The sequence below is a fragment of the Salmo salar genome, chromosome 17, assembly GCF_965601325.2.
Source record: "Salmo salar chromosome 17, fSalSal1, whole genome shotgun sequence".
Lineage (NCBI taxonomy): Eukaryota > Metazoa > Chordata > Actinopteri > Salmoniformes > Salmonidae > Salmo > Salmo salar.
This window is the reverse complement of record NC_138307.1, coordinates 59,309,840-59,381,928: the sequence shown is the minus strand read 5'-3', so window position 1 is coordinate 59,381,928 and position 72,089 is coordinate 59,309,840. Positions and strand designations below refer to the sequence as shown.

Genomic DNA, 72,089 nt, shown 5'->3' with positions numbered 1-72,089 from the left:
TGCCTCGATCTAGGTTGGGCAAAATTAAAAATGGCGGTGTTCGCTTTAGCAATCTCACTAGTATAAAGACCTCCTCCATTCCTGCCATTATTGAAAGAGATTGTGATACCTCACATCTCAAAATTGGGTTACTTAATGTTAGATCCCTCACTTCCAAGGCAGTTATAGTCAATGAACTAATCACTGATCATAATCTTGATGTGATTGGCCTGACTGAAACATGGCTTAAGCCTGATGAATTTACTGTGTTAAATGAGGCCTCACCCCCTGGTTACATTAGTGACCATACCCCCCGTGCATCCGGCAAAGGCGGAGGTGTTGCTAACATTTACGATAGCAAATTTCAATTTACAAAAAAAAAACTATGACGTTTTCGTCTTTTGAGCTTCTAGTCATGAAATCTATGCAGCCTACTCACTCACTTTTTATAGCTACTGTTTACAGGCCTCCTGGGCCATATGCAGTGTTCCTCACTGAGTTCCCTGAATTCCTATCGGATCTTGTAGTCATAGCAGATAATATTCAAATTTTTGGTGACTTTAACATTCACATGGAAAAGTCCACAGACCCACTCCAAAAGGCTTTCGGAGCCATCATCGACTCAGTGGGTTTTGTCCAACATGTCTCTGGACCTACTCACTGCCACAGTCATACTCTGGACCTAGTTTTGTCCCATGGAATAAATGTTGTGGATCTTAATGTTTTTCCTCATAATCCTGGACTATCGGACCACCATTTTATTACGTTTGCAATCGCAACAAATCATCTGCTCAGACCCCAACCAAGGAGCATTAAAAGTCGTGCTATAAATTCTCAGACAACCCAAAGATTCCTTGATGCCCTTCCAGACTGCCTCTGCCTACCCAAGGACGTCAGAGGACAAAAATCAGTTAACCACCTAACCGAGGAACTCAATTTAACCTTGCGCAATACCCTAGATGCAGTTGCACCCCTAAAAACTAAAAACATCTGTCATAAGAAACTAGCTCCCTGGTATACAGAAAATACACGAGCTCTGAAGCAAGCTTCCAGAAAATTGGAACGGAAATGGCGCCACACCAAACTGGAAGTCTTCCGACTAGCTTGGAAAGACAGTACCGTGCAGTATCGAAGAGCCCTCACTGCTGCTCGATCATCCTATTTTTCCAACTTAATTGAGGAAAATAAGAACAATCCGAAATTTCTTTTTGATACTGTCGCAAAGCTAACTAAAAAGCAGCCTTCGCAAATGGAGGATGGCTTTCACTTCAGCAGTAATACATTTATGAACTTCTTTGAGGAAAAGATCATGATCATTAGAAAGCAAATTACAGACTCCTCTTTAAATCTGGGTATTCCTCCAAAGCTCCATTGTCCTGAGTCTACACAACTCTGCCAGGACCTAGGATCAAGGGAGATACTAAAGTGTTTTAGTACTATATCTCTTGACACAATGATGAAAATAATCATGGCCTCCAAACCCTCAAGCTGCATACTGGACCCTATTCCAACTAAACTACTGAAAGAGCTGCTTCCTGTGCTTGGCCCTCCTATGTTGAACATAATAAACGTCTCTCTATCCACCGGATGTGTACCAAGCTCACTAAAAGTGGCAGTAATAAAGCCTCTCTTGAAAAAGCCGAATCTTGATCCAGAAATTATAAAAAACTATCGGCCTATATCGAATCTTCCATTCCTCTCAAAAATTTTAGAAAAAGCTGTTGCACAGCAACTCACTGCCTTCCTGAAGACAAACAATGTATACGAAACGCTTCAGTCTGGTTTTAGACCCCATCATAGCACTGAGACTGCACTTGTGAAGGTGGTAAATTACCTTTTAATGACGTCAGACCGAGGCTCTGCATCTGTCCTCGTGCTCCTAGATCTTAGTGCCGCTTTTGATACCATCGATCACCACATTCTTTTGGAGAGATTGGAAACCCAAATTGGTCTACATGGACAAGTTCTGGCCTGGTTTAGATCTTATCTGTCGGAAAGATATCAGTTTGTCTCTGTGAATGGTTTGTCCTCTGACAAATCAATTGTAAATTTCGGTGTTCCTCAAGGTTCCGTTTTAGGACCACTATTGTTTTCACTATATATTTTACCTCTTGGGGATGTCATTCGAAAACATAATGTTAAATTTCACTGCTATGCGGACGACACACAGCTGTACATTTCAATGAAACATGGTGAAGCCCCAAAATTGCCCTCGCTAGAAGCCTGTGTTTCAGACATAAAGAAGTGGATGGCTGCAAACTTTCTACTTTTAAACTCGGACAAAACAGAGATGCTTGTTCTAGGTCCCAAGAAACAAAGAGATCTTCTGTTGAATCTGACAATTAATCTGGATGGTTGTACTGTCGTCTCAAATAAAACTGTGAAGGACCTCGGCGTTACTCTGGACCCTGATCTCTCTTTTGAAGAACATATCAAGACTGTTTCAAGGACAGCTTTTTTCCATCTACGTAACATTGCAAAAATTAGAAACTTTCTGTCCAAAAATGACGCAGAAAAATTAATCCATGCTTTTGTTACTTCTAGGCTGGACTACTACAATGCTCTACTTTCCGGCTACCCGGATAAAGCACTAAACAAACTTCAGTTAGTGCTAAATACGGCTGCTAGAATCCTGACTAGAACCAAAAAATTTGATCATATTACTCCAGTGCTAGCCTCCCTACACTGGCTTCCTGTTAAGGCAAGGGCTGATTTCAAGGTTTTACTGCTAACCTACAAAGCATTACATGGGCTTGCTCCTACCTATCTTTCCGATTTGGTCCTGCCGTACATACCTACACTTACGCTACGGTCACAAGATGCAGGCCTCCTAATTGTCCCTAGAATTTCTAAGCAAACGGCTGGAGGTAGGGCTTTCTCCTATAGAGCTCAATTTTTATGGAATGGTCTGCCTACCAATGTGAGAGACGCAGACTCAGTCTCAACCTTTAAGTCTTTACTGAAGACTTATCTCTTCAGTAGGTCCTATGATTAAGTATAGTCTGGCCCAGGAGTGTGAAGGTGAACGGAAAGGCTGGAGCAACGAACCACCCTTGCTGTCTCTGCCTTGCCGGTTCCCCTCTTTCCACTGGGATTCTCTGCCTCTAACCCTTTCACAGGGGCTGAGTCACTGGCTTACTGGTGTTCTTCCATGCCGTCCATGGGAGGGGTGCGTCACTTGAGTGGGTTGAGTCACTGACGTGGTCTTCCTGTCTGGGTTGGCGCCCCCCCCTTGGGTTGTGCCATGGCGGAGATCGTTGTGGGCTATACTCGGCCTTGTCTTAGGACGGTAAGTTGGTGGTTGGAGACATCCCTCTAGTGGTCTGGGGGCTGTGCTTTGGCAAAGTGGGTGGGGGTTATATCCTGCCTGTTTGGCCCTGTCCGGGGGTATCATCGGATGGGGCCACAGTGTCTTCTGATCCCTCCTGTCTCAGCCTCCAGTATTTATGCTGCAGTAGTTTATGTGTCGGGGGGCTAGGGTCAGTCTGTTACATCTGGAGTATTTCTCTTGTCTTATCCGGTGTCCTGTGTGAATTTAAATATGCTCTCTCTAATTCTCTCTTTCTCTCTTTCTGTCTTTCTCTCGGAGGACCTGAGCCCTAGGACCATGCCTCAGGACTACCTGGTATGATGACTCCTTGCTGTCCCCAGTCCACCTGGCCGTGCTGCTGCTCCAGTTTCAACTGTTCTGCCTGCGGCTATGGAACCCTGACCTGTTCACCGGACGTGCTTGTTGCACCCTCGACAACTACTATGATTATTATTATTTGACCATGCTGGTCATTTATGAACATTTTAACATCTTGACCATGTTCTGTTATAATATCCACCCTGCACAGCCAGAAGAGGACTGGCCACCCCTCATAGCCTGGTTCCTCTCTAGGTTTCTTCCTAGGTTTTTGGCCTTTCTAGGGAGTTTTTCCTAGGGAGTTTTTCCTAGCCACCGTGCTTCTTTCACATGCTTTGCTTGCTGTTTGGGGTTTTAGGCTGGGTTTCTGTACAGCACTTTGAGATATCAGCTGATATACGAAGGGCTATATAAATAAATTTGATTTGATTTGAGCTAGCTGCAAAAGAAGCACAACCGCTGGGGGCTAAATCAAGAGTGCGCAGTGTAGCAGCAGTGCAGGATAGAAAAAAGGGGGCATCATGGAATGTTACCGATGTGGAAAACAGGGTCATCACCTGTCTGAATGCTGGGCAAAGGAGCTGTCATGTCGCCATTGTGAAAAGAAAGGACACATTGAGCGAGCTTGTAAAAGAAATAGAGAGAAACCAGCGAAGGACAGTGTAGTAACATGACAAGGAATGCCCACACGCAGTTCAATATTACTTTCCTTTACTTTCAACCTAATAAATAAAAGGTGTACAGCTATGTACAAACACAGAAAAGTGATACAGCCCACTCAACCTGTGGTAGTGTCGCATTGAACAGGTACAACTCTGGGTGATGACATCTCAAAAGGGAAAGGTCACGGTCAAGGCCAATGCTAATAATAACCATGAATACATGAATAGTAATCATATTATACTGCAGGTAAGTACAATGACATATTCAATGTAATTATTTATATAGTGTCCACACTAACAGACAGCTATAAGGAAATATCTGGAAAAGGAAACACAGCTAGCTGCACCCCAAGAAGAAACACCTGCATGCTGTAAAGCAGGACCAGTCAAGCAACAGGGACACTACCGAGCTACCGATCAAGATATTGACAGTAAAAGGAGGTTCTACAGCCAACGGTGTCACAACACCAATGGGAGGACAGCCAATAAAGCTGTCTCACTTATTTCAGAAAAACTATAGAAAATAAGGCTGAACCACCTTTCACAGACATGCAAAAATCACACTAAAGACCTATAAAGGAGAGACTATCCCCAAGATGGAAAGGCAGATGTCCTGGTGAAACTAAAAGGATAGAAAGCCAAACTTCCCATCTACGTGGTCTAAGTGCTGAATGGCCGGCCATAGTTTGAAAAGATTTGTCTGGACTGGACAAAGGTGAATGCGGTGTCAGTTGAAGAAACGGGGTTGTCACCTGTGCTGACTCGACATGCAGTTGTTTTTAAGGATGAACTGAGAAGTATGAACAGGATTTTGGTAAAACTACAGCTCAAGCCAGACTCTCAGCCAAAGTTCATGAAGGCTAGAAAAGTTCCATAAGCCCTCAAACCAAAAGTGGATTCTGACATACAACGGCTGGTCAGTATTGGAGTCCTAGGGCCGGTCCCACACAGCGAGTTGCCACACTTGTAGTCCCTGTGATCAAGCGTGATCAAACTGTTCACCTATGTGGAGATTAAAGTGATCATTAATCCTGTACTGACGGTGGAACAACACCCGCTTCCTCCGATTATCGAGGAACTATGCGCAGTCGGCTGGTGGAAAGAAATTTGTTTGTAGGTATAAGATAAATGTAGCCTGAGAGCTACAAGTAGGGAAAATAGGCATAGGATAAATGTATATGTAGAACGAGAGCTACGAGCAGTGAAGATAGGCATAAGATACATTTCTAAACTCAGAAAAAAAACAAATGTCTCTTTTTCAGGACCCTGTCTTTCAAACATCATTTGTAAAAATCAAAATAACTCCCATATCTTCATCATAAAGGGTTTAAACACTGTTTCACATGCTTGTTCAATGAACCATAAACAATTAATGAACATGCACCTGTGGAATGGTCGTTAAGACACTAACAGCTTACAGACGATAGGCAATTAAGGTCACAGTTATGAAAACTTAGGATACTAAAGAGGCCTTTCTTCTGACTGTGAAAAACACCAAAAGAAAGATGCCCAGGGCCCCTGCTCATCTGCGTGAACGTGCCTTAGGCATGCTGCAAGGAGGCATGAGGACTGAGGATGAGAGCAGGGCAATAAATTGCAATGTCCGTACTGTGAGACGCCAAAGACAGCGCTACAGGGAGACAGGATGGGCAGCTGATCGTCCTCGCAGTGGCAGACCATGTGTAAAAATGCCTGCACAGGATCGGTACATCCAAAATATCACACCTGCGGGACAGGTACAGGATGGCAACAACAACTGTCCGAGTTACACCAGGAATGCACAATCCCTCCATCAGTGCTCAGACTGTCCGCAATAGGCTGAGAGAGGCTGGACTGAGGGCTTGTAGGCCTGTTGTAAGGCAGGTCCTCACCAGACATCACCGGCAACAACGTCGCCTATGGGCACAAACCCACCATCGCTGGACCAGACAGGACTGGCAAAAAGTGCTCTTCACTGACGAGTCGCGGTTTTGTCTCATCTCGGGTGATGGTCAGATTCGCGGTTATCGTCAAAGGAATGAGCGTTACATCGAGGCCTGTACTCTGGAGAAGGGATCGATTTGGAGGTGGAGGGTCCGTCATGGTCTGGGGCAGTGTGCCACAGCATCATTGGACTGAGCTTGTTGTCATTGCAGGCAATCTCAGTGCTGTGCGTTACAATGAAGACATCCTCCTCCCTCATGTGGTACCCTTCCTGCAGGCTCATCCTGACATGACCCTCCAGCATGACAATGCCACCAGCCATACTGCTCGTTCTGTGCGGGATTTCCTGCAAGACAGGAATGTCAGTGTTCTGCCATGGCCAGCGAAGAGCCTGGATCTCAATCCCATTGAGCACTTCTGGGATATGTTGGATCGGAGGGTGAGGGCTAGGGCCATTCCCCCCAGAAATGTCCGGGAACTTGCAGGTGCCTTAGTGGAAGAGTGGGGTAACATCTCACAGCAAGAACTGGCAAAGCTGGTATAGTCCATGAGGAGGAGATGCACTGCATTACTTAATGCAGCTGGTGGCCACGCCAGATATTGACTGTTACTTTTGATTTTGACCCCCCCCCCTTTGTTCAGGGACACATTATTCCATTTCTGTTAGTCACATGTCTGTAGAACTTGTTCAGTTTATGTCTGTTGTTGAATCTTGTTATGTTCATACAAATATTTACACATGTTAAGTTTGCTGAAAATAAACTCAGTTGACAGTGAGAGGACGTTTCTTTTTTTGCTGAGTTTATGTAGCTTGAGAGCTACGAGTAGTGAAGATAGAGAATTAGGAGTTGATAACTCTGTAGTGGGGTGTTGAACATGCATGTATGAGAGAATAAATGTGAATGACTAACCTTTTTGACTGGAGGAATAGCCTTCTCTGTGAATGAGGAGAGTGCATTGTTAATTCTTAGACTGTAAAGGATAAGATTATTAACCAATAAAATGAGTGTGAAGCAAATAGTGAGTACACAACACATATTGGTTATAGTATATAGAGTAAATTATGGGGTGGATTAAAACACAAACTATTAAATAGTGGAGGGAGGACAGTGTTTTGTCTGTAACTAAAAATGTTTTGTTCACCTGGTAAATTTATGTTAGACGGAAAGACAGGGTTAGCGTATAGTAGAGGTTGTAGAGGGAAGCAATTGTTAGAGTGGAAGAGAAATGTACTGGGTTATGATGATTGAGAGGGCTTTCTGAGTTGAAGGTAACAGATATGTAGACTAGTGAAAGTAACAAAGGAAATGGGAAGTTAATTGGAAAATAAATTGAAAGTAGGAATTCAAATGTTTTATTGTTTGGACTGATTAACTAAATGTTTATGTTCTCTTTTAGGAGACGATGGGGTGTCCCTATCGCTCCCTTTGACATGTTTCCAGAGGCTGTTGCCTTGGGAGAGCAGTTAGTGAAATTCTGCAGTTCTATTAATAGTTATAAAGGTAGCCAGATCTGCCCGTAAAGGGAGCTCCCAATAAAGTAAGGCCTGGCCCTTTTGTTTGTTTTTGTCCTGTGTTATACCACAAACGCCGGCACACACATACACAACCCACCTGTTATGAAGATGTGTTAGTAGTGTTAATAATCTGTTTGATTTATTGTGTGGGGTCTTTTAATTTTGGTTTCAGTGCGTTTTTCACGAGTTAGCACCTTAAAGGGCACACACATACAATTTTCTGAGGTGTCTATTGTCAGAGTTTTGGTTGGACACATGTAAAGTCTCCTGATAATAAATGTGCTGAAAAACCCAATGTAAACCTGGTACACAGAATGTTTAAAATGTCTTTAAATAATGAGTCTGAAGTACAGGCAAAGACAAGGGAAAGAAACACTCACTTAATGGGGTTGACTGCCCTCTGACCTCTGTTTTGACTTTCTGGTGAGGCCTGATCACCAACACTAGAAAGCCTAGAGACATTGGGTGACATTTAAATGTAATATAGAAATACTAATACTTAGGAAGAAGTTTATAGTTTATCAATAGTCCTATGTGTGATTCGGACCACGAGAAGGACAGAGAGCGAGCGCTGCCCCTGAATGAGGGACACCTGTCTCTAGTCTATTTTACAATTCCTTGAATTTCCTTATGGGATACAATTATTTTAAGATGGCCTTATCAAGGGTTGTAATTCTTATGTTATTTGTTATTTTGATTTAACAGTCAGTGTTGTTTTTTTGGGGACGCATGAATCATGATGTGAGTCGTGTCCAAAGGGGAAATTACCAGTGCCCTGGGGCCCTTTGGAAAAAAACGTGTTTTTGTTCACGTCTGCCTATAAAAGGAAGACATATATGTTGGTAATGATTGCCAGTTACTCCAAATGTATTGAAGTTTTCCCCACTTCAAGTGATATATGAAGAAGTGTATTGCTGTTGCTTCTGTTTAGTTTTTTTTCTTGCTTCAATACGAATCTCACCAGATTTGCCCTGACCCTGTAACTATGCAGTGAGGTCACCAAGATGATAGGGGAATGTTACAAATACATGGAGGCTTGTGGTGCAATTAAACTGAACGTCTTTACTTCAGATCAACATGTTAACAACTCGTACAAAACTCACTCATCCAATCCTCACACCTCCGTTTACAAACAACGTGTCCGATACGTTCTTAAAGCAAAAGTATTCAATACTCAACTGAGCTACAACACCATATTACTGAACAATAACAAACTGTTTGTTGTTATTGTCTTTGACATTTGTCTTAGACATTTGTATTACAAATATTGGTAGTAGTAATAATTAGTAATACAGTGAATAATTTGTCTGGATTTCCTGAATAAGAAATGCCCTAAATTAAACTGCTGTTCTGGTCTGTCCTCTCTGTGGTCACCTTATGGCGAAGGTGACCACAGATGGTATCTAGATGCATGGAAGGGATAATTTGACCAAGGACAGCGTGAACCTCGCCCCTTCTAAACGGCTGAAGAAATAACGAAAATGGCATTCACTATGGCCTTGTCTTTCATCACTTCTATCGTGAGACCTGTGTCAGAGCCAGCAACCTGTACACTGCATCCAGTCGAAGCTATCAACTGCTTTTTCTCTCATGCCTTTTCTCTCAGGAGTGCAACATGAGTCCATGTGGAGTGAGCATGGAGAGAGATCCCGTCCAAACTTCTCTCATGCTGCTGGTGTACAGGTAGGAAAATGGACATAATGGACCGTAAAGGATGGTGGCGGCTCAGGTGAGAGATTTGTCCGCTGAGAAAATTATGTTATTGCCCAGATATCGGAATTGGGACATTATCAAGGGCCATCCACTTTGAACATGTGTGCCATTGGAAAGACAAACTGTAACGCTATCTAAAGGAGAAAATGAAGACACACCAGAAGAATGAGTGTTGTGAAGGAGGGGCGTGGTCAACCGTGCCCGTAATTGATTTAGGATTGTTCAAATTGTTTATTTGGGGTATCAGGTTGATTGTGGAGGTCTGCACAATGCGAAATGTATAGTAATTTAGACTAAGAATGCATTGAGATGCCAATCTTTCATTACCACAAATGGGGCCGTGATGGGAAAAGTTAATGCTAGAAATATAAAATGAATATAATGTATGTTAACTTCTCTAGGGCCAGTGGGACGATTTCGTCCCACCTACGTAACAGCCAGTGGAATCCCGTGGCGCGTTATTCAAATACCTTAGAAATGCTATTACTTCAATTTCTCAAACATATGACTATTTTACACCATTTTAAAGACAAGACTCTCGTTAATCTAACCACACTGTCCGATTTCAAAAAGGCTTTACAACGAAAGCAAAACATTAGATTATGTCAGCAGAGTACCCAGCCAGAAATAATCAGACACCCATTTTTCAAGCTAGCATATAATGTCACATAAACCCAAATCACAGCTAAATGCAGCACTAACCTTTGATGATCTTCATCAGATGACACACCTAGGACATTATGTTATACAATACATGCATGTTTTGTTCAATCAAGTTCATATTTATATCAAAAACCAGCTTTTTACATTAGCATGTGACGTTCAGAACTAGCATACCCCCCGCAAACTTCCGGTGAATTTACTAAATTACTCACGATAAACGTTCACAAAAAACAACAATTATTTTAAGAATTATAGATACAGAACTCCTCTATGCACTCGCTATGTCCGATTTTAAAATAGCTTTTCGGTGAAAGCACATTTTGCAATATTCTAAGTAGATAGCCCGGCATCACAGGGCTAGCTATTTAGACACCCAGCAAGTTTAGCCCTCACCAAAGTCCGATTTACTATAAGAAAAATGTTAATACCTTTGCTGTTCTTCGTCAGAATGCACTCCCAGGACTTCTACTTCAATAACAAATGTTGGTTTGGTTCAAAATAATCCATAGTTATATCCAAATAGCGGCGTTTTGTTCGCGCGTTCAAGACACTATCCGAAAGGGTAAAGAAGGGTGACGCGCCCGACGCGTTTCGTGACCAAAAAATTCAAAATATTCCATTACCGTACTTCGAAGCATGTCAACCGCTGTTTAAAATCAATTTTTATGCCATTTTTCTCGTAAAAAAAGCGATAATATTCCGACCGGGAATCTGTGTTTTAGTACAAAGAGAGAGAAAATAAAAACATGGGGTCGCCTCGTGCACGCGCCTCAGTCTCATAGTACTCTGACCGACCACTATCCAAACACGCTAATGTTTTTCAGCCAGGGGCTGCCTCGACATCATACAGCTTTTTCCCGGGTTCTGAGAGCCTATGGGAGCCGTAGGAAGTGTCACGTTACAGCAAAGATCCTAAGTTTTCAAAAAAAAGAGTCAAGAAGCTCAAGGAATGGTCAGAGAGGGCACTTCCTGTACAGAATCTTCTCAGGTTTTTGCCTGCCATATGAGTTCTGTTATACTCACAGACACCATTCAAACAGTTTTAGAAACTTTAGGGTGTTTTCTATCCAAAGCCAATAATTATATGCATATTCTAGTTTCTGGGCAGTAGTAATAACCAGATTAAATCGGGTACGTTTTTTATCCGGCCGTGTAAATACTGCCCCCTAGCCCTAACAGGTTAACGTTAGTAGTACAGACTATATATTTATTTCCTGTATGTAAATGTACATTCTGTCAGTATCTGTGTATGCTAAGTTGAGGGTCTTAAAATTATAGTGAGAGAACCAATGTAAGTACTATAATTCTACATTTCGGTTGGATAATTTATCAATAGGTCTAACTATGATTTGGAAAGGTGCCACGTCCTGACCAGTAAAGGGGTTATTTGTTCTTATAGTTTGGTCAGGACGTGGCAGGGGGTATTTGTTTTATGTGGTTCAGGGTGTGTTTGTGTATGTGTTCATGTAGAGGGGGTATTTGGTTTATATGGTTCGGGGTGGTTGTGTATGTAGAGGGGTATTTGATTTATGTATTCCGGGGTTTTTGGGTTATCATTCTATGTTAGTTTATTTCTATGTTCTGTCTAGGCGTTTGTATTTCTATGTTTTGGTAATGGGGACTGGGGCTTTCAATTGGAGGCAGCTGTCTATCATTGCCTCTGATTGAAGGTCCTATATTTAGGAGTGTGTTTGTTTTGGGAATGGTGGGAGATTGTTTCTTGTTTGGCTGTGTGCCTGACGAGACTGTCAAATCAAATCAAATCAAATGTATTTATATAGCCCTTCTTACATCAGCTGATATCTCAAAGTGCTGTACAGAAACCCAGCCTAAAACCCCAAAACAGCAAGCAATGCAGGTGTAGAAGCACGGTGGCTAGGAAAAACTCCCTAGAAAGGCCAAAACCTATGAAGAAACCTAGAGAGGAACCAGGCTATGAGGGGTGGCCAGTCCTCTTCTGGCTGTGCCGGGTGGAGATTATAACAGCACATGGCCTAGATGTTCAATTGTTCATTAATGACCAGCATTGTCAAATAATAATAATCATAGTAGTTGTCGAGGGTGCAACAAGTCAGTAACACAAGAGTAAGTGTCAGTTGGCTTTTTCATAGCCGATCTTTGAGAGTATCTCTACCGCTCCTGCTGTCTCTAGAGAGTTGAAAACAGCAGGTCTGGGACAGGTAGCACGTCCGGTGAATAGGTCAGGGTTCCAGCAGGTCTGGGACAACAGGTCTGGGACAGGTAGCACGCCCGGTGAACAGGTCAGGGTTCCATAGCTGCAGGCAGAACAGTTGGAACCGGAGCAGCAGCACGCCACTGTCTAGTTCGTTTGTTTTTTGTATACGTTGTTTGTGTTTTCCTTCTTCACTAAATAAAAAGAAGATGAGTATACATTTTCCCGCTGCGTTTTGGTCTACACCCTACGACACCCGTGACAAAAGGTGAGACGGAGAGACCGAGAGCTGCCCCTTAACTATGAGGAAAGGTTGCACTGCTCATCCTGCAGGTGGTTTCTGAAACGAATTAAATATGTGTAAATATCCAGTGAATCCAGGGGGGTTCCTCCCAGCGAAACCTTTCTTTTCATGTCTTCTGAGAGGGAGCTTATCAGAAAACCCACTGAATTGTAGCTTGGGCTAACCATAATTGGGAAATTAATAGTAGGGGCTTTGTAGTCCTTGCCCCAATCTCATTCTCATCAAGGGTGGTGTGAAATGATTAAACATGTATTTTCACTCTTCCCTGTTCAAGTCAATACGTTTTCTAGGTGGTGTGGAACATGTATGATTACTGTTCCAGATGAGGGATTGTTGGAAAGTGGCTAATTGACTTGAGCACGTTTTAGTATGTTTATAACTATACAAGTGGCCTCGCAGTAGTAATGATTGTGTTATGGGTTAGATGTTTATGCGCAAATGTATTTGTGGCCAGAGGCAAAGTACAAAGGGGGCCTGTCTCTGAAACTAGTGGACTGCGGCAGGCTGCAAGAATGTGCACTTCCTAATCTCAAGGCTTCTCCTGACTGATAAGAAGACATGGTAGCATACTGTGTCTCACTTAACAATGTTCTTAAGACTATCTTCCCACGGGTGATGGATTCCCTGCCCAACTTAACAGGAGAAACTGATCATTGTCTGCACCCTGGAGACTTTATGGTGGTAAAAGACTACAGAATGAAGAGCTGGAAGGATTCTCTTTGGAGAGGACCATACCAGGTTTTGCTGCCCACCTCGACTATGGTTAAAGTGGCAGAGAGAGATACCTGGATCCACGTGTCTCACTAGGAGAGATCCAAACCCAGAAGAGGAAGATGACCCTGCACTGTTTTCTTTTTCGGTCTGTGTCTGTGTGTCTTTGCAGCAGTGACTCTCAGCTTCCCTATTGGTAAGCTGCCAGAAGGACACACTCCACAGACCGATGTTGATAAATAGAGAAAGACTCTGCCTGGGCCAGAGACCCTAGTGATGGAAGAAGGTCCCGAGTGAAAGGGACCGACGCAGCCCCAGAGTATAGGCCCAGAAGTCAGAATCAACAGACAAGGGAGGGCATTGAAGAACCCCCCACCCCCTTGTGAAAGAACAGCACAATTTATTTCTGAGTAGAGCTGAGTTGGTGGCTAAAGCAACAGTTGGTGAGAGGTCATGTTGTGTCTGTGGACTTGCTCCACATGTCACACCCTGATCTGTTTCACCTGTCTTTGTGCTTGTCTCCATCCCCCTCCATGTGTTGCCCATCTTCCCATTATCTCCTGTGTATTTATACCTGTGTTCTCTGTTGCCAGTTTGTCTTGTCAGGTCTTACCAGCGTTCTTTCCCGCCTTCCTGTTTCTCTAGTTCTGTTTCCTAGTTTTTCCTGTTCTGACCATTCTGCCTGCCCTGACCCCGAGCCTGCCTGCCGTCCTGTACCTGCCTGATTCTGACCTGATCACAAATCTCTGCTTGCCCTTGACCTGCCCTTTGCCTGCCCCGTGTTTCTAATAAATCATCTGAGAACTGTACTATCCGCCTCCCATGTCTGCATCTGGGTCATATCCTCAGTCGAGATACCACCATATATGTGGGTCCCCCTGGGAATGAATTACTCCCTAAGTATGATGTCAGTCCTGCCCTTTAACGCCTATCCCCCAAAGAGACCAGACGACATGACCTTTTACCAGATGTATAAAGCCCCCAAACTCTGTGATGCTTATGCACGTCCTGATAATATTAGTAAACCCCTATCCCTATTGTGGGTTCCCTGGTGGCCCCCTGGTGTATTGAAGGTAAAGGTAGTAATCATGTGGGAGAGACAGCCTGCAATTGTACACTGGACAAAGAGGGAGTCAACAATTGTAGCCTCACTATCCATAGTCTGGCCACTGGAGCCTCTTCTAATGTGTCTGTTGTTGTGAAAGTTAATGCTGTGTCAAGGGATCCCCTTATTTTATCAAGGGCACAGAATGTAACATACTGGTTGTGTGTTAAGAACGCCTATTATCAACCTTCTCCCTAACTGGAGTGGTACATGTACTGTCGGTGTTGAGGTTTCAGCAATGAGGGTGCTAGAGGAAACTGATGCAAATGAGAGAAGCCTGTTTGCTCCTCGTAAAAAGGAGAACAAAGCACTTCCATGCTGGTATCACTCACATTCAGACATCTGGCTCGTGGTTTCTGGGTGTGCTCGTGCTTCAATATGGGGTAGATTGTGCCCTTGATCAAATTTGTGATTTGGCAATGAAAATTGAGAAAATGTGAAATGCCCCACAGATGCTCTGGTGGATCTAAATGGGGAGGTTAAGCAATTGAGAATACTTGCCCTGCAAAACAGGGAAGCGCTTGACTACCTTTTGGCAGGCCAGTGTGGTACATGTGCAATCATTGGAGATGATTGTTGCACTTTTGTCCCAGATGTAGCCTTTAATGTGACTCATCTGGCCAATTTTATTGTAGACACTGCCAAACGTCATCAGGGACCAGAGGAGTGGCAGCTTACCACATGGTCAGAGGGTTTGGTCGGGGCCTGGGGATCATAGATAGCCCAGTGGGTTATGGTTGGTTTAGTTTTCTTGGTTGGTATCAGGGGCGGAAATCCCGGGGGGGACGGGGGGGGACATGACCCCCCCATCCTGGGAAAAATATGATTTGTCCCCCCCAATATTTCACTGAAACATAACTATGTAATTTAAATAATATTAATAATACGCAATGAAAGCAATTGTGCTGATTATAGACACTTAATAGCGCGTTTATAAGTTTCAAAAGATTGCGACCCCCCACCCTTTGCCTCACAATGGTTTGATCCACTGCCAGTTCCTTAGCTTGCTAGGTAACAGAGAGGTCGTATCTACTGTCTGAAAGGCACTCAATGCACGTAACTGACGTGAGGTTAATCCAGTCAATCGCGCACACACACTAGCTGAATATGCAGAGCTAGCGCGCAAATATTAACTATTAAGCTAGCTAGTACCTATTCCATTTATGTGACGTCGTCAAAGATGGAATCTTTGCTATCGTCAATTTATTCCAAGATCAGCAAGCAGATGATGTAAGTTAGTGCTTCAAAGTCCCTGTGATGAGGTTAGCGATAAACTGAAATCCAAACTGAACAGAACTACACTCTCTTCTACCATTGTCTTAAATATATTTAATGGTCTCGTTGCAAAAGCTAAATTGTCGCAAGGGAACTTTTATTTATTCATTTTATTTCACCTTTATTTAACCCGGGTAGCAAAGATTATAGCAAACACCACTGAAACTGAATTGGTGCTCGCTAGCTTTGCAAATTCAGCTATTGTTGGAAGCCAGCCAATATGAAACAAACTATTAAAATTACAAAAGGTTGCAGCATATGTTGTGTAAATGGTGAACTCATACAGCTGTCAACTCTTGTCATTTTAATCCGTTTCACATTTGCTAGCTACCTTTTAGATCGAAGCCCAAATAGAATGATTGAAGATGATAGAAGCCCATCTCCTACTGTAAATAACCTGTGTGTAGCTAGCCAGCCAGCCAGGTAGAAAAATGGCAGAAAAATAAAAGACGGACATCAGAGTATTTTTCAATACACCAAAACGCATAGTAAGAACCCTAGTAGCCTAATATCTCAAAGACTAGTTGATAAAATGTTCATAAGAAAGAAATGAAATTCTAATGGAAATGTTTCACAATGATGTCATTAGGCAGAGCAGGCAACAGATGGCACACAGACAGCAGAGTTGGGGACAGATATGCAGGGACAGACTGGCAGAGACAGGGAGTCTCAGGTAAGTTTGTTGAGTCTTTGTTTGGCAACAATATGAAAGGTTCTCAATTTTTTTGACTTGTAAAATAGGAACATAATTGGAAAATGCCATGGATACCCCCACTCTCAACTTAAACTGGTGACTGAATTAAGATTTGTTAAAGGCAATGGTATTGCTGTTGTGATTAGTTGTGTAGTTTTGGGTACCGGTAGTTAGGAGTACGGCAAACACCTTATTTCTTTGGTTCCTCAATATACATTTACCATTTTACAATGTAGGCTATGTGTTACAGCACTACTTTTGGTGTCCCACTCAGGAATTGCTCTTGAGAAAATGTCATGTAATTGTCCCCTCCAAAGTTGATATCAGATTTTCGCCCCTGGTTGGTATTATTATGATGCTAGCATGTTGTAAAGTGTTGTGTTCGTCTTTAGCTTCTCATTTGACTGCAGTTTTGATGTTTAATGCCCCCTGCAGGCAATTTTTCCATGCGATGCCGTTCTACCCTGAGGAGAAGAACACACAGGAATGAGTGATACTGTGCCTTGTAAAGAATTTAACAGTAAGGGTAATGGAATAAGGGTTAGGCACACTGTGGTTCCTGGGTGCTCTCTTTTTCGTTTGATACCTCCTTTTTGATAGGGGTGTAAAATATTTTAATTATCACGAATAAGTGATAAAAGGAGGGAAGTGTAGTGTAATTTTACGGTGTCTCATTCTGCTTACAGTGTCTCACACTTATCATAAATGTTTGACCTGTTGCATACTTAGAAATGCACCTGTTGTAGACCGACAGGGTGTCTGAGGTTTGCTCTCACAAGGTTGGCTCAGCGGGAGTGGAAATATTGGCTGAATTCCCAGACTCTGTGGTTGTCAGGTGTTCTCCTCCTCTGCAGCCGGTCCCTAGGAGCAAACGCTTTGCTGAGAAAGGATGCACTTGGCTATCTTTGTGTAACCCATAGTGATAGTATAAGTATGCTGAGGGGGAACGCTTCTGACTAAACTCCACATTAAGTACCGTTTGTTTGTAATCTCTCCGCTGGCGTGAACAAACAAATTAATTTACGCTTGACTTTGGGGTCCTTAGTGGTAATTTCCACGATGGTCCTTTCATGTATCCTTTGATCCTGACCAACTCCCTAGTCCCTACTGGTGACAAGCATACTCGTAACATGATGCTCCCACATCAATACTTGAAAATACAGAGGTTTGTGGGCATTAGTGGGTTTAGGGATACGCCATCCATCTGGTTTGCGCTTAGGGGGACTATCATTTGTTTTTCAATAGGACAATGACCCAACACACCTCCAGGCTGTGCAAGGGCTATTTAACCAAGAAGGAAAGTGATGGAGTGCTGCATCAGATGACCTGGCCTCCACAATCACCCGACCTCAACCCAATTAAGATGGTTTGGGATGAGTTGGACCTTAGAGTGAAGGAAAAGCAGCCAACAAGTGCTCAGCATATGTGGGATCTCCTTCAAGACTGTTGGAAAAGCATTCCAGCTGAAGCTTGTTGAGAGAATGCAAAGCTGCCATCAAGGCAAAGGATGGCTACTTTGAAGAATCTAAAACCTATTTTGATTTGTTTAACACTTTTTTTCAAGTGTTATTTGTCACATACACATGTGTAGCAGATGTTATTGTGTTTGAAACGAAATGTTTGTGTTTCTAGCTCTGTGCAGTAATATCTAACAATTTCACAATACTGTACACACAAATCTAAAGTAAAGGAATGGAATTAAGAATATATAAATATTGGGCGAGGATTGTCAGAGCGGCATAGACTTAGATACAGCAGAATAGGATAGAATACAGGATATACATATGAGATGAGTAACGCAAAATATGTAAACATTATTAAAGTGACTAGTGTTCCATTATCAAAGTGGTCAGTGATTCCAAGTCTATGTATATAGGGCAGCAGCCTCTAATGTGCTGGTGATGGCTATTTAACAGAATTTAACAGTCTGATGGCCTTGAGATAGAAGCTGTTTTTCAGTGTTTTGGTCCCAGCTTTGATGCACCTGTACTGACCTCACATTCTGGATGATACCAGGGTGAACAGGCAGTTGTTGTCTTTGATGATCTGTTTGGCCTTCCTGTGATATTGTGTGCTGTTTGTGTCCTGGAGGGTAGGTAATTTGCCCCCGTTTATGCATTGGGCAGACCGCACCACCCTCTGGAGAGCCCTGCAGTTGCGGCAGGATCCTCTGAATTGTGCATCTAAAAGTTTGCGAGGGTTTTAGGTGCCCAGCTAAATTTCTTCAGCTTCCTGACAGTGCGCCTTCTTCACCACACTGTCTGTGTGGGTGGACCATTTCAGTTTGTCAGTGATATGTACACAGAGAACTTGAAGCTTTCCACCTTCTCCACTGCGGTCCATTCGATGTGGATAAGGGGGTGCTCCCTCTGCGGTTTCCTGAAGTCCACGATCAACTCCTTTGTTTTGTTGATATTGGGTGAGAGGTTCTATTTCTGGCACCACACTCCTAGGGTCCTCACCCACCTCCCTGTAGGCTGTCTCGTCATTGTTAGTAATCAGGCCTACTAATATACAGTATATATTTACAAAGAAATATATAAAACATAAAAATTATCAAAACATTATTTTTCAACTTAGAACCCCCCACCTAAAAACAGTGACTGAAGCTATCTAAATAAGTTAATGCTTTGTTTGTATCAAAAGGCGTGACTCCTTGCAAAAATGTCAACAAATATTTTTTCACTATGTCATTATGGTGTATTATGTATAGATTGATTTGAAAAAAATGTAATTTAATCAATTTTAGAATAAGGCTGTAACATAACAAAATGTGGAAAAAGTCAAGGGCTCTGAATACTTTCCGAATGCACATGTAGCGTGGTTCGTTCTGCGTTGTGTATTTTTATTTAGGACACTGCCACAACTGGAATTCTGTTGGTAGAATCATTTTTATTCGACCTGCACACGAAGAGACAACACACAATATGTTAGCCCTCGGTGCAGTCACAGCTCTCGGGCACCTTGCTAGCTGAAGGTCCGGCAAAAGAGAACGATAAAAGGGTACGTAAGTACGGATAACCCGCGATGGACCAAACCAAAATATACAAACTTTTACAATTAGGTGTATTTACAATATAGATATCAAAAAATGTTTGTACACCGAAAAATAACATTAACTATGCTGCTGTAATTAAATAAAGAAAACACATTGAATTATTATTATTGTTATTAACTTATTAACATCCCCTCTTGACCTGGCCTACTTGAACTGTCCTTGTGCGCAACTTGGTGCATAATCTAGGGGAACAACATCACTCTACTACACACACTATAGGTTGGAATTATGGTTCATTGTTTAGCTTGCTAGGGACATGTCTAAACGTAAGACTCCACCTTATAAGAGAATGATTACATGAACCATCAATTTAGCCAGGGCTGTCATCAACCCCAGACACACATCTATTGTATATTATTAACATGTGTACATGTCTAGACAATAGTGACCCATCCACTTAGTTAGATGTGGCTGGGGGGTGGTTATAGCATAGGGCGAAGGTTCACCCTAAGCACACAGCCAAGACAACGCTGGATTGGCTTCGGGACAAGTCTCTAAAAGTCCTTGAGTGGTCCAGCCAGAGCCCCAACTTCAACCCGATCAAACATCTCTGGAGAGACCTGACAGAGCTTGAGAGGATCTGCAGATAAGAATATAAGAAACTCCCCAAATACAGGTGTGCCAACCTTGTAGCGTCATACCCAAGACGACTTGAGACTGTAGTCACTGCCAAATGTGCTTCAACAAAGTACTGAGTAAAGGGTCTGAATACTTATGTATATGTGATATTTCAGTTTTTCATTTTTTATAAATTTGCCCCCCCCCCAAAAAAATGTATTTTTAATGATTTTGCTTTGTCTGTTACTGTAAGCCTAGAGGGCACGTGATTTGTTCTCTAGGCCCGCCGGGAAGACACAGTTTGTTCCTTCAGACACATGAAATGGTTCAAAATGGCAACAGTTCGCCTACTTGGCGGGCAGGGCGGCTGAAACGGGTGCATCTACCGCCAACAGCCCGAGACGAAAAAAAAATAAAATAAGAGCACAAGGCTTTATCATTGGGTTTTTTACAGAAATGTTTGCCGATCGACTAGGAATACCTTGTCGATCGGTCGCGATCGACCGGTTGGCGACTAATAGAGTGAAGTTCAATCTCGTGCTTCTCTCTGTGGGCTGATATTTCTGCACAGCAGTCCTGGGGAGCTGTGTGGCAGTCTCTTGCTACTGCGTGCATGGGCAATCGCTATGTCGCTCTGGATAGAAGCATCTGTTAAATTACTAAAATGTAAAAACCTCTTAATCGACCCGAAGAATAAGGCTTACGTGTTTGCAAAATAGAAGTGCAACTTTTGCAAACATGCAGTGGAGTCCTTAGGCCATGTGATTGATGCTGACGTTCTCCACACAGCCCCATCGAAAGTGACAGTCATTGCAGAGGGACCTGCTCCCGAGAATGTAAGCCAGCTGCGGTCTTTCCTGGGCCTCCTGAACTACTACGGAAGTTCATCAAAAAGCTGGCGAAGCATCTGAAGCCTTTGCATGAGTTAATGAGAGAGAACAAACCCTGGTCGTGGACAAAGGAGTGTGACTGTCACGTCCTGACCAGTATAGAGGATATTTTGTTATTGTAGTTTGGTCAGGACATGGCAGAGGGTAGTTTATTTATGTATTATGGGGTTTTTTGGTCACTGATCTATGTTTGTATTTCTGTGTGTATGTTCTAGGGTAGTTTTCTATGTGTCGGTTGGGTGCTGGACTCTCAATTGGAGGCAGGTGTTTCTAGTTGCCTCTGATTGGGAGTCCTATAAATAGGTGTTTGTTTTGTTTGTCACTTGTGGGTAGTTGTTTGATAGCACTGCTTTTGTTGAGCCTGCTTCTCTGTTCCTGTCGTTAGTTTGTTTATTGTTTTTCCTGTGGATGATTTGCTCGTATATATTAAAAAGATGAGTATCCACATTCCGTCTGCAGTTTGGTCCATTCAACACAACGCTCGTGACAGTGACGCTACTTTCAAGAATGCAAAGGCAGTGTTGACTGATAAGGTGTTGATTCACTTCAACCCATCCTTGCCAATTCAATTGGCCTGTGACACTTCCCCATATGAAGTTGGGGTGTGTCACACCACACCTGCAGGAGAAGATAAGCCCATTGTCTTCATGTCAAGGACTGAAATACCCGCAGATTGAGAAAGAAGCGTTGGGTATTATCTTCTGGATCAAAAAGTTCCACACCTACCTGTTCGGATGGAGGATTACCTTGCTGACAGAACATCGTCCCCTGACCTCTTTTTTTCCGCACTCTGGCATAACAACTCTGGCAGCAAGCTGAGTGCTCACAGCTATGATATCAGGTAACGGAAGGGCTAAAGCGCATGCCAATGCTGACAGCTTGTCACGGCTTCCCCTCCAGGACAAGTCTCTGAATGTCTTTGAGTGGCCCAGCCAGATTACGGACTTTTTAGAGTAAGGCTGTAACTTAACAATGTGGGAAAAGTAAAGCGGTCTGAATACTTTCCGAATGCACTGTATAACTCCCTGCCACCAGAGCTGTAAGAGAGCGAGAACTCAGAGAAATCCCTGAGCAGTGGAGGACAGGTCTTCAAAACTACACTGATGTCAACTCAGCTCTATATGATGTCAATGCAGAAAAATATTCTATGACCCTCTTCAGTGAAAATCTACAGTGAATCAATATCAAACCACAAATGAGCATAAATACAGGGATCATATTTATTATTTCTTTGCAATTACATTCAGGACCAAGGACAACACAGCTCAATAGCATTCCACATTCTGTGAAGAAACCGTACATCTGTCCCCATGAAGCTATGTCCAACCAGCAGCTCATTAAGATCACACAGTCATCTCACTGCTGACCACTGATTGGCTTTTCAAAGCATAATGATAATGCTGTGTTCATAAAGAAGTGGGAAGGTGGTAATTACCAGTTGTGAAGTCGTAAATATCAGTTGAATGCATTCACGTGCTTTGAACTCGTTGAGAAACTCAGATTGGCTAATGGCCAACAGGCTGCGTCAACCATAAACTGTAAGTGCAGCTATCATGTTTGTACAAAAATTATAGTGTTCAAAAACTTTGTGTAAATAATGTTTTGTTGTTGCATTTAACTGCTGATAATGCTGTTGAAAAGGTCATTTCCTTAGTAGGTGAGGTCAGCATCTGGGAGATGTCGGAGCTCAGGGATGATAGACGAGTTTCCCACTGGTAATTACCAGTTGCAACCAGAGGCAGGCGGGCCTGGAGGCAGTTTGGAACTCGGTAGTGAGGGTTGCAACGGAGGACACACCATTTTTAAGCAATTTAGCACTCACCAGTCCCGTTCTGTGAGCTTGTGTTGCCTACCACTTTGCGGCTGAGCCGTTGTTGCTCCTAGACGTTTCCACTTCACAATAACAGCACTTACAGTTGACCGGGGCAGCTCTCGGGCATCCTATGATGGTGACACGTTGAAAGTCCCTGAATGCTTCAGTAAGGCCATTCTACCGCCAATGTTTGTCAATGGAGATTGAAAGGCTGTGTGCTCGATTTTTTTTTTACACCTGTCAGCAATGGGTGTGGCTGAAATAGCCGATTCCACTAATTTGAAGAGGTGTCCACATACTTTTGTGTATATAATGTATGTTATTTGACCTTGTTGATAATACCCAGAGACATTGAAGCCCCCTCCTGCTGTTCAGAGACTGGCATTTTCTACAAGAAAGCTGCCTCCAGAAATAAAAGCTTCTCCCAAGTGGGTGTAACACCTACTCCCGTTACCTGCTACACTGCTGCTTGGTTTCCACCTGGCGATCTGTTCACCGTCTGCCCTGGTTGTCTCCCCCTGTCTGGTACAAGTACCCCAACCACACCCCCCACCCACCCATTCCTCTCTCCCGAGCTTTCGCTCTCCTCCAGCACACAGGCACTGTTGATCTTACAGTGACTAGCACCAAGTCATTATATATTTTATTTTTTTCTTGTGCATTTTGCTATTTCACTATTTGCCTCATGACTCCTGCATGCTTTGTTGACTACGAACCTTCTTTACCCAACTGTGAGACAGACTATGTTTGTTCCCACACTCGGGACTCTGACTCTTTATTGCTTACACTGACCTTTGGCCTCCCATCCCATTCTAACCATCTCTCGCCGGCTTTGTATTCATGTTATCTGATGAAATTGCTGTACAATATGATCTTGTTGCCATCTGATGCACATTCAGATGTCATAAATCAGCACTGCAGAGCGCTCCCTGTCCTATGCTGTGCCCTGATTGTATTACTGTTGATGATATCTGGAAATGTGGATGTACTCCCTGGCCCATCTACTGTTGCTAGCCCCAATTCTGACTTGTGCTCTGATATCTGCTTCACTGATTTCTGCTCTCGTAAAAGCCTGTGTTTTCTGCACGTTAACACTAGAAGCTTATTACCTAAAATGGATCAATTGAAAGTGTGGGTTCACAGCTCCAATCCAGATGTGCTGGTCATTACTGAGACGTGGTTAAGGAAGAGTGTTTTGAATACTGATGTTAACCTTTCTGGTTATAACTGCAGGGGCGGCAGGGTAGCCTAGTGGTTAGCGCGTTGGACTAGTTAACTGAAAGGTTGCAAGTTCAAATCCCTGAGCTGACAAGGTAAAAATCTGTCGTTCTATCCCTGAACAGGCAGTTAATCCACTGTTCCAAGGCCGTCATTGAAAATATGAATTTGTTCGTAACTGACTTACCTAGTTAAATAATAACCTTTTTCGGCAAGACAGATCTTCCAAAGGTGGGGAAGTGGCAATCTTTACCAAGGATCACCTTCAGTGCTCGGTTGTCTCCACCAAGTCTGTCCCCAAACAATTCCATTTTCTGGTTTTAAGAATTCAGTTTTCAAATAGCTCTTTGTTGACTGTTGCTGGGTGCTATCGTACAGGCCTGTACCCTACCTGCACGGGGCTCTCTCTTGGCCCCTTACACTAAGTCTGAATTTGTCCAACTAGGTGACCTAAACTGGGACATGCTTAAACCACCTGACCAAGTCCTAAAGCAATGGGACTCCCTAAATCTTTCTCAGATTATTACCAATCCCACAAGGTATGACTCCAAACACCCAGAAAAGGCTACTCTTCTTGATGTTATCCTCACAAATAATCCTGATAGGTATCAGTCTGGTGTTTTCTGTAATGACCTTAGTGATCACTGTTTTACAGCCTGTTTTTGTAATGGCTGCTCAGTGAAACGACCTGTCCTGATTTGACATAGACGTTTGCTAAAAAACTTGAATGAGCAAGCCTTCCTTCATGAACTGACCTCTGTAAAATGGTATAAAATCAGCTTGATCCACTCTGTGGAAGATGCTTGGTCCTTCTTTTTTTATATTTTCAATGGTATTGTTAACAAACACGCCCCCGAAAATGAGAATTAAAAACAGGTTCAGCCCCGGGTTCGACCGTGATCTTGCAGAGTTACTCCACCTCAAGAATTGCATTTGGCGAAAGACTCGGCAGATGCATACTCGGGCTGACTGGCTCTCTTTCAGGCAAAAGATAAATAAGTGCACTCAGGCTATCCGGAAGGCCAATGTTAGTTACTTTAAGGAGCAGTTCTCTCTCTGTGGGTCTAACCCCAAGAAGTTCTGGAAAACGGTTAAAGACCTGGAGAATAAACCCTCCTCCTCACAGCTGCCCATGTACCTTAAAGTTGATGATGTGTTTGTTACTGACAGAAGCATATGGCTGAGCTCTTTAATCACCACTTCATTAAGTCAGGATTCCTATTTGACTCAGCCATGCCTCCTTGCCCGTCCAACATTTCCTCATCTCCCCCCCTCCCAATGCTTCTCCCTCTTTTTCCCCTGCCCAGTGACAAAGTTTCTCCCTGCAGGCAGTCACTGAGTCCAAGGTGCTAAAGGAGCTCCTGACACTTGACCCCAAAAAAAACATCTGGGTCAGATGGTTTAGACCCTTTCTTCTTTAAGGTTGCTACCCCTATCATCGCCAAGCCTATCTCTGACCTTTTTAACCTGTCTCTCCATTCTGGGGAGTTTCCATTGCTTGGAAGGCAGCCATGGTTTGACCTTTGTTTAAAGGGGGAGATCAAGCTGATCCTAACTGTTATAAGCTTATTTCTATTTTGCCCTTTTTATCAAAAGTGTTGGAAAAACGTGTCAATAATCAACTGACTGGCTTTCTTGATGTGTATAGTATTCTCTCTGGTATGCAATCTGGTTTCCGCTCAGGTTATGGATGTGTCACTGCAACCTTAAAGGTCCTCAATGATGTCACCGTTGCTTATGATTCTAAGCAATGTTGTGCTGCTATTTTTATTGACTTGGCCAAAGCTTTTGATACGGTAGACCATTCCATTCTTGTGTGCCAGCTAAAGAGTATTGGTGTGTCTGAGGGGCTTTTGGCTTGGTTTCCTAACTACCTCTCTCAAAGATTGCAGTTTATAAAGTCAGAAAATCTGCTGTCTCAGCCACTGCCTGTCACCAAGGGAGTACCGCAACGCTAAATCCTAGGCCCCACGCTCTTCTCAATTTACATCAACAACATAGCTCAGGCAGTAGGAATTTCTCTCATCCATTTATATGCAGATGATACAGTCTTATATCAGCTGGCCCCTCCATGGATTTTGTGTTAAATGTTCTACAACAAAGCTCTCTTAGTGTCCACAAGCTTTCTCTGCCCTTAACCTTGTTCTGAACATCTCCAAAACGTGTGGTTTGGTAAGAATGACCCTCTCCCCACAGGTTTGATTACTACCTCTGAGGGTTTAGAGCTTGAGGTAGTAACCTCATACAAGTAGTTGGGGTATGGCTAGACGGTACACTGTCCTTCTCTCAGCACATATCAAAGCTGCAGGCTAAAGTTAAATCTAGACTTGATTTCCTCTATTGTAATCACTCCTCTTTCACCCCAGCTGCCAAACTAACCCTAATTCAGATGACCATCCTACCCATGCTAGATTACGGAGACATCATTTATAGATCGGCAGGTAAGGGTGTTCTTGAGCGGCTAGATGTTCTTTACCATTCGGCCATCAGATTTGCCAACAATGCTCATTATAGGACACATCACTGCATTCTATACTCCTCTGTAAATTGGTAATCTCTATATACCCATAGCAAGACCCACTGGTTGATACTTATTTATAAAACCCTCTTAGGCCTCACTCCCCCCTATCTGCAGCCATCATCTTCCGCATACAACACCCGTTCTGCCAGTCACATTCTGTCAATTGTTTACAGACAGATTATTTCACTTTTAATTCACTGTATCACAATTCCAGTGGGTCAGAAGTTTACATACACCAAGTTGACTGTGCATTTAAACAGCTTGGAAAATTCCAGAAAATGATGTCATGGCTTAGAAGCTTCTGATGGGCTAATTGACATAATTTGAGTCAATTGGAGGTGTACCTGTGGATGTATTTCAAGGCCTACCTTCAAACTCAGTGCCTCTTTGCCTGACATCATGGGAAAATCTAAAGAACTCAGCCAAGACCTCAGAAAAAAAATTGTAGACCTCCACAAGTCTGGTTCATACTTGGGAGCCTGAAGGTACCACGTTCATCTGTACAAACAATACTACGCAAGTATAAACACCATGGGACCAAACAGTCGTCATACCGCTCAGGAAGGAGACCCGTTCTCTCTCCTAGAGATGAACGTACCTTGGTGTCGAAAAGTGCAAATCAATCCCAGAACAACAGCAAAGGACCTTGTGAAGATGCTGGAGGAAACGGGTACAAAAGTATCTGTATCCACAGTAAAACGAGTCCTATATCGACATAACCTGAAAGGCCACTCAACAAGGAAGAAGCCACTGCTCCAAAACCACCATAAAAAAGCCAGACTACGGTTTGCAACTGCACATGGGGATAAAGATCGTACTATTTGGAGAAATGTCCTCTGGTCTGATGAAACAAAAATAGAACTGTTTGGACATAATGACCATCGTTATGTTTGGAGGAAAAAGGGGGAGGCTTGCAAGCCGAAGAACACCATTCCAACCGTGAAGCATGGGGTGGCAGCATCATGTTGTGGGGGTGCTTTGCTGCAGGAGGGGTTGGTGTGCTTCACAAAATAGATGACTCATGAGGAATGAAAATTATATGGATATATTGAAGCAACATCTCAAGACATCAGTCAGGAAGTTAAAGCTTGGTCGCAAATGGGTCTTCCAAATGGACAACGACCCCAAGCATCCTTCCAAAGTGGTGGCAAAATGGCTTAAGGACAACACAGTCAAGGTATTGGAGTGGCCATTCCAAAGCCCTAACCTCAATCCTATAGAAAATTTGTGGGCAGAACTGGAAAAAGTGAGTGCGAGGAAGGAGGCCTACAAACCTGACACCATTACACCAGCTCTGTCAGTCAGGAATGGGCCTAAATTCACCCAACTTATTGTGGGAAGCTTGTGGAAGGCTGCCCGAAACGTTTGGCCCAAGTTAAACAATTTAAAGGCAATGCTACCAAATACCAATTGAGTGTATGTAAACTTCTGACCCACTGGGAATGTGAGGAAAGAAATAAAAGCTGAAATGAATCATTCTCTCTACTATTATTCTGACATTTCACAGTCTTAAAAGAAAGTGGTGATCCTAACTGACCTAAAACAGGGAATTTTTACTAGGATTAACTTCTATGGGCTACGTGGGACGCAAGCGTGAAGCGAGCGTGAAGCGACACAGCCAGTGAAATATCAGGGCGGCAAATTCAAAAACAAAAAAATGTCATAATTCAACTTTCTCAAACATACAACTATTTTAAACCATTTTAAAGATACACTTCTCCTTGATGTAACCACATTGTCCGATTTCAAAACGGCTTTACAGCGAAAGCAAAACATTAGATTATGTTAGGAAAGTACATAGACAAAAATAATCACACAGCCATATTCCAAGCAAGGACATGTGTCAATAAAACCCAAAACACAGCTAAATGAAGCATTAACCTTTGACGATCTTCATCAGATGACACTCCTAGGACATTATGTTACACAATACATGTATGTTTTGTTCGATAAAGTTCATATTTATATCCAAAAACAGCATTTTACATTGGCGTGTGATGTTCAGAAAATGTATTCCCACCAAAACGTCCAGTAAATGTGCACATCAATTTACAAAAATCCTCATCATAAACGTTGACAAAAGATATAACAATTATTTAAAGAATTATAGATAGACTACCTCTGGATGCAACCGCTGTGTCAGATTTTAAAATAGCTTTACGGAGTAAGGACATTTTTCAATATTCTGAGTACATAGCTAAGCCATCACGGTGAGCTATACAGACACCCGCCAAGTTCGGGGCAACCTAAACTCAGAATTAGTATTAGAAATATTCTCTTACCTTTGCTGATCTTTGTCAGAATGCACTCCCAGGACTACTACTTCCACAAGAAATGTTGTTTTTGTTCCAGATAATCCATATTTATGTCCAAATACTTCCGTTTGTTTGTGCGTACAGATCACTTATCCAAAGGCATAACGCGCGAGCGCGGAACCAGAGACGAAAAGTCCAAATGTTCCATTACCGTACTTAGAAGCATGTCAAACGCTGTTTAAAATCAATCTTTATGGTATTTTTTACGTAAAATTGCGATAATATTCCAACATTCCGACAATAGCTAATTCATTCAAGGAGAAAAATTAGGATCAGCGTGCTCGCATGACCGCGCATATCCAATCGCTTTGTTGCCAGGCAGTCCACTCAGAAACTGAGCTCCTATTATCTGCCCAGTGACAGGAGAATGCTCAAACCACTTTCTGAAGGCTTTAGACAGCCAATGGAAGCCTTAGGAAGTGCAAGGTAACCCCACGGATACTGTAGTTTCGAAAGGGACTAGAAAGAAGAACTACAATTCTCAGATCCTCCATTTCCTGGTTGACTTTTTCTCAGGTTTTTGCCTGCCATATGAGTTCTGTTGTACTCACAGACACCATTCAAACAGTTTTAGAAACTACAGAGTGTTTTCTATCCAAATCTACTAATGATATGCATATTCTAGTTTCTGGGCCAGAGTAGTAACCTGTTTAAATTGGGTACGTTTTTCATCCGGTCGTGAAAATACTGCCCCTTAGCCCAGGCAGGTTAAATGTCAGGAATTGTGAGTTTAAATATATTTAAACATGAACTCACTCATAAAAACAGCAGCTCTTTGCTGTATTCTTTGACAGTCTCTCTCTACTCATAGTTTTAAACGTTTTGAAATCTCACAGTATTATACTTTGTGTGGCTTTCTTTTATGGCTGCTATGTTTCTTTTATGGCTGCTATGTTACTGCAGACTGTTACTGTAAGCCTAGAGGGCACGTGATTTGTTCTCTAGGCCCGCCGGGAAGGCACAGTTTGTTCCTTCAGACACATGAAATGGTTCAATATGGCAACAGTTCGCCTACCTGGCGCGCAGGGCGGCTGAAACGGGTGCATCTACCGCCAACAGCCCGAGACAATAAAAATAAGAACACAAGGCTTTATCATTGGGTTTTTTACAGAAATGTTTGCCGATCGACTAGGAATACCTTGTCAATCGGTCGCAATCAACTGGTTGGTGACTAATAGAGTGAAGTTTAATCTCGTGCTTCTCTCTGTGGGCTGATATTTCTGCACAGCAGTCCTGGGGAGCTGTGTGGCAGTCTCTTGCTACTGCGTGCATGGGCAATGGCTATGTCGCTCTGGATAGAAGCATCTGTTAAATTACTAAAATGTAAAAACCTCTTAATCGACCCGAAGAATAAGGCTTACGTGTTTGCAAAATAGAAGTGCAACTTTTGCAAACATGCAGTGGAGTCCTTAGGCCATGTGATTGATGCTGACGTTCTCCACACAGCCCCATCGAAAGTGACAGTCATTGCAGAGGGACCTGCTCCCGAGAATGTAAGCCAGCTGCGGTCTTTCCTGGGCCTCCTGAACTACTACGGAAGTTCATCAAAAAGCTGGCGAAGCATCTGAAGCCTTTGCATGAGTTAATGAGAGAGAACAAACCCTGGTCATGGACAAAGGAGTGTGACTGTCACGTCCTGACCAGTATAGAGGATATTTTGTTATTGAAGTTTGGTCAGGACATGGCAGAGGGTAGTTTATTTATGTATTATGGTTTTTTTTGGTCACTGGTCTATGTTTGTATTTCTATATGTATGTTCTAGGGTAGTTTTCTATGTGTAGTTTGGGTGCTGGACTCTCAATTGGAGGCAGGTGTTTCTAGTTGCCTCTGATTGGGAGTCCTATAAATAGGTGTTTGTTTTGTTTGTCACTTGTGGGTAGTTGTTTGATAGCACTGCTTTTGTTGAGCCTGCTTCTCTGTTCCTGTCGTTAGTTTGTTTATTGTTTTTCCTGTGGATGATTTGCTCGTATATATTAAAAAGATGAGTATCCACATTCCGTCTGCAGTTTGGTCCATTCAACACAACGCTCGTGACAGTGACGCTACTTTCAAGAATGCAAAGGCAGTGTTGACTGATAAGGTGTTGATTCACTTCAACCCATCCTTGCCAATTCAATTGGCCTGTGACACTTCCCCATATGAAGTTGGGGTGTGTCACACCACACCTGCAGGAGAAGATAAGCCCATTGTCTTCATGTCAAGGACTGAAATACCCGCAGATTGAGAAAGAAGCGTTGGGTATTATCTTCTGGATCAAAAAGTTCCACACCTACCTGTTCGGATGGAGGTTTACCTTGCTGACAGAACATCGTCCCCTGACCTCTTTTTTTCCGCACTCTGGCATAACAACTCTGGCAGCAAGGTGAGTTCTCACAGCTATGATATCAGATAACGGAAGGGCTAAAGCGCATGCCAATGCTGACAGCTTGTCACGGCTTCCCCTCCAGGACAAGTCAATGTCTTTGAGTGGCCCAGCCAGATTCCGGACTTTTTAGAGTAAGGCTGTAACTTAACAATGTGGGAAAAGTAAAGCGGTCTGAATACTTTCCGAATGCACTGTATAACTCCCTGCCACCGAAGCTGTAAGAGAGAGAGAACTCATAGAGAAATCCCTGAGCAGTGGAGGACGGGTCTTCAAAACTACACTGATGTCAACTCAACTCTATATGATGTCAATGCAGAAAAATATTCTATGACCCTCTTCAGTGAAAATCTACAGTGAATCAATAACAAACCACAAATGAGCGTAAATACAGGAATCATATTTATTATTTCTTTGCAATTACATTCAGGACCAAGGACAACACAGCTCAATAGCATTACACATTCTGTGAAGAAACCGTACATCTGTCCCCATGAAGCTATGTCCAACCAGCAGCTCACTAAGATCACACAGTCATCTCACTGCTGACCACTGATTGGCTTTTCAAAGCGTAATGATAATGCTGTGTTCATAAAGAAGTGGGAAGGTGGTAATTACCAGTTGTGAAGTCATAAATATCAGTTGAATGCATTCACGTGCTTTGAACTCGTTGAGAAACTCAGATTGGCTGATGGCCAACAGGCTGCGTCAACCATAAACTGTAAGTGCAGCTATCATGTTTGTACAAAAATTATAGTGTTCAAAAACTTTGTGTAAATAATGTTTTGTTGTTGCATTTAACTGCTGATAATGCTGTTAAAAAGGTAATTCCCTTAGTAGGTGAGGTCAGCATCTGGGAGATGTCGGAGCTCAGGGATGATAGACGAGTTTCCCACTAGTAATTACCAGTTGGAAGGGTGTTCAAGTCGATTTTATGAATTGTATGTGGTAAATACCACTTTCCCACTTGCTTATGATCACAGCATAACTCCTATAGTCCTGCTGTATTGTTTCTGGTCCAGTAGGCCTAACTATCTCAGTGTATCAGAAGTCTTTTATCACATTCCGTATTTTCCAGTGCTGCCCACTACACTCCTGAATGATGAGCTGGTAGTAAGTGTCCTCCCCTAGGGCAATCTCCAGACATCTCTTTGTCTGCCTGTTCTGGATGGCTTTTCCCTGTAAAACACAGCAAACATTTCACTGTACATCACACTAAAGTCAAAGACATCTCCCGTGTTTCCAACAGTTTATAGGCATCAATTTCCTTATTTCATGTTGGAGTGCTCACCTGTTGAAATTCCCAGAGCATGTGGAATCCCTTCTGCTTGGCCTCCTTGCACTCATACAGTCCTGGGGTTTGAGTGCCAATGTCCATCAGACAGCGATTACTGTTGTACTTGTGAGACTTGATGCCTCCAATGTAGATCTCCCCGCTGGCTCGATAATAACAGTTCTAGACAGAGAGGATAGATATTTTGACTTATCTCTACCTGTGGTATTGACAGTACTTTGCATTGTGGTATGGGTTGAATCCCGGCTCTGCTAAGGGATGGACCATATTATACAATTAGCTACATTCTAAAATATTAAGCAATAATTCTACAAACCTGTGAACCAAAATAATGGCATCCATATAAAATAGGTGTGTTCCCCGGAACTGGGCCTTGATCTATACAGAGATCCGGCTTCAGGTCATTGACCAGCTGTTGATTTTATGGACACAGATTAAACCGTTATAAAAGTGCAAATTCCTATCCTGATAATGAGTTGGATTTATGACCCTGCATCCTATTGAAGAAATAATGCCATGCACCAAACATAGTTGGTGAGGAAATTCCAGAACAACAAAAACATTTTAGCATCACTCACAGCTCCATAACCAAGCAAGTCACCCAGGGGGTCTAACATGGGATACACGTTATCCAGATACCACTGGAAGGGTTTGCAGTTCAGACTCTTTCTTAACTTCTTCCTCTCTGAAACATCCCCAATGTCTATGCCATGATCCTGTGGTGAGAAAGAGGAAGAGTTCTAAATCAGAAGCACAGGCTATGTGAGTAATCCACCTATTATCCACTTGATGATGGCTTAACGCCATTTTACATAGATCCTATGATCTTTGTTATGGCATTGCGTAATATACCTTTTTTATAATATTGACTGTCTAGTCTTCTTAGTTTCATACACAAAGCATGCATAACAGCAGTGGTTGTTATTCTATAGGAGCAGCTGATTGAATGGTTTGTTGTGTACAGTACCTTCAGTGGGAGGTTCCAGGCGACGTTGACATTATGTTTGTATTCATCCATCCAGACCTCAGCCACTCTCAGAGCATTCCTCTTCATTGTAATGCTCAGGTCTGGGAGATAGGGTTTATGGGCCCTCTCGATGTGGGCTATTTTAGAACAAGGTATGACCTCGACACTTCCACCACACAGCCACACCTAGACACACCAAACACCAAGAGACAAGGACGAGTTTATAGATATGGACTGAAGTGTCTGGATGTTGGACGTAGATTGGTTTGTTCAAACTGAACGACTCAAGAACAGAAAGCAATTCTGCAAACACAAGTCTGCTTTGATTTCTAACATTCATTCATAAACTGTAGCAGAGGGGCTTACCCGGATACCCAGTTCAACATTTTCACCTCCATAGATCTTCATACCACCATCCAGAGCACCAATTTCCCCAAAGAACAGGCGCTCAACCACTAGTATGCCCATAATGGAGGGGCTCCTGACAAACATACAGAACATATCATGATCATTTCTACACTGGGAGAAGTGACATTCATTTTAAATGAATAGATAATGGCCAAAAATTATCCAGGTGTCAATATTATATAAGATTTTCCTCCCAAAGCTGTGCTTTGCTTATCGCCTATTCAAACAGACTTGTGAAACAGGACTATCATCCGATGATGAAATCACAAACAACTCACTTTCCTGGCTGTGACTCATCTTTTAAGTCATACCACTCAGGTCTGAAGGACTCGTACATACACCACAGGGCCCAGTCAAAGGCGTCTGCACTCGGCAAATAACGTGTTACTCTCAAGTCATCGAAATGGACTTTGTCAAACACCGGTGACAACACCAACGTGCGGTCCTCCTTTATCCGAGCTAACAGAGGCTCTGCCCTGTTCACAGAAACACAGAGTGAAAACATTGTGTTAAAGGATTAAAGGACACTCAAAAAAATATCACTGAGTGTCTTAATAATATAAACCATTCAGACTACCATTCCACGTGGACTTCTATGTGGGCATCCAAGATGGCCACCACATCGCCTTCAGCTTCCCTCCACCCTGAGAGGCGGGCCTGTGTGAGACCGAGCTGCTCCAGGTGTCTCACTCTCTTCACCAGGCCCGGACGCTCTTCATGAATGAAGATTATGTAGGCATCCAGCTTCTCCTTTAGATCCTCTGTGAAACCAGAGCAGACACTTGCAAATCGCAAATCAACAATGGTTGAAAGCCACACTTGAGTTCAAATATACTTTCACATGTTTCTATCCGGAGAGCCTTGACAAATTAGGCGAACCATTGGAGCTGTGGTCATCCACCAGTATGATGTCTTTGAGCAGGCGTTGGGGGGTCTTGTCTATGATGCTGCGGACGGCTCTCTTGATGATTGACAGGGCCTCGTCCAAGTAGATCAACACCACGCTGATGGTGGGCAGGTCATGGGGGTACTGGTGATTAGCACACCTGACAGGCACAACAAAAACATTTGGTCTACCTCATATCATTCATTCACTTCACCAAAACTGCTGTTTCACTCTTAAAGTTAGTCCATTTCAATGTCGTTCGTCAAATTGCATTAAAAGTGCTGGAGATGGAATTGACCTTGAATGACCGCAATGGAACAGACTGGTTAGAATTCAGAAGTCTTGAGTTATCCATCATTTTTTGTGTAGAGGTGGCAGAGAGATGAGGAAAATGATATACTTAGGATCGCGAGTATCAGGGATTTCCCTGTTCAGGGGTAGTCTGTCACTCAGGAAGGCGTTGTAGCCATACATCTGAAACAGCCTCTCTGCCTCTTTCTGCTCCTCCTCTGAGAGCTCATCACCCCAGCTTGTAAACAGAGCTGAGTTGGGGTACAACTTCTTCACCACCTTCCTCTCCTTCTTGACCTCGGGAGCCTTCACAGCCTGCCCCTCTTTCAGACTGATCTCATTGTTGATTGACTTCACTGTGGACACACGACAGATGTTCATCACACTGTAATAAATGTGTTAAGGCTGCCAGAATCAACACGAGTTACTCATTTTGATAAAAACAGGGCATGACCTCATTTACTGTAGCTTTGTAAGGCGTGGGTGTTTGCTGACGAGGAATCAAGTGCAGGAAAACAGCGATTCAGGGTGTTGGCTTTAATAGGCACAATGACTAAACGACAAGCCAACCCAAACAGCGCCACAGTGAAGGCTCATTTAAACCCTTTATTTAACTGAGAACAAATTCCCTTTTACAATCATCACTGTGACGTAACTTACTGGGATCAACTCTACATGTAGGCTCAGGCTAGATTCTAATGTATTCCCAAACCCTCCCCTCTAAATCTGCACTACCTTCTAAAACAGTGGCAGACTGCAGTCCAGGTACAGTTCGTGGACAGAGTTACTGGTATTTCCCTTCCAGGTAAATCACAGTTAAATGAAGGAGATTGAGACTTACCCAACTTCTCAATGTGAGACTCCATCTTCTCCAGCCTGTTGAGCATGTCCTGGCCCCTGACCGAGTCATTCTGATGGGCCCTCTGCAGTCTTTCCCCATGAGAATGAACCTCCCTCTTAATGGATGTGATGTAGAGCATTCCAGCAGCCATGGCCAGTAAAGCGGCCATCCCTTGAACCCAGCGTAGCCTCATCGTCCCTCTGCGTGTGAGCGCTCAGCCTGGGGATACAGACAGGATGGCCTTCCTCTCTCACTAAGATCCAGGCTCGCCTGAAAGGAGGGAGGGGTTATGTAATAGACATTTCCAAGTGAACAAAAAAGAAGAGCAGTCGCAGATCGTCAATAAAATGTATTTGGTTTATTACAAGTTGCAACAGAGAAAAATCCGGTCCATAATTATAGAACACGTTTAACTGGCCTTCTCTGAGAATTCCCTTATATCCCTATCAGCATACAACTGTTCTGTCAACACCAGCCTGAGAGGCTTGTAGGAAGTCAAAACAGAAAGCAGTGACTTTGTCAGCTGCTACAGAATCACAGTGTTTCACACAATACAATAGTAATCAGTGTATCCTCTGTCCTTGTACCTACAGTCTTGTGTCAACCATATCAGCAGTTACGAGTTTAATCCATAACATACAGCCTCTAGTCTAGTGACCATCAACCCGAGTGTTACGAACAGATCACAGGAATTCACTTGTGTTACACAAACTCCAAATATGCTAAACATTGTTTTGATCACTTTAAATTAAATATGAACTTTAGTCATCTTAAATAATCCCATTACAGGTGAGGTGCACCATACCTGGCTGGCTGGCACTCAGAGGGTGCGAGTTTCTCGTCACTCTCCTCCCCTAGGCCAGCGGACCTCTCTCTGCAGTTAATCATTCACTGTCCCTGGTCCTGGAGTTTGGGTCGATATGACAATTAGCAAAATGATGGGCACTTACAGTCATAATGTGTAAAACATTATTCCTCCTCCACCAAACTTTACAGTTGGCACTATGCATTGGGGCAGTTAAAGCTCTCCTGGCATCCGCTAACCCAGAGTTGTCCGTCGGACTGCCAGATGGTGAAGAGTGATTCATCACTCCAGAGTCCAATGGCGGCGAGCTCTACACCACTCCAGCCAACGCTACACTTCTGTGCGGCTGCTCGACCATGGAAACCCATTTCATGAAGCTCCCAACTAACAGTTATTGTGCTGACGTTGCATCCAGAGGCAGTTTGGAACTCAGTAGTGAGGGTTGCAATGGAGGACAGACCATTTTCTAAGCAATTTAGCACTCACCAGTCCCGTTCTGTGAGCTTGTGTTGCCTACCACTTTGCGGCTGAGCCGTTGTTGCTCCTAGACGTTTCCACTTCACAATAACAGCACTTCTGATCCCTCCTGTCTCAGCCTCCAGTATTTATGCTGCAGTAGTTTATGTGTCGGGGGGCTAGGGTCAGTCTGTTACATCTGGAGTATTTCTCTTGTCTTATCCGGTGTCCTGTGTGAATTTAAATATGCTCTCTCTAATTCTCTCTTCTCTCTTTCTGTCTTTCTCTCGGAGGACCTGAGCCCTAGGACCATGCCTCAGGACTACTTGGTATGATGACTCCTTGGTGTCCCCAGTCCACCTGGCCGTGCTGCTGCTCCAGTTTCAACTGTTCTGCCTGCGGCTATGGAACCCTGACCTGTTCACCGGACGTGCTTGTTGCACCCTCGACAACTACTATGATTATTATTATTTGACCATGCTGGTCATTTATGAACATTTTAACATTTTAACATCTTGACCATGTTCTGTTATAATATCCACCCTGCACAGCCAGAAGACGACTGGCCACCCCTCATAGCCTGGTTCCTCTCTAGGTTTCTTCCTAGGTTTTTGGCCTTTCTAGGGAGCTTTTCCTAGGGAGTTTTTCCTAGCCACCGTGCTTCTTTCACATGCTTTGCTTGCTGTTTGGGGTTTTAGGCTGGGTTTCTGTACAGCACTTTGAGATATCAGCTGATGTACGAAGGGCTATATAAAAATAAATTTGATTTGAAATTTGACTTACAGTTGACCGGGGCAGCTCTTGGGCATCCTATGATGGTGACATGTTGAAAGTCCCTGAACGCTTCAGTAAGGCCATTCTACTGCCAATGTTTGTCAATGGAGATTGAAAGGCCGTGTGCTCGATTCATGTTTTTATTTTTTTTATTTTTTATTTTTATTCATTTTTTGTGATTATTTGTATTATTTTTTTTACACCTGTCAGCAATGGTTGTGGCTGAAATAGCCGATTCCACTAATTTGAAGGGGTGTCCACATACTTTTGTGTATATAGTGTATGTTATTTGACCTTGTTGACAATACCCAGAGACATTGAAGCCCCCTCCTGCTGTTCAGAGACTGGCATTTTCTACAAGAAAGCTGCCTCCAGAAATAAAAGCTTCTCCCAACTTGGTGTAACACCTACTCCCGTTACCTGCTACACTGCTGCTTGGTTTCCACTTGGCGATCTGTTCACCGTCTGCCCTGGTTGTCTCCCCCTGTCTGGTACAGGTTGCAAGTTCAAATCCCCAAGCTGACAAGGTGAAAATCTGTTGCTCTGCCCCTGAACAGGAACCCACTGTTCCAAGGCCATCATTGAAAATAAGAATTTGTTCTTAACTGACTTGCCTAGTTAAATAATAACCTTTTTCGGCAAGACAGATCTTCCAAAGGTGGGGAAGTGGCAATCTTTACCAAGGATCACCTTCAGTGCTCGGTTGTCTCCACCAAGTCTGTCCCCAAACACTTTGATTTTCTGGTTTTAAGAATTCCATTTTCAAATAGCTCTTTGTTGACTGTTGCTGGGTGCTATCGTACAGGCCTGTACCCTACCTGCATGGGGCTCTCTCTTGGCCCCTTACACTAAGTCTGAATTTGTCCAACTAGGTGACCTAAACTGGGACATGCTTAAACCACCTGACCAAGTCCTAAAGCAATGGGACTCCCTAAATCTTTGTCAGATTATTACCAATCCCACAAGGTATGACTCCAAACACCCAGAAAAGGCTACTCTTCTTGCTGTTATCCTCACAAATAATCCTGATAGGTATCAGTCTGGTGTTTTCTGTAATGACCTTAGTGATCACTGTTTTACAGCCTGTTTTTGTAATGGCTGCTCAGTGAAACGACCTGTCCTGATTTGTCATAGACGTTTGCTAAAAAACTTTAATGAGCAAGCCTTCCTTCATGAACTGACCTCTGTAAAATGGTATAAATCAGCTTGATCCACTCTGTGGAAGCTTGGACCTTATTTTTTTATATTTTCAGTGGTATTGTTAACAAACACGCCCCCGAAAATTAGAATTAAAAACCGGTTCAGCCCCGGGTTCGACCGTGATCTTGCAGAGTTACTCAACCTCAAGAATTGCATTTGGCGAAAGACTCGGCAGATGCATACTCGGGCTGACCGGCTCTCGTTCAGGCAAAAGAGAAATAAGTGCACTCAGGCTATCCGGAAGGCCAATGTTAGTGACTTTAAGGAGCAGTTCTCTCTCTGTGGGTCTAACCCCAAGAAGTTCTGGAAAATGGTTAAAGACCTGGAGAATAAACCCTCCTCCTCACAGCTGCCCATGTACCTTAAAGTTGATGATGTGTTTGTTACTGACAAGAAGCATATGGCTGAACTCTTTAATCACCACTTTATTAAGTCAGGATTCCTATTTGACTCAGCCATGCCTCCTTGGCCGTCCAACATTTCCTCGTCTCCCCCCCTTCTAATGCGACTATGCCCAATGCTTCTCCCTCTTTTTCCCCTGCCCAGTGACAAAGTTTCTCCCTGCAGGCAGTCACTGAGTCCAAGGTGCTAAGGCTCGGGGGCAGTATTGAGAAATTTTGAAAAAAATATGTGCCCATTTTTAACTGCCTCCTACACCAACTCAGAAGCTAGGATATGCATATTATTAACACATTCGGATAGAAAACACTCTGAATTTTCTAAAACAGTTTGAATGGTGTCTGTAAGTATAACAAAACTCATATTGCAGGCAAAAACCTGTGAAAAATAGATCCAAAAAAAATTGAATTTTGTGACTGTACTATTTAGTGTCATTGTTTTATAGATACCATAGTGAGAAAGGATTCATTTCGCAACTCCTACGGCTTCCACTAGATGTCAACGATCTTTATAAAAGTTGTTTGAAGCGTCTATGATGAACAGAGACCGGATGGCAAGGAAGAGAAGTTGACCTCCCTGGGATGTCGTCACTTCATTATTGGCTGCACCTGCGCAATCATGTGATGCGATACATTTTTCAAAGACGTTTTTCAAGACACAGGAGAGGTCGGGTTGAAACATTACTGATGTTTCACGTTAAAAATGGCTCTAAAGATTGATGCTAAACAACGTTTGACATGTTTGAACAATGTAAATAGATTATTTTTTTTACTTTTCGCCGTGACTCCCCCCCCCCCGCTACTTTTTAGTAGCCTACCGAAGCGCTAACAACATGGAACAACTTGGAGTTATTTGGACATCAATTATGAACTTTGTTGAAAGAAACCACATTTGCAGTGGACCTGGGATGCGTGGAATTGCCAATGGATGAAGAGAATCAAAGGTAAGGGAATATTGACAATAGTAATTTTGATATTACATGGGTACAAGATGGTGCTAACCTGTATAGCCTAGCCTATTGTTCTTAGCACAGCACCGGTTTATTGCAAATTGTGATTTCCCAGTAAAGTTATTTTGAAATCTGGCATTGCAGTAGCATTTACGAAATGTTAAACTATGAATATTTGAATGACAATAATATAATTTACCAATGTTATCGAATAGTAATTTTGTGATTTGTAACGTTGTTCACCGGATGCATTTGAAAAAAAAAAAAAATCTGATTTTCACCGCTTCGGTAAAATGCTGTTTTTGGATATAAATATGAACTTGATGGAACAAAAAATGCATGTATTGTGTAACATAATGTCTTAGGAGTGTCATCTGAGGAAGATTGTCAAAGGTTGGTGCATAATTCTAGCTGGTTATCCGCTTATGGTGACGCCTGTCTTTGAATTGACAACATTACACACAGCTATTTTCAATGTACTCTCCTAACATAACCTAACTTTATGCTTTCGCCGTAAAGCCTCTTTGAAATCGGACAATGTGGTTGGATTTAGGAGATGTTTATCTTTCAAATTGTGAGAAATAGTTGATTGTTTGAGAAATTGAAATTATTAGATTCTTGCAGTTTTTGAATTTCCCGCCCTGGTCTCTTGACAATGAATCCTGATATCGGGATAAGATCCCCAACAGGCTAAAGGAGCTCCTGAAACTTGACCCCAAAAAAAACATCTGGGTCAGATGGTTTAGACCCTTTCTTCTTTAAGGTTGCTACCCCTATCATCGCCAAGCCTATCTCTGACCTTTTTAACCTGTCTCTCCATTCTGGGGAGTTTCCATTGCTTGGAAGGCAGCCATGGTTTGACCTTTGTTTAAAGGGGGAGCTCAAGCTGATCCTAACTGTTATAAGCTTATTTCTATTTTGCCCTTTTTATCAAAAGTGTTGGAAAAACGTGTCAATAATCAACTGACTGGCTTTCTTGATGTGTATAGTATTCTCTCTGGTATGCAATCTGGTTTCCGCTCAGGTTATGGATGTGTCACTGCAACCTTAAAGGTCCTCAATGATGTCACCGTTGCTTATGATTCTAAGCAATGTTGTGCTGCTATTTTTATTGACTTGGCCAAAGCTTTTGATACGGTAGACCATTCCATTCTTGTGTGCCAGCTAAAGAGTATTGGTGTGTCTGAGGGGCTTTTGGCTTGGTTTCCTAACTACCTCTCTCAAAGATTGCAGTTTATAAAGTCAGAAAATCTGCTGTCTCAGCCACTGCCTGTCACCAAGGGAGTACCGCAACGCTAAATCCTAGGCCCCACGCTCTTCTCAATTTACATCAACAACATAGCTCAGGCAGTAGGAATCTCATCGATTTATATGCAGATATTATATCAGCTGGCCCCTCCATGGATTTTGTGTTAAATGTTCTACAACAAAGCTTTCTTCGTATCCACAAGCTTTCTCTGCCCTTAACCTTGTTCTGAACATCTCCAAAACGTGTGGATTGGTAAGAATGACCCTCTCCCCACAGGTTTGATTACTACCTCTGAGGGTTTAGAGCTTGAGGTAGTAACCTCATACAAGTAGTTGGGGTATGGCTAGACGGTACACTGCTTCTGATGGGCTAATTGACATAATTTGAGTCAATTGGAGGTGTACCTGTGGATGTATTTCAAGGCCTACCTTCAAACTCAGTGCCTCTTTGCTTGACATCATGGGAAAATCTAAAGAACTCAGCCAAGACCTCAGAAAAAAATTGTAGACCTCCACAAGTCTGGTTCATACTTGGGAGCCTGAAGGTACCACGTTCATCTGTACAAACAATAGTACGCAAGTATAAACACCATGGGACCAAACAGTCGTCATACCGCTCAGGAAGGAGACCCGTTCTCTCTCCTAGAGATGAACGTACCTTGGTGTCGAAAAGTGCAAATCAATCCCAGAACAACAGCAAAGGACCTTTTGAAGATGCTGGAGGAAACGGGTAGAAAGTATCTGTATCCACAGTAAAACGAGTCCTATATCGACATAACCTGAAAGGCCACTCAACAAGGAAGAAGCCACTGCTCCAAAACCACCATAAAAAAGCCAGACTACGGTTTGCAACTGCACATGGGGATAAAGATCGTACTATTTGGAGAAATGTCCTCTGGTCTGATGAAACAAAAATAGAACTGTTTGGACATAATGACCATCGTTATGTTTGGATGAAAAAGGGGGAGGCTTGCAAGCCGAAGAACACCATTCCAACCGTGAAGCATGGGGTGGCAGCATCATGTTGTGGGGGTGCATTGCTGCAGGAGGGGTTGGTGCGCTTCACAAAATAGATGACTCATGAGGAATGAAAATTGTATGGATATATTGAAGCAACATCTCAAGACATCAGTCAGGAAGTTAAAGCTTGGTCGCAAATGGGTCTTCCAAACGGACAATGACAACAAGCACCCTTCCAAAGTTGTGGCAAAATGGCTTAAGGACAACACAGTCAAGGTATTGGAGTGGCCATTCCAAAGCCCTAACCTCAATCCTATAGAAAATTTGTGGGCAGAACTGAAAAAGCATGTGCGAGGAAGGAGGCCTACAAAGCTGACTCCGTTACACCAGCACTGTCAGGAGGAATGGGCCTAAATTCACCCAACTTATTGTGGGAAGCTTGTGGAAGGCTGCCCGAAACGTTTGGCCCAAGTTAAACAATTTAAAGGCAATGCTACCAAATACCAATTGAGTGTATGTAAACTTCTGACCCACTGGGAATGTGATGAAAGAAATAAAAGCTGAAATAAATAATTCTCTCTCTTATTCTGACATTTCACATTCTTAAAATAAAGTGGTGATCCTAACTGACCTAAAACAGGGAATTTTTACTAGGATTAACTTCTATGGGCTACGTGGGACGCTAGCGTGAAGCGAGCGTGAAGCGACACAGCCAGTGAAATATCAGGGCGGCAAATTCAAAAACAACAAAATGTCATAATTCAACTTTCTCAAAAATACAACTATTTTAAACCATTTTAAAGATACACTTCTCCTTGATGTAACCACATTGTCCGATTTCAAAAAGGCTTTACAGCGAAAGCAAAACATTAGATTATTTTAGGAGAGTACATAGACAAAAATAATCAGACAGCCATTTTCCAAGCAAGGACATGTGTCACTAAAACCCAAAACACAGCTAAATGAAGCACTAACCTTTGACGATCTTCATCAGATGACACTCCTAGGACATTATGTTACACAATACATGTATGTTTTGTTCGATAAAGTTCATATTTATATCCAAAAACAGCATTTTACATTGGCGTGTGATGTTCAGAAAATGTATTCCCACCAAAACGTCCAGTGAATGTGCACATGAATTTACAAAAATACTCATCATAAACGTTGACAAAATATATAACAATTATTTAAAGAATTATAGATAGACTACCCCTGGATGCAACCGCTGTGTCAGATTTTAAAATAGCTTTACGGAGTAAGCACATTTTCCAATATTCTGAGTACATAGCTCAGCCATCACGGTGAGCTATTCAGACACCCGCCAAGTTCGGGGAAACCTAAACTCAGAATTAGTATTAGAAATATTCTCTTACCTTTGCTGATATTTGTCAGAATGCACTCCCAGGACTGCTACTTCCACAAGAAATGTAGTTTTTGTTCCAGATAATCCATATTTATGTCCAAATACCTCCGTTTGTTCGTGCGTACAGATCACTTATCCAAAGGCATAACGCGCGAGCGCGGAACCAGAGACAAAGTCCAAATGTTCCATTACCGTACTTAGAAGCATGTCAAACGCTGTTTAAAATCAATCTTTATGGTATTTTTAACGTAAAATTGCTAAAATATTCCAACATTCCGACAATAGCGTATTCATTCAAGGAGAAAAAGAAGGATCAGCGTGCTCGCGTGACCGCACATATCCAATCCCTTTGTTGCCAGGCAGTCCACTCAGAAACTGAGCTCCTATTATCTGCCCAGTGACAGGAGAATGCTCAAACCACTTTCTGAAGGCTTTAGACAGCCAATGGAAGCCTTAGGAAGTGTAAGGTAACCCCACGGATACTGTAGTTTCGAAAGGGACTAGAAAGAAGAACTACTATTCTCAGATCCTCCATTTCCTGGTTGACTTTTTCTCAGGTTTTTGCCTGCCATATGAGTTCTGTTATACTCAGACACCATTCAAGCAGTTTTAGAAACGTCAGAGTGTTTTCTATCCAAATCTACTAATAATATGCATATTCTAGTTTCTTGGCCAGAGTAGTAACCTGTTTAAATTGGGTACGTTTTTCATCCAGTCGTGAAAATACTGCCCCCTAGCCCAGACAGGTTAAATGTCAGGAATTGTGAGTTTAAATATACTGCTCAAAAAAATAAAAGGAACACTTAAACAACACATCCTAGATCTGAATGAAATAAATAATCTTATTAACTTTTTTCTTTACATAGTTGAATGTGCTGACAACAAAATCACACACAAATAATCAATGGAAATCCAATTTATCAACCCACGGAGGTCTGGATTTGGAGTCACACTCAAAATTAAAGTGGAAAACCACACTACAGGCTGATCCAACTTTGATGTAATGTCCTTAAAACAAGTGAAAATGAGGCTCAGTAGTGTGTGTGTGGCCTCCACGTGCCTGTATGACCTCCCTACAACGCCTGGGCATACTCCTGATGAGGTGGCGGATGGTCTCCTGAGGGATCTCCTCCCAGACCTGGACTAAAGCATCTGCCAACTCCTGGACAGTCTGTGGTGCAACGTGGCGTTGGTGGATGGAGCGAGACATGATGTTCCAGATGTGCTCAATTGGATTCAGGTCTGGGGAATGGGCGGGCCAGTCCATAGCATCAATGCCTTCCTCTTGCAGGAACTGCTGACACACTCCAGCCACATGAGGTCTTGCATTAGGAGGAACCCAGGGCCAACCGCACCAGCATATAGTCTCACAAGGGGTCTGAGGATCTCATCTCGGTACCTAATGGCAGTCAGGCTACCTCTGGCGAGCACATGGAGGGCTGTGCGGCCCCCCAAAGAAATGCCACCCCACACCATAACTGACCCACCGCCAAACCGGTCATGCTGGAGGATGTTGCAGGCAGCAGAACGTTTTCCACGGCATCTCCAGACTCTGTCACGTCTGTCACGTGCTCAGTGTGAACCTGCTTTCATCTGTGAAGAGCACAGGGTGCCAGTGGCGAATTTGCCAATCTTGGTGTTCTCTGGCAAATGCCAAACATCCTGCACGGTGTTGGGCTGTAAGCACAACCCCCACCTGTGGACGTCGGGCCCTCATACCACCCTCATGGAGTCTGTTTCTGACCGTTTGAGCAGACACATGCACATTTGTGTCCTGCTGGAGGTCATTTTGCAGGACTCTGGCAGTGCTTCTCCTGCTCCTCCTTGCACAAAGGCGGAGGTAGCGGTCCTGCTGCTGGGTTGTTGCCCTCCTACGGCCTCCTCCACGTCTCCTGATGTACTGGCCTGTCTCCTGGTAGCGCCTCCATGCTCTGGACACTACGCTGACAGACACAGCAAACCTTCTTGCCACAGCTCACATTGATGTGCCATCCTGGATGAGCTGCACTACCTGAGCCACTTGTGTGGGTTGTAGACTCCGTCTCATGCTACCACTAGAGTGAAAGCACCGCCAGCATTCAAAAGTGACCAAAACATCAGCCAGGAAGCATAGGAACTGAGAAGTGGTCTGTGGTCCCCACCTGCAGAACCACTCCTTTATTGGGGGTGTCTTGCTAATTGCCTATAATTTCCACCTGTTGTCTATTCCATTTGCACAACAGCATGTGAAATGTATTGTCAATCAGTGTTGCTTCCTAAGTGGACAGTTTGATTTCACAGAAGTGTGATTGACTTGGAGTTACATTGTGTTGTTTAAGTGTTCCCTTTATTTTTTGAGCAGTGTATATTTGGCTAAGGTGTATGTAAACTTCCGACTTCAACTGTAAGTATTCAGACCCTTTGCAATGAGATTCGAAATTGACCTCAGTTGCATCCTGTTTACATTGATTATCATTGAGCTGTTTCTACAACATGATTGGAGTCCACCTGTGGTAAATTCAATTGATTGGACATAATTTGGAAAGGCACACACCTATCTAAACTCAGCAAAAAAAGAAACGTCCTCTCTCTGTCAACTGCGTTTATTTTCAGCAAACCTAAGCTTTTAAATGATGTAAGACACTTGTATTTTCATGAATGTTTAATATTATGATTTTTGTATTTAGAATTTTGCACTCTGCAATCTCACCGGATGTTGTCGAGGTGGGTCGCTAGAGTGTAATGCAACATTGAATGACACTCTCCGTTATCGGCTTGTGTGTGGCTTAAGGAGTGAGGCAATAAAGAAGTGCCTACTTACTGAATCAATAGAGCTAGCTGCAAAAGAAGCACAACAGCTGGGGGCTGCATCAAGAGTGCACAGTGTAGCAGCAGTGCAGGATAGAAAAAAAGGGGGCACCATGGAATGTTACCGATGTGGGAAAACAGCGTCCTCACCCATCTGAATGCTGGGCAAAAGGAGCTGACATGTCGCAATTGTGAAAATAAAGGACACATTGAGCGAGCTTGTAAAAAAATTATATAAGAGTGAAACAAGAGAAGGAAATATATGGAAAATGAAACACAGCCAGCTACACCTGCATGCTGTAAAGCAGGACCAGTCAATCAGGGACAGGGACACAGACTCTGCAGAGGAGCTACCGATCAAGGTATTGACAGTAAAAGGAGGCTTTACAGCCAATGGTGTCACACCACTGATGGAAGGACAGCCAATAAAGATGGAAATCAATACTAGAGCAGCTGTCTCATTTATATCAGAGAAAAAGGCTGAACCACCTCATGTCGACTCGCTCATCGCCTTGACCATTCGGATCGATGGGCGACTACGTGAACAAAGGAAGGAAAGGAGATTCAATTTCACTCGCCCGCCCAAGGATTCCACCTCGCCTCTGAGGTATCCCGGAAGTCCCCGATGGCTCTGTTGCCGAGAAAAGCCGAGGCTACCCGAGTTCCCCCGAGAGTCTCGGAAGGCTGCCGATTCACCTCTTCCAGAGCCCATGCAACGAGGCAGAGCTAGGCTGTCTCCAGCTGAACGGCTATACAGGATTCACAGTAAAAGCTGCCTGTATTGCAGGACTACTGGTCATTTAGTCTCCACCTGTCCAGTAAAAGACCAGGCTCACCGGTAGGAGCGAAAAGTTTAGTGGACCATATGGAGAACTTTTCCTCTCCCCTTACTCGCATCCCTTTTCATGCCATGTTGCTGTGGGGGACTCAGTCGAAATCTCTGCGGGTCCTCATTGACTCTGGGGCCGATGAGAGCTTTATGGATGCTACCCTGGGTTCCGAGCTGGATATCCCCACTCAGCCCCTCCCATTCCCATGGACGTTAGAGCACTGGACGGGCGCTCTACAGGCCGGGTCACCCACAATACCACCCCCATCAACCTATGTGTGTCAGGGAACCACAGCCAGATGATCCAGTTCCTGCTCATTAACTTTTTTGGGATAGGGGGCAGCATTCGGAATTTTGGATGAAAAGCGTGCCAAAGTAAACTGCTTTCTACTCAGGCCCAGAAGCTAGGATATGCATATAATTGGTAGATTTGGATAGAAAACACTCAAGTTTCCAAAACTGTTAAAATAATGTCTGTGAGTATAACTTCTTATGGATCCCTTCCCGCGCCAATCGCTTTAGCGGGATCGATTTGACAACACCCAGTGAAATTGCAGCGCGCCAAATTCAAAAACAGAAATACTCATAATATGAATTCATAAAACTTACTAGTGTTATACATTGGTTTAAAGATTAACTTCTTGTTAATCCAGCCGCAGTGTCAGATTTCAAAAAGGCTTTACAGTGAAAGCAGACCATGCGATTATCTGAGGACAGCGCCCAGCATACCAACACATGAAAATCAGTGTTGCAGGATGGACGTGAAAATACTGCCCCCTAGCCCAAAGAGGATAACAGAACTGATATGGCAGGCAAAAACCTGAGGAAAATCCATCCAGGAAGTGCCATTATTTTGAAATGGGTGTTTTTCCATTGAAAGCCTATCCACCATATAAATGGTTATGACCCAGATTGCGTTACCTATGGCTTCCACTAGTTGTGAACAGTCTTTAGACATTGTTTCAGGCTTTTATCCTGAAAAATGAGTGAGAATGACAACATTGAGTGAGTGGACCCTGGGATGTCCCCAGAGCTGGTTACTGCGCACGACCAAGAGCATGCCTTTCTTGTTTTTCTTTTATATTGACGAAGCTATTGTCCGGTTGAAGTATTATCAATTATTTAGGCTAAAAACAACCTGAGGATTGATTATAAACATTGTTTGACATGTTTCTACGAACTTTACGGATACTATTTGGAAATTTCGCCTGCCAGTTGTGACCACATTTGAGCCATTGGATTACTGAACAAAACGCGCTAAGAAAATTGAGGTTTTTGGATATAAAGAGGGACTTTATCGAACAAAATGAACATTTATTGTGGACCTGGGAGTCTTGTGAGTGCAACCATACGAAGATCATCAAAGGTAAGTGATTAATTTTATTGCTATTTCTGACTTTCGTGACTAATCTACTTGGCTGCTAACTGTTTGTAATGTTTTGTGTGCTGAGCGCTGTCCTCAGATAATCGTATGGTTTGCTTTCGCCGTAAAGCCTTTTTGAAATCTGACACCTTGGCTGGATTAACAACAAGTTAAGCTTTATTTTGATGTATTGCACTTATGATTTCATGAAAATTAAATATTTATAGTAGAATTTGGCGCTCTGCAATTTCACCGAAAGTTGTCGAGGTGGGACGCCCACTGTTCCATATGAAGTTAAAACCTCTAGGGTTTTCCTGAGTCGCATTGTTCTCGAAACCCCCAAATATGTTCTCTTATTTCACTGGTTGTGTTTGTACTACACATAGTTTGCTAATGTGGTGATGTTTGGCATATGAGTTCCTTCACTTTTTTACACCAATATTGTATATATCGCCAATTTTAATATGTTACCTAAAATCCACTGTCCTTGATTCTCACAAGGATTATTCAACCCCAAAATCTGACAAGGAGCAGGGTTGGTCCAAGCTCTCTTACCTCGCAAAATATTATACTTTTCTTGCCTCACAAAAGCAGTCCAGTACAAAAGCTAACTGGCTAAAATTGGCTAGCTTGCTAGCTAACGTTACTTCCAGACACAAACAAGATAACACATTATCACTCTCCATTCTACTCATCTAGCAGAGCTGGTTAGGCTTTTTCAAGTTATTCAAAGCATAGGAGGCTAACTGTGCTGCTGGCAATCATTGAAATTACGTTATTTTCCCTAACGTTTACTGACACCGGCCATATTCAGTTATTCTGTGCTCTAGTACATTCAGCCGAGTGCTCTGAAATCCGAACAAATAGCCAGAGCGAATTTACAAAGCACCCCATTTAACAATGTCCATTAAGAACGCACAACGACTATACCATTTAGCTAAGCTAAGAATGACGTGAATAGTTAATATACTAACAAGTTCGATACAATGATATGCTATGCGGTTCCTAAGGATAGCGCAACCAACAAATATATCATCATTAGTTAAAACAAAGAATTTGTATCTTAAGACCAATAAGCATACTACATACTCAATTCACTTAACAAAGAGTTAGTGCGTTTACGCTGAGTACATCTACTAATCTTGATTTTATTGGTTTTGATTTTCTTTTATGTCATTGTGCCAAGTCACAATTACATCCCTGAATTCTCTATTAGATAGGGAAATTCCAATCAGCAGGGAAATGCTGCCGAATTTTATCCATGATTGGATGTTTTCATATTCGAGCCGAATTGGTAGAATGCTTGTGTGCTTCTATTAGTGCCTTTATGGCTTTGCTATAGTTTAGCTATTCTATGATGGTTATTTAATGATTTTTATCTTGATGAAAAACTATAAGTTAACTTATAACGTAGTACAAAGCCTATGTCAAAATTCCACCTTAATTTGCTCTAACTTCATGGAAAAAGGATTTATTCAATTAATATAGCAACTCATCTCTTACTGCGAAAAATACATTTTCAGGCCTTATAGGCAGTTTTCTCTAAATGTATTACCCAGACAGAGAAAATCCCATAAGCGTTTAGACAGTCATATAATGCTTTTAACTTTATCTCTATCAAATGATCCATAAAGACCACTCAGAACCTCTCAGAATACTTTTTGCACCCCTTACGTATGGATGTGCAAGGTTGTATATTATTATTATTTCCATTAACAAATCTCCAGTAATCGATTATACGCACATACAATTTCTAATTTTTTCCCATATATCTTCAAAGAATCAATATGTAACATAGGAAATCTTATGTACTCACATGACTTAACCACTCCATGTGCGTTTCCAACTACTCTCCATCCCGACACTACCAGAGGACCCCAAAAACGTTAGTGTCCCCGACGCTCGGGCGAAAATCTGATATCAACTTTGGAGGGGACAATTACATTACATTTTCTCAAGATCAATTCCTGAGGGGGACACCAAAAGTAGTGCTGTAACACATAGCCTACGTTGTAATATGGTAAATGTATATTGAGGAACCAAAGAAATAAGGTGTTTGCCGTACTCCTAACTACCGGTACCCAAAACTACACAACTAATCACAACAGCAATACCATTGCCTTTAACAAATTAGTTCAGTCACCAGTTTAAGTTGAGAGTGGGGGTATCCATGGCATTTTCCAATTATGTTCCTATTTTACAAGTAAAAAAAATTGAGAACCTTTCATAATGTTGCCAAACAAAGACTCAACAAACTTACCTCAGACTCCCTGTCTCTGCCAGTCTGTCCCTGCATATCTGTCCCAAACTCTGTTGTCTGTGTGCCATCTGTTGCCTGCTCTGCCTAATGACATCATTGTGAAACATTCCATTAGCATTTCACTTCTTTCTTATGAACATTTTCTCAACTAGTCTGAGATATTAGGCTACTAGGGTTCTTACTTTGCGTTTTGGTGTATTCTCTGATGTCCGTCTTTTTTCTGCCATTTTTCTGCCATTTTTCTACCTGGCTGTAACGTTCGTCGCCTGGTGACGAGGAAGCGGACCAAAACGCAGCTGGGAGCGAACACATGTTTATTCAACACACTGGAATTAAACATGTACACAAAAATCAAGCAAAATGCAGATACGTTACGTGCTCAAACAAAGAGACAACACCCCACAAACAGCGTGGGGAAAACAGCAACTTAAATGTGATCCCAATCAGAGACAATTAGCGACAGCTGTCTCTGATTGGGAATCGACAGAACCCAACATAGAAATAACCCACCAATGAAAAATACCTAACATGACACACCCTGACCCAATATACCCGAGTTCACCTGGTCAGGGCGTGACAGAACCCCCCCCCCCCCAACGGTGCGTACTCCCGGCGCACCAAACTTAAGTCTATTAGGGGGGGGGACCCGGGTGGGCGCCTCACCCTCGGTGGAGGCTCTGGCCCCGGGCGTGTTCTCTCCCCCGCCTTCACCTTAACCCTACCCCTCTGGCCCGGACTGGACCACTGTGGAGCGGCATGCTCAGGCTCCGGAGCGGAGCCGTCGACCGGAACAGGATTGGGGACACGCACCACTAACCTGGTGCGGGGAGCAGGGACGGGCCGGACAGGACTGGGGACACGCACCACTGACTTGGTGCGGGGAGCAGGGACGGGCCGGACAGGACTGGGGACACGCACCACTAACCTGGTGCGGGGAGCAGGAACGGGCCGGACAGGACTGGGGACACGCACCACTAACCTGGTGCGGGGAGCAGGGACGGGCCGGACAGGACTGGGGACACGCACCACTAACCTGGTGCGGGGAGCAGGAACGGGCCGGACAGGACTGGGGACACGCACCACTAACCTGGTGCGGGGAGCAGGGACGGGCCGGACAGGACTGGGGACACGCACCACTGACCTGGTGCGGGGAGCAGGGACGGGCCGGACAGGACTGGGGACACGCACCACTAACCTGGTGCGGGGAGCAGGAACGGGCCGGACAGGACTGGGGACACGCACCACTAACCTGGTGCGGGGAGCAGGGACGGGCCGGACAGGACTGTGAACACGTACTGGTGACCTGAAGCGTGGAGCCGGTTTAGCCACTCGTCCTGGCTGGATGCCCATCCTAGCACGGCATGTGCTGGGCATGTCCACCGGACGCACCGGGCTGTGCGGACACATTGGCGACACAGCGCGCAACTCCGCATACCATGGCTTGGTGCGGGGAGCAGGGACGGGCCGGGCAGGACTGTGGACACGCACCACTAGCCTGGTGCGGGTAGCAGGGACGGGCCGGACAGGACTGGGGACACGCACCACCAACCTGGTGCGGGGAGCAGGGACGGGCCAGACAGGACTGTGAACACGTACTGGTGACCTGAAGCGTGGAGCCGGTTTAGCCACTCGTCCTGGCTGGATGCCCATCCTAGCACGGCATGTGCTGGGCATGTCCACCGGACGCACCGGGCTGTGCGGGCGCACTGGCGACACAGCGCGCAACTCCGCATACCATGGCTCCTCCTCCAGATCTTCCCTCTGCAGGTCCTCAATCAACTGCCTCATCATCTTCGTCTCTTCCTCCGCCGTCATCCCCCACGAGAGCAGTGGTCTGGGCTCTTCCTCTGCCCTTCCGGACCACCCCAAACATTTTCTTGGGGGTGTTTTCCGGGCCTCCTCGACCGCCGCCTGCGACTCCGTCTACCGGCTGGCTTTACCTCCTCGACCTGGGAATCCTTCCGCCAGGGTCCTTTCCCCGACATGATCTCCTCCCAGGTCCAGAACTCCTTCCCCTCTCGAGCCCATCTCTCGCGCTCCTTTTCCTCCCGCTGCTTGGTCCTGGTTCGGTGGGGTGTTCTGTAACGTTCGTCGCCTGGTGACGAGGAAGCGGACCAAAACGCAGCTGGGAGCGAACACATGTTTATTCAACACACTGGAATTAAACATGTACACAAAAATCAAGCAAAATGCAGATACGTTACGTGCTCAAACAAAGAGACAACACCCCACAAACAGCGTGGGGAAAACAGCAACTTAAATGTGATCCCAATCAGAGACAATTAGCGACAGCTGTCTCTGATTGGGAATCGACAGAACCCAACATAAAAATAACCCACCTAGAGCCTACACAAGGCTAAAACGTAAACCAAACACAAACCAATGAAAAATACCTAACATGACACACCCTGACCCAATATACCCGAGTTCACCTGGTCAGGGCGTGACACTGGCTGGCTACACACACACAGTATGTAGGTTGTTTACAGTAGGAGATGGGCTTCTATCATCTTATCTTCTATCATTCTATATGGGCTTCGATCTAAAAGGTAGCTAGCAAATGTGAAACGGATTGCAGTGACAGAGTTGACAGCTGTATGAGTTCACCATTTACACAACATATGCTGCAACCTTTTGTAATTTTAATCGTTTGTTTCATATTGTCTGGCTTCTAACAATAGCTGAATTTGCAAAGCTAGCGAGCACCAATTCAGTGGTGTTTGCTATAATCTTTGCTACCCGGGTTAAATAAAGGTGAAATAAAATATATAAATAAAAGTTCCCTTGCGACAATTTAGCTTTTGCAACGAGACCATTAAATATATTTAAAACAATGGTAGAAGAGAGTGTAGTTCAGTTTATCGCTAACCTTATCACAGGGACTTTGAAGCACTAACTTACATGCATGCTGATCTTGGAATAAATTGACGATAGCAAAGATTCCATCTTTGACGACGCCACATAAATGGAATAGGTACTAGCTAGCTTAATAGTTAATATTTGCGCGCTAGCTCTGCATATTCAGCTAGTGTGTGTGCGCGATTGACTGGATTAACCTCACGTCAGTTACGTGCATTGAGTGCCTTTCAGACAGTAGATACGACCTCTACGTTACCTAGCAAGCTAAGGAACTGGCAGTGGATCAAACCATTGTGAGGCAAAGGGTGGGGGGGTTGCAATCTTTTGAAACTTAAAAACGCGCTATTAAGTGTCTATAATCAGCACAATTGCTTTCATTGCGTATTATTAATATTATTTCAATTACATAGTTATGTTTCAGTGATATATTGGGGGGGACAAATCATATTTTTCCCAGGGTGGGGGGGTCGTGTGTCCCCCGTCCCCCCCGGGATTTCAGCCCCTGCCGACGCTGCCCTATGGGAATAATGCTCCATGTGTATCCTCAACGGTTCCTTAGACTTCCCGAAATGATAGACTTGCAGCTACTTTAAAAAATAACATATATTACTCAAATATACCACCCCGTGATATTCTATGATGGGCAGTGTTGAACGGAACCCCAAGATAACACTACATATCGAAACATATTATCAGCTTATTATACACATTTCTCGGTGTGCTAAGTTGAGGGTCTTGAACTTGAGTGATAGACTCAATGTGGAGCATTGAAGACTGTCATTGATAGTAGGGGTTTTGTTTTACCATCTTATCAGAATTCTAATGTTAAAGTGCATCAATAAAATGGCTTTCTGGATGATACAGTACAATTGACTTGAGCATGTTTTAGTATTTTATAACTATGTAAGTGGACTAGCAGTAGTGACTAACGTGTTATGGGTTAGATAGAAGGATTCATTGTGCAAAAAGTATTTGTAGTCGGAGGCTAAGTACATACGGGGACAGAATGTTTGCATAAGAGTGTGCCAAATGATAGGTGACCATTGCTGTACAATCATACCCCAGGGTGAGGGCAACTTTACAATTGTAGTGGAACATCTGAAAAAGCTTAGCGGTGATCTTGCAAAAGAACACCAAAAGAACACCAACGATTGGAATCCGTTTGGATGGGTCCAGTCATTATTTGGTGTTATGGGAGCTACAATATTTCATTGGTTGATTTATGGCATAGTTATCTTTTTTACAATAATACTTATAATAACTTGTGTTAAGAAATTGTGCAGCAAAGCCGTTGAGACTATTCTTGACATGCCATTACTGACCCCTGAAGGAGACGCCTCAGAACCTTATTTACCTGATTTATTTCCTATGTCTGATTACATGTCTGATGAAGACGATGATAATCCATGACACCAAGGTAAAACATTGAGTTAATGGTGCAGTATTTCCATAGGCCATGCTCACGGCGGGGGTTATGTGAATGGTGCTCCCAAGGTAGAGTTAAGGGCCTAACGTCACGGTGACCCTGTGGCAATATGGACAGTCTCAACGAAGCGATTGCCTCATATGTTCCTTTCCCATTTCTGAGAATGAGTTGCACTATGTGAAGGGTTGAAACTCCACGGAGGTAATTTACTAAGTGTAAAAAAGCATTTCATTTTTAATGTTAATGCTTGTTTAATGAAAATGCTTGTAAGTAATTTTCTATTAGGTCGAGACTTAGTGTCAAAATGGAGGAAATGTCATGGAAAATTACATAAGTCATGCTATATGCTAGTGGTTTTTCTAACCTGATACAAACTTGTCTTTGTTGGACTTAGTCATCAGGCTGGTCTTACAGGTAAGTGCCGTTTGGGTGCGATCGCAGCATGTAACATCCAATGGGTTTACTAGCTTCAGGAAGTCACATGTATGGAGGCTTGCAGAAAGGAGAACATTATAGTGTTTGCCGTTGTGAATGCAGTGAGACGGTTGAGCCCTCATGCTATCAACCTCGTGCTATCTTAAATCTGCACACACAACTAATGACCTTTTATAAACTATCTACTGACTGCCACGTATACAAAAGGTGCACTTCTACAGTCGTGGCCAAAAGTTTTGAGAATGACACAAATATTAATTTTCAACGATTGCTGCTTCAGTGTCTTTAGATATTTTTGTCCAGTCTGTTATTCAGACTCAATCAGCATGACAGAGTGATCTCCAGCCTTGTCCTCGTCAACACTCACACCTATGTTAACGAGAGAATCACTGACATGATGTCAGCTGGTTCCTTTGTGGCAGGGCTGAAATGCAGTGCAAATGTCTTTTGAGGATTCAGTTCATTTGCATGGCAAAGAGGGACTTTACAATTAATTGCAATTCATCTGATCACTCTTCATAACATTCTGGAGTATATGCAAATTTCCATCATACAAACTGAGGCAGTGTAACGGCTGTCTTCGGGTAGAGAGTACCAAAACGCAGCAGGAATATGGATGCTCATCTTGAATATTTATTTTAAATAAAGTGAACACCAAAACAACGACCGACAGTTTAACAGGCTATACACTTAACAGCAGTGCTAAAGACAACTACCCACAAAATACCAACCCAAAAACACACCTCTATATAGGACTCTCAATCAGAGGCAACTAGAAACACCTGCCTCCAATTGAGAGTCCAACACCCAATCCTAAACACAGAAAAACTAAACTAGACAGAACGTAGAAATACATACAAAACACAAACCCTCTGCCACGTCCTGACCAAAACTAATACAATTACTCCCTCTGCTGGTCAGGACGTGACAGGCAGCAGACTTTGAAAATTAATATTTGTGTCATTCTCAAAACTTTTGGCCATGACTGTATATAAAATCTGAGAACCGACATTGTTCGTTGGGCCTTAACTGCACAACTGTTGAAGTGCATAGTTAACTGCTCCATTTTTGCAAATCTTATAATAAAGTGCTGTTTGAAAGAATCTGCAGTCTCTCTTCCCTTTGATTAGAATTTCTACAGCACGATCGACTAGGAATGCCTTGGTCGACCAGTTGGTGACCACTGCTATAGAAAGTTGAATGAAGTTCAATCTCGTGCTTCTCTCTGTGCGCTGATATTTCTGCGTGGCAATCTCGGGGCTAATGCACGTGTGCGCAGCTTAGAGGGAACATTGCACTTAACCTTAATTGCTTCTGTAAGTCGCTCTGGATAAGAGCGTCTGCTAAATGACTCAAATGTAAAAGACTCTAAATCTACTCGAAGACTAACGCTTACATGTTCACAAAAAGAGTAGTGCAACTTTTTCAAGCATGCAGTGGAGTACTTAGGCCATGTGATTGATGCTGACGATTTCCACACAGCCACATCAAAAGTGACAGTCATTGTTGAGGCTCCTGCTCCAGAGAATGTCAGTCAACCCTGGCCTTTCCTTGGCCTCCTGAACTACTACGGCAAGTTAATCCTGCAGCTAAAGCCTTTGCATGAGCTAATGAGAGAGAGCAAACCCTGGTAGTGGACAAAGGAGAGTGACACTTTCAAGAAAGTGAAGGCAGCGTTGATTAATAAGGTGTTGGCTCACTTCAACCTGTCCTTGCCAATTCAACTGGCCTGCAATGCTTCCCCATATGGAGTTGGGGCCGTTGTGTCGCACATCACATCTGCAGGAGAAGAGAAGCCCCTTGACTTCACGTAAAGGACTGAAATACCCGCAGATTGAGAAAGATGCATTGGGTATTATCTTTGGGATCAAAAAGTTCATCGTCCCCTGACCTCCAACTTTGGTCCACACTGGCAGAACAACTGTAGCAGCAAGCAGAATGCAGCATTGGGTGCTAATCCTGAGTACTCACAACTATAACATCAAGTACCGGAGGTCTGAAGCGCACAGCAATGCTGACAGCTTGTCACGGCTTCCCCTATCTGACTGCCCTAAGAGCAGTGAACAGAAGATCTTCTACTTCGACACGGTAGATAACACACCTGTGACAACTCACCAGATAAAGAATGAAAAAAAGGAGATCCAACATTTTCCAAAGTGTTCGACTAAGTTATGAGAGGCGGTCTTGCATTGCTGACGAGTCATCTGATCTCCAGCCTTACCTTTCACGGGGGAAGGAGTTGACAGTGACAGCTGAATGCTTACTCTGGGACATACGCATCATCATACCCACAAAGCTGAGGAAACATGTCCTGAATTAGCTGCACTGTGGACATTGTGGCATAGTCCAGATAAAAGAGCTAGCATGTAACTATTTCTGGTTGCCAGTACTAGACCATGACAATGAATCCGAAGCCTGATCCTGTGTGTCATGTCAAACCATCAGAAACATGCCAAGCTGAGCACCACTGCATCCCTGGCCAGCGAGCCTGTGGCAGCACGTTCACGTGGATTTTGCAGGACCAGTGTAAGAAGCGATGTTGCTGGTTGCCGTTGAATCCCATTTGAAGTGGCCAGAGGTCTCAATCATGTCCACCATAAAATCTTAGAACACCATCCAGATCCTGAGGGAAATGTATGGATGTCTCGGACTACTTGAGTAGATAGTCACGAATAATGGCCAATCTTTTGTTTCCATGGAGACAGAAAATATCCTCCAGAGCAATGGAATCAAACACATATTCTCAAGTCTTTATCATCCACCCACTAATGGACTTGAAGAGAGAATGGTTCAGACGAACATGCACTCTAAGTGTCCAGAAGTGAAGCACCACTAAAGCATTGCCTCATGTATTGCAATACCCCTCATGCAACAGCTGGAACATCCCCTGCTTATCTGCTCATGAAAAGACAGCTCAGGACTGGCCTTGACCTGTTGAGGCCAACGCCCACCAAAACATTGTTTCAAGACAAGCAGCAAGACCATGTCAACCAGCCAGCTAAACGGTATAAAGACAGACAGTTCACTGTCAGAGATCCAGTCCTTGCACGCAACTACACCACTAAAGAAAAGTGGGCTCCCACAACTGTTCTTCGAAAGGCTGGACCTGTCTCATACACCCAAGACAACCAGACCTGGTGGAAACATGTTGACCAAATGCTCCCTCGAGAACCTGCAGCTACAAGCCCTGAAGCAGAGGCACCAGTTTCCTTTCACAAGCGAGCTGACACATCACCAGAACAAGTCAGCACCCACATCAGCCTCTTCTTCACCGCCGCCAACAGAGGCTATACCTCCAACTGCACCTGAGGCTCAGCCTGAGCCTACACCTGTGCCTGATCCTGATCCCAGGTTACGGCGCAACCCACCTAGAGAAAAAAAACTCCTGAGCGTTATACATATTGCCAACCCTGGAAGCAAGGGGCAGAACAATTTCCTTTGGGTTTAGAGGGATATTGAGGCAGTCTACCCTGTCTCACAAGTTAGAGAAAGTTTATGTTGCCTATGTTAATGTGAACCTGTAATTTAAGGGGAGGAAAAACTGTATTTTATAGACTCACCGGACAGTTTATTAGGTACACTGCCCTGTTCTCAAAAATGGATTGGTCGTACAGACAGTGACTCACGTGGCTGCGGTTTCTTATATAAAGCAGGCAGACAGCCATAGAGGCATTCAGTTACTGTTTGATTGAAGGTTAGAATGGGCAAAAAGAGTGACCTAAGTAACTTTGAGCATTGTATGATCGTTGGTGCCAGGCGCTCCAGATCCAGTATTTCAGAAACAGCCGCCCTCCAGGGCTTTTCATGCACAACATTGTCTATGGTTTATCAAGAATAGTGCGACAAAAAAAACAGCGACAGTCCTGTGGGCGAAAACAGCTTGTTGATGAGAGAGGTCGAAGGAGAATGGCTAGAATTGTGCAAGTTAACAGGCGGGCCACAGGAAAATAACGGCGCAGTACAGCAGTGGTGTGCAGAACGGAATCTTGGAAGGCACAACACGTCGATCCTTGTCAAGGATGGGCTATTGCAGCAGATGACCACATATGGCTCAACTCCTGACACTTAAAATCAAGAAGAAGCGGCTCCAGTGGGCACGCGATCACCAACACTGGACAATTGACTGGGGGAAAAAACAGCCTAGAACATGACAGCAGGTTCAGAGCGGTCTGCGCAGTCCCCAGACTTTAACCCAATAGAGCATCTTTGGAATGATAAGGAACAGGTTGTTCGCAGAATGAATCAATCAATTTATAAAGCCCTTTTTACATCAGCAGATGTCACAAAGTGCTACAGTGAGGGGAAAAAGTATTTGATCCCCTGCTGATTTTGTACGTTTGCCAACTGACAAAGAAATGATCAGTCTATAATTTTAATGGTAGGTTTATTTGAACAGTGAAAGACAGAATAACAACAAAAAAATCCTGAAAAACACATGTCAAAAATGTTATAAATTGATTTGCATTTTAATGAGGGAAATAAGTATTTGACCCCTCTGCAAAACATGACTTAGTACTTGGTGGCAAAACCCTTGTTGGCAATCACAGAGGTCAGATGTTTCTTGTAGTTGGCCACCAGGTTTGCACACATCTCAGGAGGGATTTTGTCCCACTCCTCTTTGCAGATTTTCTCCAAGTTAAGGTTTCGAGGCTGACGTTTGGCAACTCGAACCTTCAGCTCCCTCCACAGATTTTCTATGGGATTAAGGTCTGGAGACTGGCTAGGCCACTCCAGGACCTTAATGTGCTTCTTCTTGAGCCACTCCTTTGTTGCCTTGGCCGTGTGTTTTGGGTAATTGTCATGCTGGAATACCCATCCACGACCCATTTTCAATGCCCTGGCTGAGGGAAGCAGGTTCTCACCCAAGACTTGACGGTACATGGCCCCGTCCATCATCCCTTTGATGCGGAGAAGTTGTCCTGTCCCCTTAGCAGAAAAACACCCCCAAAGCATAATGTTTCCACCTCCATGTTTGACGGTGGGGATGGTGTTCTTGGGGTCATAGGCAGCATTCCTCCTCCTCCAAACACGGCGAGTTGAGTTGATGCCAAAGAGCTCCATTTTGGTCTCATCTGACCACAACACTTTCACCCAGTTGTCCTCTGAATCATTCAGATGTTCATTGGCAAACTTCAGACGGGCATGTATATGTGCTTTCTTGAGCAGGGGGACCTTGCGGACGCTGCAGGATTTTTGTCCTTCACGGCGTAGTGTGTTACCAATTGTTTTCTTGGTGACTATGGTCCCAGCTGCCTTGAGATCATTGACAAGGTCCTCCCGTGTAGTTCTGGGCTGATTCCTCACCATTCTCATGATCATTGCAACTCCACGAGGTGAGATCTTGCATGGAGCCCCAGGCCGAGGGAGATTGAGAGTTCTTTTGTGTTTCTTCCATTTGCAAATAATTGCACCAACTGTTGTCACCTTCTCACCAAGCTGCTTGGCGATGGTCTTGTAGCCCATTCCAGCCTTGTGTAGGTCTACAATCTTGTCCCTGACATCCTTGGAGAGCTCTTTGGTCTTGGCCATGGTGGAGAGTTTGGAATCTGATTTATTGATTGCTTCTGTGGACAGGTGTCTTTTATACAGGTAACAAACTGAGATTAGGAGCACTCCATTTAAGAGTGTGCTCCTAATCTCAGCTCGTTACCTGTATAAAAGACACCTGGGAGCCAGAAATCTTTCTGATTGAGAGGGGGTCAAATACTTATTTCCCTCATTAAAATGCAAATCAATTTAGAACATTTTTGACATGCGTTTTTTAGGATTTTGTTGTTGTTATTGTCTTTCACTGTTCAAATAAACCTAACATTAAAATTATAGACTGATCCTTTCTTTGTCAGTGGGCAAACGTACAAAATCAGCAGGGGATCAAATACTTTTTTCCCTCACTGTACTTAAATTCACACAGGACACCAGATAAGACAGACTGACCCTAGCCCCCCCAGCACACAGACTATTGCAGCATGGATACCGCCATCCAATCTGTAGAAACTACATGATGACATTGCAAATCCCCAGAAGAATTCAGGCTGTTTTGGAGGCAAAAGGGAGTCTGACCTGTTACTAGATGTGCCTAATAAACTGTCCGAGTTAGTGTATATTGGGACTAAGTATTTATGTACGATGTGGGATCCTGTAGCTGTAGTTCTAACACTAAGCATTATGGGTATTGAAGTTGGTCATTAGAGGGACTTCCTGAAATAATGTAAGATGCACAACTTTTCAGTAAAGCACTCGTTGGATCTAAAACAATTTATCCGTCTCCGCCCCCATTCCTGAGTCCAAAGTTTCTCTGAAGAATCTAGATACAACATGGTCCTGTTGTGGAATTTTACTGTGTCTCTTTCTGCTTACAGTGTCTCACACTTATCATACATGTTTGACCTGTTGCGTACTTAGAAATGCACCTGTTGTAGACCGACAGGGTGTCTGAGGTTTGCTCTCACAAGGTTGGCTCAGCGGGAGTGGAAATATTGGCTGAATTCCCAGACTCTGTGGTTGTCAGGTGTTCTCCTCCTCTGCAGTCGGTCTCTGGGAGCAAACGCTTTGCTGAGAAAGGATGCACTTTGCTATCTTTGTGTAACCCATAGTGATAGTATAAATATGGTGAGAGGAAAATACCTCATCAGAGCTTCTGACTAAACTCCACATTAAGTGTTGTTGGTCTGTAATCTCTCCGCTGATGTGAATAAACATAAATTAATTTAAACTTGACTTTGGGTACCTTAGTGGTCATTTCCACGACGGTCCTTTCATATATATTTTGATCCTGACCAACTTCCTAGTCCCTACTGGTGACAAGCATACTCATAACATGATGCTGCCACATCAATACTAGAAAATACAGAGGTTTGTGGGCATCAGTGTGTTAAGGATAACCTGGGCACTCTCAGGGAGCTGGCCATCAACTCCATAAGGTGAGGTCAAGAGTTGTTTATTGAATTAAAATAAAATAGTATAGCATTTATCTCTATGGTATTACCTCTGTTTGCTCTGGATACTAACTGTCTAATTTATGATAGACTGTTAACAGTGCTAGCTAGCTAGTGTATGGAAGTTTTGGTTTGGGGTTCTGAGATTACCAACAACCTAATTTGTAGTAGTGAAAAGCATGCGTTTGAGAAAGTAGTACAGTAGTTTTATGTCCTGGTAACCACAGCTAACATATCTCTTTATAAAGTATATAGCTCACTGCCACCGCAGCTGTAGGAGAGAGGGTTGGGCATGCATGGGATAAGTTAATCTCTGAGAACTCATAGAGAAATCCCTGAGCAGTTGAAGACAGGACTTCTTCAAAACTACACTGATGTCAAGTCAGCGCTGTATGATGTAAATGCAGACAAATATTCTATGACCCTCTTATCATCAATAACAAGCCACAAATTAGCATAAATATAGAAATCATATTTATTATTTCTTTGCATTTACATTCAGGACCAAGGAGAACACAGCTCAATAGCATTCCACATTCTGTGAAGAAACTGTACATCTGTCCCCATGAAGTTATGTCCAACCAGCAGCTAACTAAGATCACACAGTCATCTCACTGCTGACCACTGATTGGCTTTTCAAAGCATGATGATAATGCTGTGTTCATAAAGAAGTGGTAAGGTGATAATTACCAGTTGGATGCATTCACGTGCTTTTAACTCGTTGAGAAACGCTGATTGGCTAATTGTCAACAAGCTGCGTCAACCATCAAATCAAATTGTATTGGTCACATACACATGGTTAGCAGATGTTAATGTGAGGAGAGGCCACAGGCTTTGGTAGCGGGCTGTGTCAGTGGCACTGTATTGTCCTCAAAGCGAGCAAAGAAGTTGTTTAATTTGTCTGGGAGCAAGACGTCGACTTCTGCGACAGGGCTGGTTTTCTTTTTGTAATCCGTGATTGACTGTAGACCCTGCCACATACGTTTCGTGTTTGAGCCGTTGAATTGCGACTCTACTTTGTCTCTATACTGATGCTTTGCTTGTTTGATTGCCTTGCGGAGGGAATAGCTGCACTGTTTGTATTCGGTCATGTTTCCGGTCGCCTTGCCATGGTTAAAAGCAGTGGTTCGCCCTTTCAGTTTTGCGTGAATGCTGCCATTAATCCACAGTTTCTGGTTCAGGATGGTTTTAAGAGTCACAGCAGGTACGACATCTCCGATGCACTTGCTAATAAACTCGCTCACCAAGTCAGAGTATACATCAATGTTGTTGTCTGAGGCTATCCGGAACATATCCCAGTCCACGTGATCAAAGCAATCTTGAAGCGTGGAATCCGATTGGTCAGACCAGCGTTGTATTGACCTGAGCACGGGCGTTTCCTGTTTTTAGTTTTTGTCTATAGGCTGGGAGCAACAAAATGAATTCATGGTCAGATTTGCCAAAGGCAGGGCGCAGGAGGGCTTTGTATGTATCGCGGAACATCAAGTAGCAATGATCCAGAATTCTGCCAGTGACGTTCTTTCAGGGCCGACGAGGTATCTGGTTGGGGGGAGGGGATATACACGGCTGTGACTATAATCAAAGAGAATTCTCATGGAAGATAATGCGGTCTGCATTTGATTGTAAGGAATTCTAGGTCAAGTGAACTGTAAGGGCTGTCGTCGTAAGAAAACCAAGATGCAGCGGAGGATGTGTTTTCATTTTAAAGATTTAATCAAATGAACCACTATAAACAAAATACTCGACAGAAACGACAGCAAACAGTCCTGTCTGGTCCTACATGAACAAAACAGAAAACACTAGACAGAAACAATCACCCACAAAAACCCAAAGGAAAAACAGGCTACTTATGTGTGACTCCCAATCAGCAACAACAAACTACAGCTGTGCCTGATTGGAAGCCACACGGCCAAAATCAACGAAACAAACCAACCTAGAAAAAAGAACAGAACGCACACCCAATGTAACACCCTGGCCTAACCAAAATAAAGAACAAAAACCCCTCTCTATGGCCAGGGTGTTACATGAACAAAAGGACTTGAGTTCCTGTGTGCTGTTGTAATTACACCACGAGCCATTAATCATAAGGCATACACCCCCGCCCTTCTTCTTACCAGAGAGATATTTGTTTCTGTCGGCGCGATGCGTGAAGAGACCGGGTGGCTGTACTGATTCTGGCAACATATCCCAAGTGAGCCATGTTTCCGTGAAACAGAGAATGTTACAATCTCTGTCTCTCTGGAAGGCAACTCGTGCCCTAATTTCATCCACCTTGTTATCTAGAGATTGGACATTGGCGAGTAATATGCTCGGAAGCGGTGGATGGTGTGCTTGACTTCTGAGTCTGAGGCCCTCCAATGCCATTCCCTCTGCCTCTCCTGCGGCGACCACGTTGTTTTGGGTTGGCCTCTGGGATAAGATTGAATGTCCAGGTTGGAGGTCCGAACAAAGGGTCCGCTTCGGGAAAGACGTATTCCTGGTCGTAATGATGGTAAGTTGACATCACTTTTATATCCAATAGTTTTTCCCGGCTGTATGTAATAACATTTGATATTTTCTCGGAGTTAACCATATAATATATAGTACACAAAAAAACAAATAACTGCATAGTTTTCTAAGGACCTGAATGAAGCGAAGCAACCATCTCTGTTGCCGCCATGGTAGCTGTACTTTAAGTACAGCTACCATGTTTGTAAAAATTAAAAAGTGTATTCAAAAACCATATTCATAGATTGCTTTTTGTAAATAATATTTTGTTGTTGCATTTAATGGCTGAAAATGCTGTTAAAAAAGGTAGTTTCCTTAATAGGTGACGTCAGATGTCAGCATCTGGGAGATGTCGGAGCTCAGGGATGAGAGACGAGTTTCCCTCTAGCAATTACCAGTTGGAGGGACGTTCAAGTTTACTTTTACCAGTCGTATGTAGTAAATACCACCTTCCCACATGCTTATGATCACAGCATAACTCCTATAGTCCTGCTGTATTGTCTCTGGTACAGTAGGCCTAACTATCTCTGTGTATCAGAAGTCTTTTATCACATTCCGTATTAACCAGTGCTGCCCACTGCACTCCTGAATGATGAGCTGGTAGTAAGTGTCCTCCCCTGGGGCAATCTCCAGACATCTCTTTGTACAATTTCTTCACCACCTTCCTCTCCTTCTTGACCTCGGGACCCTTCACAGCCTGCCCCTCTTTCAGACTGATCTCGTTGTTGACTGACTTCACTGTGGACACACATGACAGATGTTCATCACACTGTAATAAATGTGGCACACAGAAGTTGGTAGATCAAAATATTAACAAATGTTGTTCAACAAGCAACAGTATACAGGATTAAAGAACAATCTAAAATGATTATTTTATTTAATACTTTATTAGTTCATTTAAACCCTTTATTTAACTGAGAACAAATTCCCTTTTACAATCATCACTGTGAAGTGTGAAGTAACTTACTGGGATCAACTCTACATGTAGGCTCAGGCTAGATTCTAATGTATTCCCAAACCCTCCCCTCTAAATCTGCACTGTACAGTATGTGCAGTGGTGTAAAAGTACCCAATTATCATACTTGAGTAAAAGTAAAGATACCTTAATAGAAAATTACTCAAGTAAAAGTAAAAGTCACACAGCAAATACTAGTTGAGTAAAAGTCTAAAAGTATTTGGTTTTAAATATACTTAAGTATCAAAATTAATGTGTTAAGTATCAAAAGTATAAATAACTTCAAATTGCTTATATACGCATACCAGACGGCACAATTTTCTTGTTGTAAATTGTTCACGGATAGCCAGGGGCACACTCCAACACCCAGACATAATTTGCAAACAAAGCATTTGTGTTTAGTGAATCCGTCAGATCAGAGGCAGTAGGGATGACAAGGGATGTTCTCTTGATAAGTGCGTGAATTGGAGCATTTCCCTGTCCTGCTAAGCATTCAAAATGTATTTTTGGGTGTCATGGAAAATGTATGGAGTAAAAAGTACATTCTGTTCTTTAGGAATTTAGTAAAGTAAAAGTTGTCAAAAATATAAATAGTAAAGTACAGATACCCCCAAAAATGACTTCAGTAGTACTTTAAAGTATTTTTACTTCAGTACTTTACACCACTGAGTATGTGGACAGAGTTACTGGCATTTCCCTTCCAGGTAAGTCACAGTTAAATTAAGGAGATTGAGACTTACCCAACTTCTCGATGTGAGCCTCCATCTTCTCCAGCCTCTTGAGCATGTCCTGGCCCCTGACCGAGTCATCCTGATTGGCCCTCTGCAGTCTTTCCCCATGAGAATGAACCTCCCTCTTAATGGATGTGATGTAGAGCATTCCAGCAGCCATGGCCAGCAAAGTGGCCAGCCCTCGGACCCAGCCTAGCCTTATCATCCCTCTGCGTGTGAGCGCTCAGCCTGGGGATGCAGACAGGACGGCCTTCCTCTCTCACTCTCCGACTAAGATCCAGGCTCCGCTGAAAGGGGGGAGTGTGAGGTGCACCATACCTGGCTGCCACTCACCAACACCTTTTTAAAATATTTGCACAACTGAATAGGTCAAAAGCATACACTTAATGAATCCAACCGTTCATTTGGCATTCAAGTCATTGTTGAGGCCTAGGAATAAATGTTGAAAGCCACAATACTACAGGCTGCAAAGGTGGGGCTCTCTGAAAATGATGGTCTTGGCTGTATGTACGAATTCCAATTAGCTAGGTGGATAACGCTAATGTTAGGGGTGGCTAACGTTAGCTAGGCTGGGATTTAAGGTTAGGTTAAAGGTTTAAGGTTAGGGGAAGAGTTATCTAACATGCTAAGTAGTTGCAAAGTAGCTAAAAAAGTAGTACTGTAGGTAGTTGCAAAGTAGCTAAAAAGCTAAAATGCTAAAGTTGTCCATGAGATGAGATTCAAACACACAACCTTTGGGTTGCTAGACATTCACATTATGCACTCAACCAACCACCCTCCTTTTGTTCTTGCCTTAAGAGACCTTCTGTCGTAAGTAACCATGCCAAACGTAACATATCATACAAATTTCAGGATCCCGGATTTACTTTTAGTATGCTACGTCTAGTCTATGAGACCAGGCTGAATGGAGCATTGAAGTATATCTCAATTTCCCCTGTGTCTAACTTGCTCTCAGAGCTCAAACCAAGCAGCATGAGGGTCTGGATGCACAAGGTTAACCACTGACCCTGTCTGGTAAATGAGGCTTGAACATAGAATGTATGATCAATAGAGGTAGGGAACAATGATACTTTGTTAACTCTGTGATCACCATACCTTCTCTGCTTCCTCTGGCCTGTATGTTTACCCCTCACTCTACCTACATGGTAATGCTATATGTTGCTATCGTTTCATCAACTCATAAGCTGAACATTTGAGTTACACAGCATCAAAATGATCAAAGGTCCAATCAAATGGGCAGAGGCAAGGAATATAAAACACCAATTTATTCAATTACATGTTCATTCAATTACATGTTCATTCATTTTTTCGCATCAATGTACAGTTCATCAGGTGGAATGCCCTCAATTGAATTATTTCCAAATAGACCCCAATGGTTGATTGTGAAATAATTTGGTTGAAATGAATGCACACACTTTCTTTTTGTTTTAGTACAGTACAATAAAATCAACAATGTCCTGGCATGCTATTATACTGACTTAGAGAAAGATAGCAAAACAGTAATTCAGTACATCACACAATATCATCATTACGGGCACCAGCTAATGTCTGTGGGCCTCTCTTAAATAACAATGTTCAGTGAGCACAGAAAAATAAACAAGAAAATCATTAAAATTACAATTGAAACATGGTAAAAAACATATATTTCATTGAGACATTGCCAATGTGACCTGGTTATGTACACATACAGTGCTTGAGATATATTACCACAAATATTTCATATACAGGTCACACCTTAAACAAATAACTTAATCATAACAAAAGTGTAAAATGTACATTCAATTATGTACTGTTAAAATGGAAATCTGTTCCATTCCTGATCATGTTACAAATATAAACACTGTTTTAAAATTACTTTCTCTAACTGGAGCAAGTGAAAAGCATCAGTACCAGTTTCCTTAAAAATAAGTTTACAGAGAACAACAAAAAAATCTACTCTCCTTCATTTGGCCCAGGTTTTATTGAAGAAAGCTCAACATTGTAGAAAATTGTCATTTTGTCAAGGTAAGAGAAGCTAATCAAAATAGATGGAACTGCTTTGATGAGGAATTAAGAGCTTTTTAAAAATGAAGATTGTTTGAGTAAAAAACAGATGATGCATTGTGGGTCAGAGGGAAGTCACTTTGGATGCTGAAAGGCACATTTGAATAACAAGTGGTGAGGATCACTGGTCAGAATATTCCTGTTTTGTAGACACTGGGAAACTTTGTACATGACAATGACGTATGAAGAATATCAAACCATCCAATCCCAGTCCAAGCTAGGCATTTCAGGTCAGGAAAATAACTTTCATTTTCATTGACCACTTGAGGGCCCTGTTTTTGAGGTAAAAGTTGGTGTCAGGTGGACAGCGATTCTTCTGACTTATAAGTGATTGTAATTTTATTCAGTAACACCTAGGGTTTTATTAATTTTCATAATAAACTAGTAACGAAATACTACCAATGGTCAACAACCACAGATTATTGAGTCAAAGTCAAACTCCATAAACAAGGTAAACTCTGAGTAATCTCCAGATGAGTTTGTGCACATTAGAGCTTTACGTTTTTCCACTATCACCATCATCTCTGTGCATGGGAGATGCTTTGTGCTGCTAAGAGCCTTAAACATCAAATCCATGGCACGGGCAACTCCTTGGGCTTGCCATGCGTATTTCAGTGCAAACAGGTGGCGGGGCTTAACCTGTGTATATTTCGGGTCAGACGTCTGTGTTGTCAGAGCCAAAATGTCAATGCCAGTAGAAAACGTGCAGGGAATTAGCCTACTCAAAGAGCTTTATACCTCTGGCAAAATGACAGTAAATGTGGCTTGGCCTAACCTGGCTAGACCGAGAGTGGAAAACAGGCCAATCTGGGCATTGATCTGGGTTCTAAGCTAAGGGAGCCCATTTTAAACTAATGCAAGTGACTTGTGCTACTTTCCAAGCTTATGACAAGTGAATGTGGCCACATTCTAGATGCAGTAAGCCCATTTGTGACTACTGCAATAACAGAGACCAACATTTGCTGAGAAGACCAACATAACAGAGAAGACCCACCAAAGACTGTGTTCCAAAGACGTCTCCTGCAGCTAGACAGAGTCCAAGCGCTAAACATATGATTGGACAAGGAAATAAATTCTATAGTGCAGCACAAATATAACAAATTGATAACCCACATCTACAAAACAGGATATACTCCAACCATGACCCCCATTTCATGTTATTAATGTGTCTTATGTTTGACCTCTGATATTAACCCTCATGTGACCTATGCATCCCCCCTCCCCTCAACGCCCTCCCAGCCCTAAGCCCTCTGCCCCTGGGGCCTTTATGTGATGGGGGACAGGCCCTGCTGGTGCTCCAGACTGTCCCTGTCCGCAGTGTGCTCCAGCGGGGGTCTGATGACGATGTGGACTGATCTCTCCCTGGGTACCTCCTGCTTGCTGCTGCTAACAGCCCTGGTGCTCTTGGTCCTGCCCTCGCCCATCTGGCCCTCAGCCGAAGCCCCGATCGGATGCAAGCGCTCGGCGGACGCCAGCTTCACAGAGTTCTCTCTCTTGGGCCTGTCTGTGGCGTTGGAGAACGGGCTGGAGAATGCCTTGTCAACTGCGTCAGAGAGGGGGAAGTAAGATGCCTGTCACTTCATGTCAATCACAGAGATGTGGAGTCAATTTAGTCTTTGTGTCAATCTGCCACTCTCAAAGTCAAAAAAATGCCTAGTGCAGATGGTTTTTTTTTTTTTTTTTACATGTAAACACATACATATGAGGCATGGTAGGCATGGTAGTATGGTAGATGACTGCTCCTCTTACCTATCCTGTTGATAAGGGCTGGTTTGTGGGAAATATGCTGCTCTATCTTGTTGTTGTTCTCCACGTTGCTGAGGCTCTCACTGGGCCTTCTCACCGTGCGGGTCTTGGGCCGAAACTTGCTGGAGCGTGCCTCCTGGATCCACTCATGCTGCATGGCCTCGTCGGGCGTCATGCGCTTCTTAGGGTCCCACCTGACAGAGAGAAGAGAGTCAGTCAGAGGGAAAATCCCAATTGCATACTCCTCGCGTCCTCTCTCCTTCTCAAAACGGATCGGATGAGAAAATCAGAGGTCCCTGATTCTCCCAGAGAGAACCAGAGGTAAAACCACACACTGGGCTTCCTTGTAGATTTCAATCTCAATGGGCCTCACTTGGAGGAGTAAAGGGTAAATAATCTTAAATCAATAATAATGCGAAAGAGGGCTCACTTCACCTGACAGTTTAACATGATTCCTTACTATTAGTAATATTTGAGATTGGGTGATTCTATGGCTGTGTTATTGACAGGTGTACAGTACATACGTGAGACAGCGTTTGATGAAATCCAGAAAGAGAGGATCGTTGGTCTTCAGGACACTGGCCAGATCCTTGGAGTTGGGCCGTCTCTTTCTCCCCTTGCTGTTGGTGATGTTCCTGGGGTTGCCTTTGGAATCTGCACAATCACAACCAGTGATTAATCAACAAGAGGATCTCTTACTAAGAATTATAAACTGGGTAGTTTGGGTCCTGGATGCTGATTGGCTGAAACAGCATTTCAACCGTCTGTATATCAGACAATATACCACGGTTGTGACAAAAACATACTTGTTTACTGTTCTATTTATGTTGGTAACCAGTTTATAATAGCAATAAGGCACCTCGGGGGTTTGTGGTATATGGTCAATATACCACAGCTAAGAGCTGTATTCAGGCACTCACTTTCACGTTGTGCATAAGAACAGCCCTCAGCTGTGTTATATGGCCAATATACTACCCTCCCTCAGGCTTATTGCTTAAACACCCTCTGACACTAAACTGATGCAAATCCCTACATCAGAAATGTATACATTTAACTGTGATCCTATTGGTACATCAGTAGAAGTGAAAGGTCTCAGTTAAACAGAATTTCCATCGAACAGTCAAAGAGAAAACCATGTGACTAGATCAACAATGCTTACCAAAGAATTGCCTTTTCCTGGTCGCTGTTGACAAGAAATCAGTTGGAGGCATTCCCAGCACCTGAGAACAAATCAGACAAACACACAGAGTGAGTAATACATCAACGTTGCTCGCCAAACCACAAGGTTGAAAGAGCCATCAACAAAGA

General features: G+C 43.3%; 2 protein-coding genes and 1 long non-coding RNA gene across 5 annotated transcripts in view; 1 reads left to right on the top strand and 2 right to left on the bottom strand.

Moving 5' to 3' along the window:
* The first annotated feature begins 30,599 nt into the window (after positions 1-30,599).
* Positions 30,600-38,213, top strand: LOC145861402 (uncharacterized). The gene is made up of 2 exons (XR_014381188.1): positions 30,600-31,081; positions 37,323-38,213. It is a non-coding gene; the product is annotated as an uncharacterized LOC145861402 (long non-coding RNA).
* Positions 31,461-51,282, bottom strand: LOC106576267 (putative polypeptide N-acetylgalactosaminyltransferase 8). 3 transcript variants are annotated; one of them, XM_082963924.1, is made up of 13 exons: positions 51,165-51,282; positions 36,574-36,671; positions 35,769-36,038; positions 35,037-35,283; positions 34,630-34,796; positions 34,328-34,511; positions 34,029-34,226; positions 33,709-33,823; positions 33,343-33,528; positions 32,954-33,091; positions 32,692-32,787; positions 32,373-32,537; positions 31,461-32,260 (listed from the first exon to the last, which is right to left on the bottom strand). In XM_082963924.1, exons 3-13 carry the CDS (start codon positions 35,959-35,961, stop codon positions 32,126-32,128), a joined length of 1,824 nt encoding a protein of 607 aa, XP_082820050.1. In that variant the 5' UTR covers positions 35,962-36,038; positions 36,574-36,671; positions 51,165-51,282; the 3' UTR covers positions 31,461-32,125. The 3 variants fall into 3 exon arrangements, with proteins under 3 accessions (XP_082820050.1, XP_082820051.1, XP_082820052.1); XM_082963925.1 differs by lacking the exon at positions 51,165-51,282 and adding an exon at positions 50,721-51,051; XM_082963926.1 differs by lacking the exon at positions 36,574-36,671 and having other exon boundaries at positions 51,165-51,212.
* Positions 51,283-68,242: 16,960 nt separating this feature from the next.
* LOC106576264 (dual specificity tyrosine-phosphorylation-regulated kinase 4) overlaps positions 68,243-72,089 on the bottom strand; it is a 10,080-nt gene continuing 6,233 nt past the window's right edge. Inside the window, exons 11-14 of the mRNA XM_014153348.3 lie at positions 71,941-72,001; positions 71,306-71,435; positions 70,785-70,975; positions 68,243-70,578 (exon numbers count right to left, since the gene is read on the bottom strand). Coding sequence (XP_014008823.3) covers positions 70,301-70,578; positions 70,785-70,975; positions 71,306-71,435; positions 71,941-72,001 — 660 coding nt within the window. The 3' untranslated portion in view covers positions 68,243-70,300. The remainder of the gene's footprint in view (positions 70,579-70,784; positions 70,976-71,305; positions 71,436-71,940; positions 72,002-72,089) is intronic.

Excerpts from the sequence above, each read along its gene's own strand:
- LOC106576267 (XM_082963924.1), bottom strand. The coding sequence starts at position 35,961 with ATGAGGCTACGCTGGGTTCAAGGGATGGCCGCTTTACTGGCCATGGCT. Across the intron at positions 34,512-34,629 it reads GGATGACCACAGCTCCAATG|AGGATCTAAAGGAGAAGCTG; the intron begins GTTCGCCTAATT and ends CTGGTTTCACAG. Across the intron at positions 33,529-33,708 it reads ATGTTGAACTGGGTATCCGG|GTGTGGCTGTGTGGTGGAAG; the intron begins GTAAGCCCCTCT and ends TGGTGTGTCTAG.